Below are 72,089 nucleotides of genomic sequence, written 5' to 3'. Positions count from 1 at the left end.
GGGGTTTCCCACTGTTTGCAGTATTGTCCAAAAGATGTCGTTGTGGGTGTGCTTCATAGCTTTGAAATGTGCCACTAGGGGTTTGTCTTCTATTTGATTGTGTACACAAGACCGATGTTCACAGATAGGTAGTCTGATTTCTTTCTTGGATTTACCTACGTAGATGAGGTCGCAGGGGCATTTGATGATGTAGACAGACCATTTAGTTTTGCAATTGGTGAAGGAATTTAGGGTCCACAGGTTTCCTTTCAAATCGATTGTCTTCAGATTTGTCGTCAGTGTGCAGAGGGAGCAATTACCACACTTGAAATGGCCTTTTACTGGCGGAAGGTTCCATAGTGTGGCTTGTGTGCTGTTGGAAACATCTACTTCTGTGTACGTGTGTACAAGGCGGTCTTTTAGGTTGCGGCTGCATTTGAACGCAAATCTAGGTTTCTCTGGTTTGAAGGAGTCAGTGTAGAGCTTATCCCAGTGTTTAAGGACCACTTTTTTGATTGAATTGCTCAATGGAGTGAAAGTCGTGACGCAGGTCATTTTAGTGTTGGACTGTTCTCTTGTTGTTGTAGTGAGGCAGGAGTCTCGATTGGTGTGTTTCACTCGTTTCCTGGCTTGACGGACTATGTGGCTGGGGTACCCTCGTTCTTTAAGGCGGGTTGCGAGTTCTTTACTTTTAGATACATACTCGATCAGTGTGGAACAATTCCATCTAATGCGTAGAAATTGGCCATATGGAAGATTCATCTTGAGGCCTGACGGATGGAAACTGGAGTATTCAGGTAAAGTGTTTTTAGATGTTGGTTTGCGATATAAGGTGGTACTTAGTGAGTTGTTTTGATTTTTGCAGATTTCAAGATCTAGAAAAGGTATCTTGTCTTTACTGAGGTCTATGGTGAATTTTATGCAGTTGTTCTGTGAATTCAAACATTGTAGGAACAGGTGAAGATTCACTTCGGTCCCTTTCCAGACCATGATTACGTCGTCAATATATCGTAACCAGCAACTGATTGAGTTTTTGAAGGTGTTATGTTCATTGTAGATTGAATTCTTTTCAAAGGCGTCCATGAACAGGTTAGCTACATCTGGGGCAAAGGTAGCCCCCATACTGGTCCCATGACACGGTTGGTAGAAAGTTTGTTTGAAGATGAAATAATTCTCCATGAGGGCTATTCAAGTGCATTCAAGCAGGAATGCTGTAGGTGGTTCAGCTGATGTTCTGTTGTCTAGGTAGGTTTTGAGTACTTGCAGACATTCAATTTGTGGGATGCTTGTATATAGTGACTCTACGTCCAGCGTCACTAGTAGGTCTTCTTGTTCAGCTTGTATGGTGTCCAGATTTTGTATCATGGCCGTGCTATCCTGGATGTAGGAAGGCATTTTGCAGATGAAGGGCCTTAGGAAGTGGTCAATGTAGATGAATGGTGGCTCGAGGACTGATCCGATGCCTGCCACGATTGGTCTTCCAGGTGGTTTAAGTAGATTTTTGTGGATCTTCGGGAGAAGGTAGAAAGCAGGGATGATGGGTTGTTGGTTTACCAGAAATGCTTTCTCGTCATCGTCTATCCACCCTTCATCATATGCATGACCCATCAGACTCGTGATTTCGGACAGGATCCTGAACGTGGGGTTGGAGGGTATCTGTCTGTAGAACTTTGTATTGGATAATTGTCTGGTGACTTCCATGTCATACAGTGTGTTGCTCCAGAGTACGATCCCGCTGCCCTTATCCGCTCTTTTGATGAGAAAAGACTTATTGTTTTCTAGCGATTTGAGTGCCAGTCTTTGTGGGGCCGAGAGGTTGTTCTTAAAGTGGGTTTGTTTGTCAAAGATGCTGCTCATTTCAAGAAGAATGCGGTTGTCGAAAGACACAATCTCTGGACATATCATCGAAGAGAGTGGAGTAAAAGTTGACAGAGGTTTTAGGCCTGTTGATCACCATGTTTGTTGCGCTCATGGGGTCCAATTCCGTGTGCGCATGGGGTGTTGCCCTTGATAGCGGGGTCTGCCGAGTTGTCCTCTCCCTTGAAAACTTGAAGCCTGTTGTGGATTGCCTTGTCCACTGGTTGTAGAATGTGAGTCGCTACTGTTGGAGCTGGTCGAAAATGTCACACATTTCTTCCTCTGTTGTCTCCGTGGGTTTTGTCTATTGCTGGATGCCTGTAGATTCAGCTGATTGCAGAAGCCCGGGACTAAGTAAGGATATGTTTTTTCCTCCTTGTAGTTCTTAATGTCGTTTTGCAGTTTCCACAACTTTTTGTCGATTGTGAATTTTTGAAATTTCTTTATTTCCTCTTTGGTTTTGTCCAGATGTGTTTTGATTTCCGGTATCACAGAATCATTCTTGATTTTGTCTTCGAGGGTTTTGAGTTCTTCATTTTGTGTCTTGGTTTCCTAATCGGCTGTCTCGATTACCAGGATGACCCAATCACAGGAACATTTGTTGCCAACTCCGCTAAATTTGGTCATGAAACGAGGATTGTCAAGGAAAACCCGAGGTCTGTTTTTAACTTGTAGGCCTTCCAGAATTACGCCTGCTTTCAAGTATTCTACCATAAGTTGACCATGTGATTCTGTGCAGGTAAGTTTCTTCTTTTTTTGTAATAGGATGTCTAGATCGTTTAGTGCCGGATCTTTCACCGGTGCCGCTGGTATCGTGGTTACACAGAGGAGCGATGGGGTGTCTAAGAGTTTTTTATATAAATCATCGGAGAAGCTAACAATTTTTACATTCTCAATTTAGTATTTCTCAAATAAATGATGCCCAACAACCAAAGGGTTGTCCGAAGGGAAGGGGGAAAAAATGGGCAGAACCCTCTTTTTTTGCGGGCCTGACTCTAGACGGTTGAGAGGTACAGAAATAAAGGGGAGTAGAGTCAACAGCTTCCCTGGCCAAAGGCGTGACAGGGGGTCAGCAAAACCTTGCAGAAGAGAGCTAGGTTAGTACTAGCTTGAAAAGAGATCACTGTAAGGTACAAAAAACAGGAAGGTTTATTTCAACAAGAGGACATATTTACAGAGGTTTTATGTGCCATAGCACATGGTATATGCATGCTGAAGTACATTTATAGTCTGCATATTGATGGGTTAGTATAATTAATGAAAAACTACTCCATGTATTGTTCACAATCACAATCCATTAACATTGTAGACACATTAGTTGGTGTTTCTGGTTTGGTAGGTTGATGGCAATGGGCAGTGGCTGGATGAAGTGGAGCAGCGCTGCAAAATTGTACCGAACTGTCTTCAGGACATAAAGTTGTGGTCGGACTTGGTTAAGTGAGATGGGCGTCATCCTATAGTTCAAGAATGGAGAACACATTTAGATACGGTGATGCAATAATTGCCAGATAATAAAGGAGGTGCAATGAGTGGACCTACCATGAGCAAATAAGTTGACGCCATGGCGGTGGTATTGATTTCCCAGCTGCTGATTACTACGGCTGGGGGGGCAGTCTGTGGAGGTCAGATGCCCGTATCTAAATTGGAAGGGAGTCAAACATGCCTATTATGGTACATAGAAGTAGTTCCTATGCGCTTAGTGCAAAGGCTGGATGTCCACGTGAGCTCATGTCATGCGTGGGTTGGTGAATGGTGTTCGAATAAGGTCCATCATAATGAATGACCTCCGTGAGTTTAGTATATCATGAATAACAAGCAGAAAAGCCTCCGTGGGTGGAGGTAAGGGAATAAGGAATTTAGCCGTGCCTATGCGATTTGTGCAGGGGGGCTTTTAATGTAAGTGCCCCATGACTGTAAAGGCGGCCAAAGAGACGTGACTGAGTCACAAGATGTTTGAGTGGAATTACATCAAGAAAGGGGTATTAGCCGTGCCTATGCGATTAGTGCAGGAGGGTTATTATTGTAAACGCCCCGTGAGTCTAATGGCGGCCAAAGGAGGGTGACTGAGTCACACTGTGTTCGAGTGGAATTTCATCAAAAAGGGATCATAAGATGCGAGAACCCAGGTGCGTGATGAGATGATGCTAGATAAAACGAGTAGCAGTAAATAATGAAAGTGAGCTCGTCGGGCGGCCAATGTATTACCTGTGACGACCTAAGAAGAGATGGAGCTGTGTCACTGTAGGCTGTTGTGTTCATGAGTGCTTGTGGGACAAGTATTTATCCATAACGAGGCTAAGACGAAGCGCCGGGATCGTGCATGTGCCAAAGAACAGTGTCTGAGGTGTAGTGTGCATTGACGCTCTGAGGCGTCACTATTCAAGCAAAACAACGTAAAAGATGGATGAACTGGTATTTAGCCACAATAATTGCTGATCATGAAAAACAAAAAACAAACAAAATGCATAATCATATTTGCAACGTATTGTATGTGTGCTGGTAATAATAACAGGGCTGTACACTATTCTAAGCCCAACAGTGTACATAATGCATGAAATGGTATTTAGCCACAATCATTACTGATCATGAAAACATAAGCATATTTGGCACATATTTGGCACATATTTGTATGCGTGCTGGTCATAATAACAGGGCTGTACACTTTTAGTATTTAAAGGTAGACACCGTCATGTATTTGTTGTGAAGCATACAACCATGAAATGCACATACGTTGTAAGAGTGAGTCATCATTCTAAAACTACACATAAATAGTGTGGCTGCAATGTTAGATGGTCTATGTGTAAAATGCCGATGGCATTTAGAAACAATTGGTGCAGACCGTGTCTGGTGTAATAAAGGACGGCTGGGTTACAGGGAACGTCCTTCTATATGTGCAAAACATGAGGAGCATTATGAAACATTATGTTGTCATATATTGTGACGCATACGTGGTCATGGCTTGAAGGATGGGTGACCATTATGCTTAATGGTGTGGCATAGTAGGACAGAGGTGAAAACAACATTTAGCACATTCGGCTTGCCTGTCACATTGATGTTTAAAAAGGAAAGGAAAACCACAGCTCTATTTGTTAAAGAAAAGGTTCCATTCAATGGAAAAGTTCAGGCCTTGTCTTACAGAATCAAGGCAGTAAATCCATTTTTGCTCAAGTTTGCGGAGGGCAAGGTCTCTATTGCTTCCGCGGAAGGGGTTTCCCGCTGTTTGCAGTATTGCAGTATTGTCCAAAAGATGTCATTGTGGGTGTGCGTCATAGCTTTGAAATGTGCCACTAGGGGTTTGTCTTCTATTTGATTGCGTACACATGACCGATGTTCGCAGATGCGTTGTCTGATTTCTCTCTTGGATTTACCTACGTAGATGAGGTCGCAGGGGCATTTGATGATGTAGACAGACCATTTAGTTTGGCAATTGGTAAAGGAATTTAGGGTCCACAGGTTTCCTTTCAAATCGATTGTCTTGAGGTTTGTCGTCAGTGTGCAGACGGAGCAATTACCACACTTGAAATGGCCTTTTACTGGCGGAAGGTTCCATAGTGTGGCTTGTGTGCTGTTGGAAACATCTACTTCTGTGTACGTGTGTACAAGGCGGTCTTTTAGGTTGTGGCTGCGTTTGAACGCAAATCTAGGTTTCTCTGGTTTGAAGGAGTCAGTGTAGAGCTTATCCTAGTGTTTAAGGACCACTTTTTTGATTGAATTGCACACCAAACAAACTTTCTACAAGCAGTTTCAGATTGGAGGCCGCCCATGGCGCTCACCACCTCATCTTCCATGATGTCCTTCTCTAGTAGCTCCTGCTGTGCCGCGGTTATGATGGGAATGTTAATCTCGTCCATGATTGAAGCATCTGTGCAGGTGGTGGGTGCCTTATAGAGCTCAGCGTAGTATTCCGCAAAGCCCTGCGTTATGTCCTGGTCTGTCACTAGTGGGGATGGGCCCCCTGTTTCCAACTGCCAGACATAGCTGCAACCCTGTTCCCTTCATTCCAGCCACGCTAGCATTTTGCCGGCCTTGTCTCCTGTTTCATATATCCACGCTCGCATTGCCGTGTGTGCGTGCCTGGCATTATCCAGTGCTATGTTTTGAAGCCGCTTCTGTGCTAGGTGTAAGGCGTGGTTTGTGTCAGACGTGTCTTGGGTTAGGTGCGTTTCCTCTGCTTGCCTTACCTGCTGTTCCGCTTCGTGTACCTTAAGTAGATGTTTTTTCCTATGTGCAGTCGTCCAAGATATGAGTTCACCTCTCCGTACTGCTTTGTATGCTCAAAGTATGTGTTGGTAGCCTCCTGGATCTTATCCATCAGGTCCGGGTTGCCCAGATAGTAATTGTTCAAGTGCCAGCTAGGTGGGGGGGTCGGCCTGGATGTTGTGATTTTTAGTACCAATGGGGAGTGGTCAGAGATGCCTTTGGGAAGTAGGTTTGTTTCTTGTGCCCTGTTTAAGTCATTTGATGGAATGAAAAGGTAATCTAATCTAGAGAGTGAGGCGTGAGCCCCGGACTGGAAGGAGTATTCTCTGGTGTCGGGGTGGAGATCTCTCCACACGTCACAGATGCCCAGGATGTTGGTGAATGTGGCAAGTTTGGTAGATAAATTGGGATTTCTACCGCGTAGATGTGAGCGGTCTAAAGTTGTGTCCATGACTTCATTGAAGTCTCCTCCCAATATCATGATATTGGAAGTTTCATTTGTAATCAGGGGGGAGATCTCGGTGAGCAGAGGCGATCGTATGGTGGGTGGCGCATATACCGCTAGTAAAGGGATAGAGTGGTCCCAGATCGTGCCTGTCACACATACATATCTGCCTCTGGTGTCTTGGGTAACTGTGTTCAGGTGGAAGGGGAGTTTTTTGTGTATCAGGATCATGATACTCCTTGAGCCCATAGTGAAGCCTGCATGAAGTGCAAGCCTATAATTTGTGTGTTTGAATAGGGTACACTCCGCGCCTAGGCAAGGTAAGTTTCAGACAGAAATACTATGTCTGGTGCATATCTATTTAAGAATTGCCCGACCAAGCGGCGCTTGACTGCGTTGCCAAGGCTGTTGACATTCCATGTCATTAGCTTAAGCGTTCTGGAGGCGCTTAACTTGTGTTACTTAATGCCATATCGGCCTGTGGCTGGAGAGGTGTGTGCTGCTGTTGGCGACGTTAAGCGCCGGGCTGATTTGTATCCATGTGGTGTTGCCCTCCTGTCTGACTGTAATGTGCTTTTTGCTTGATCGGTCCCATACTTAACTAAATTGACCAAATCCCTAACCTCCCACCCTATACTCCTCCCAACTAGAAGCATCGGTCGCCCGAACTGAAGAACTTCAAGTTGTCAACTGGACAACTTACATGCGGCTAACTAAACGTAAGGTGCAGGTAGTTCCTCCCTGCGATGTACGCCCAGGGGTTGTCTCCTCTAGTGCTAACCTGCAGTGTGTCTATGGGGGGGGGGGGCCCCCTTTGACGTGAGGGCGCAGGTTATTCCCGTGACCGCAACATGAAAGCGTGTGTTGCCTTGTGTTGGGTGTTGAGATGTGTTGCGTATGGTTAGGTGATTCAGTATGTACTCACTGCTGAGTATCTGGGCTCTGCTGGAGATTGGGGCGGGGGTCATCCCCCGTTGTCTTCTGGCGGGTCTTGTGCTGGTGGTTGTCGGGGTACTTGCTGTTGGTCAGGCGGTGGTCTGTTGTTTCTTCTCCTATTTTCTTGAGCGGTTGACCAATCTCCTTCTATGTGTTGTTCAGCCCAGCGCCATGCTTCTTTGGGGTCATTGAAGTGGACTGTGGTTCCCTTGTGGTAGATCTTAAGCTGTGCGGGGAAGAGCAGACCATATTTGACTCCCTTTGTTTGCAACTGCTTTTTAAGGTGGTCGAGGGATGGTCTCGCTTTCTGCACCTCTCTTGTATAGTCTGGAAAAAAAGCGATTTTGGAGGCATTAAAGGTGATCGTGCCCTTGGCGCATGCGTGTTGCAATAGTGCATCTCAGTCTCTGTAATTTAGAAACTTTGCTATTACTGTGCGCGGGGGAGCCCCGGGTATTGGTCTGCCCATGGGCATTCTGTGTGCTTTCTCTATAGAAAAGAACTTGGAGAAGGAGTCCGGGTCGAATAGGTCAGTGAGCCACTGTTCAAGAAAGAGTTCCATACATGGGCCTTCAGCTTTCTCAGGTATACCGAGTATGTGCACATTATTGCGCCTAGATCTTCCCTCACTGTCCTCAATTCTGTCCTCCAGCACCTTTAGCTTCGATGTGACGCTTCTGAGCTGTTGTTGCATGTCACGTACCCCATCCTCTCTGTTGGAAATGTGTTGTTCGGCCTCACCAGTGCGTGCCGTTAGTTTTTGGAGGTCATGCCTAAGGAGGGATACGTCTAGGCTTATCCCGTCCATCTTTTGTTCCATTGACGTGCGGAGTCCGCTATGGCAACCATAACATCCCTCAGTGAAATTGTATGGTCTGACTCTACATCTTCTGGGGAAGTAGGGTGAAGGTCGGGAGCCTGTGGTGAGGGAATGGTGTACTGTTCCATTCTGCTTTGAGTGGGAAGTCTCTTAGATTTGTCTTTCCCCATGATTCCTTTTACACCTTATAGCCGTAGTCTTTGCACGGTGATCACTCTCTGGTAGTTAACAGGTATGTTAGGTGACCACTCACTTTCTGTTTCCCCCTGGTCTGCTTTGGCTGTGGTCTTGTTTCAAGTTCTCTGCAGAGTAGGAACCGTTTGCACCTCCTGTGCTCATGACGGTGCCGGTGAGCTCCGCTGCTTCCTCCCAGTTGCCTCCTGGGTATGCCCGCAGAGCTTCACCCCCGGCTTTAGTCCTCTTTTTTTGGTGCAGTAGCACGCTGGTGTGGTATGCGGTGGGCCTGCAGCTCGCGGGGGAGCACCCCCGGGCCTAGGTGTTGTGCTGCCGGCCGGTGCACCAGTGTATACCCCGGGAGGCGCCCTGCCACGCCACCGCTATGGCCACACGGCCCCCGGTGTGAGGCTTGTCTTTACCTTGTTTTCTTCCCCGCTGTACATCCGCTCATCGCTCCAGGAGGTGTGGGTGTCAAAGCCGCCAGGTGGATGTGTGTTCTCTCCGCCTCTCCTCAGGGGCCTGCCTGCTTACTGCTGGGGCCGGGTCTGGGTCGTGCTGGCGCAGAGCGCCGTGTGGTTCTTCTCTCTCGCCACCAACAGCCCGGCCACTGTTCATGTGAGGCGCAACGCTCCTGCGGCCCCTCCTCAGGTTGTGTCCCCGTACGTGGGCTGCGCACTGAGTGTCTCTTGGTGTGTCTTCAGATGCCACTCACAGGTACATGTGCACCCTGATGTTGTGGGACCCGGTGTCCCGCCAGGCCCCTCGCAATATCTGGCTGGTGGTTTCCCGCGTACTACGCGGCTCTGCCTCCGTGCTCCGTTGGTCTTCCGGGCCCGTTTGTGTGGTCGGCGCTCTCCCCACCAGCACGCCGCTTTAATGCGCACCTCGGGCAGTCCCCTCTCCGCAGGCAGGTCCCCGGTCCACCTTTTAGTGGTGCTGCTTTGGTGCTGCACGTTTTCTTCCCACCGGGGCCGGCTTCAGGCCACGGCAGACCTGACTCAGGGAGTCGCCCGCTCACGGGGGCACGCTAGACCTCCCACTCCTCTGTAGGCCCGCCCGGGCCCACCCGCAGATCGGAGCGCCGCCGGAGCTCTCCCAGGGGCAGCGCCCCCCTTCTGCTGCTGTTGGTGGGAAGGGGAGGGCAGGGCGCCGGTGCGGCGCAGTCTCGCTTCCCAGCCCTGATGCATTTAATTTAATGCGCCGGCGGCCATCTTTGAGGCAGGCCGATCGGCGCCCACGCAAAGTTCTTCATGCCCCGAGTACTGGAAGGCAGGTGCATTTTCCGCTGTTTTTCGCTCTGCATATGCTCAAGGGTGTCCGACACCCGACAGGGATGTTTATGAGCCTTTATCTTGCCGAAATCAGGCGTTTTCTACAGTATGTGCGTTGCGGTCACGGGAGCTAGAGAAGCTCACGTCTTTCCCATCTCGCTGCTGGCCACGCCCCCTGAGTGTACAGTATTGAAGTATATTTGTGTGTTACTATTCTATTGCTCCCTTCTGAAGAAGGCTTTATAACTGACTGATAAATGAATTCATAATTGTTTATGCAAGAAACCTTGAGTGTATGAGTTTATTTGAATACCTGTAACTGTGAATCTTTGTGTAACTCCACTACAGCTCACATGTTCCCCTATTAAAATAAGCCCAACACGCTACCAAAACTGCATAGTACAAGCTTATACCAAAGGTTGGGTTGCCTATACCTGTAGTCAGAGTTGTGTGTATTGGTCCCAGAGGGTACTACATACAAACTTTGCCTAACAACGCCCGTTGTATTAGCGCAGGCTGTAATAGCGCTGACTTGTAATCCAGCGGTATCAGTGGCGTTAATTCCGTTACCACTGGATTTAAGGGCTACCACCCAACTCGTGATGAGGCCCTCAACAAGCGAAAAAAAAGTGGAATACTGAATTTATAGTGAAGAGCAGTGGCCCAAGTACCGAACCCTGTGGTACATGATAGAGAAGAGAGTGAGCCCAAGAAGTGGCATAGGAGCAATCAGAGAGATAGGAATGAAATCAGTGAACAATAGAGTCAGAAAACCCTAAGGAACTAAGGGCAGAGAGAAGAGTGCGGTAGTCAACAGTGTCGAATGTAGCAGAAAGGTTGAGTAAAATAAGTACAGAAGAGTATTTATTGTGTCAAGAAGAAAGAGGGGAGTTGGTAAAGTGAAGGAGAGCAGTTTCTGTGGAGTGGCCAGGCTGGAGACCAAATTGGGGCAGAGGCAATAAAGAATGGAGATTGAGAAATGATGAGATTTGGGAGTAAACAGCTATCTCTATGAGTTTAGAGAGAAAGGGAAGCAAGGGCACAGGTCAGAGGTTAGATGGTGATAATAAAGGATCAAGAAAAGGTTTTTGATAATTGGAATGACAACAGCTTGTTTGAATGATGTGAGGAAAGTTCCAGTAGAGAGAGACTGATGTGTGGGATTCGACCATCCGCACAGGAAGAGTGCGCTTGCCTGGGCTTTTTTTGTTTATTAAAAGAATGAATGATGGGAGAACAACCTTTGAAAATGTGTGGGGCCAATCATGCACATATTTTCCACACTCACCGTACAGCAGAAAAATAGTCTTGTACTCTGGGAGGACACAGCTTACTAATGCCGCCCTCCCCTGTCATGTGTAGCTGACACCGGACAGCCGTGGGTACATCAAAGCCGTTGGCTGTGGGCAGCCTGATTAGAATTTCAAGGCCCCATGGATTTGCATCTCCATTGTCAAACCTTGCTGGTGGCGGCAAATACTGAAGAATGTTAATTAGCCGGCCTCAAGGAAGGCCTAGGTGCAGGAAGTGACAATGGAGACCAGACGCCAACATCTCTTTGTAATGCAATTTGTCAACTTGGTACTAACACCCCTCCTTGGTATAAAAGGGCAGTGAATGTCCTGTCTGGAACAACTCCTTTGAGAGCAGGGAAGTATGTGAATTGTAGGAGACAAATATCTCCCTGCAACCCCCTACTTCAAAGGAGGCCCATGTTGTGAACTTAGGGAGAAACTTTGATATACAGCAGACAGGAAGATGGGTGGGACTTAGAAGTATATGTTGTCATCCTTCCCCTGTCCCTGGGCCCCATTTGGCATTAAGAGAGGGCTGAGTCGCTCACTGATCAGATCATCTGAAGACTTTTCAAGGAGTAAGAAGAAGGACTCATTTGGACCCGAGCTGAAGGTACAGTCTACCTTACATCTTCCACCAGTGAAGGAAGGTCAGGAGTTCCAAGAGGCAAGCAAGATCCCTCCCCTAAGCATCTCCCAGGGAACAGAGGGAGATACCAGACTCAAAGAACCCGTCCAGCAGCTCCAGGCACACAGCGTGCCCTGCTAGGTTCTGACAGCAAGCTTCCTAGTCCTAAGTGGGAAGTGCCGGAGAGTCTCTGGACAAAGGACAAGGCAGTTTCCTGCTAACACCCTCCTGAGCTTTGGGCCATCTGCCTTGAAAGGACATGAGCCCTGCAAAGAAGCTAGAAGGAGTGCCGTACAAGCATCATCAAGCGTCCATCTTTTTAAGGACAATTTTGAGACAGTCGAGTCCGCAAACCACACCCGGCTGCACCGGTGACTGTTGTCACGCCACAGTCACCAGAGCTGTCCGAGACGCCTCGACCAGCATTCCAGATCCAACAACCAGCATAGAGACAACGGTTCTTGGCCCCGAGCTGCTGCGCCAGACAGCCTGCAGACGTCCTTCCAGCCTTGCTTGCCGAGTTGCCTGCCGCCTGGTACCCGCAGCTGTCTCCTGCCACTAACTGTCTAACGGGCTGTGAAATGCCCTGGAACCGTCTCGATGCTGTTGAGCACCAATAACTTCTTCAGCACCAGGTACATTGTGGTTCTGCCCCGCTGATCCTTCTTTGAAGGCCCCTAGAGACAGTTATGACCCTTTGCCCCTTTGGTGTTGAAACCAAATATCCTTGAACAGTAAGACTGATTGCTTTACCAACTACTCTCCTGTCAGTATCCAGAGTGCATACCTTTCCTTTGTGAAACTGTCTGTCCTCTGTTTTCCTTTACAGTGTGGATTGTAAATGTAGTGTGCTAGAACTGTCTGTTGTAGTAATAATAAAGTAGATACTTTTATACAACCTTGACTGGACAGTCCCTTTTATCATTGGGTAATCATTTTATTTTGCTGTGTTGCAACTAACTAAATATCCACAACCTTGCAGTTCCGCCCATGTTAGCTAAATTGGACAAGGAGGTTTATAATTCACTTGTATTCTAATCTGTTCGGATCCCTTCTGGTGTACTAGAGGTCTGGGGTTGATTGATGTCTTAGAAACCGCTATTCATCCCTGGACTACTGGTGCCCTGGAAGTTGATTCGTCACATTGGTGGCAAGCGGTCGGATTACTTGGAGCCTTGCGCACAGCTTAGTCACCCAACGATAAAAGTACTGTTGCAGGCAACGTTTAGTCACTGCAAAGTAATTGTAATAGTCATGGAGCTTGACATAGAGACTATAAAAGGCATGACCAAGGATGTCCTGTGTGTCTTATGTCAAGAGAGGAGACTTCCCAACAGCACTAATAAACCTGAGTTGCTCACAAGCCTCCAAGCTTGGGTAGAAGAGAGGGCAATTGGAGAGAAGACCCCAGGGGACGGGCGAGGCCCGAGTGCCCGAGCGGACAAGGCCTTCCGGAGGGGATAAATGACGAAAACGACTGCATGAGCAGTGTTTCTCGCTAATCATCCCGCCAGGGGGCAAGTGTGGTTTCTCAACACTCGAGAGTATCAGTGAGGACAGATCTGGTGCTGCATCCCGCAGGTCCCAGGCCTCTGCACAGTCTCTAAGGGACCCAGTAATTGTTCCGGCTGTTAATGAGGTAGCGGCTAGGAAGCTTCTGCTCGAGGAGAGGAGACTAGTGCTAGAGAACAGAAAGAGCGGGACAAGGTTGATATTGAGCCGGATAGGGTCACCATAGAGCTGTGCAAGCTGGCGCTTGAAGAGAAGAAAGAGGCCAACAGATCCACCTCTAGCGAAGGCAGCAGTAGTGGCTCAAACCAGAGTGCCCGGGATAAGCCCCGACGGCACATCCCCAAAGAAGTACAGGCTTATGAAGTGGGAAGGATATTTACGACTGGTTTGAAGCACTCGAGCTCGCATTACAGCTGCATGAGGTGGATGAGGTACTGTGGGGTGCAGCACTGATGAGTCGCTTACTGACACCAGGGACTGATGCAATTCTTCAGTTAACTCCTGAGGAAAGGCCCGTTTATGAGAGCATGAAGGCAGCTCTCCTCAGGAAGTTCTGTAAAACCCCAGAACAGTATCTAAAGAGCTTCAGAGAGTTCGGAAAGAAAAGTTGGCAGTCTTTCGAAGCATTCACACACTTGTTGTTGAAATATCTGAGCGGGTGGGTGACTGGTAACAAAGTTGATACGTTTAAAGGGATGTACAATTTGATTACATGTGAGCATGTGTTGGAAAATGGTGAGGTTGACCTACACCAGCATTTAGTGGATGAGACTATCACAGATATTAGGGAGCTTGCAAAGGCTGCCGACAGGTTTGTGAGTACTCGAGTGCAGAAAAAGGCTCAGGCGAGCACACCCAAACCGGAAGAGAAATCGGCGGACAAAAAAGTAAACAAGGATAGGATGGACAAAGGTCCATTCCAATGCTCTTCAAAGTAAGGTCCCCAAAAGAGTGAAGGGAAACCCCAAAAGTGCAACCGTGCACAACGAAAAGAACGCAGGCACCCCTAACACTAGGACACCTGCGTTCTCACCACCCAAGGGTTGTTTCGTGTGTAAGAAGCTGGGCCATAGGAAAGGGGACCTGCAGGGGCTTACCCAAGCAAGCCATAGTCAATATTGGACTCATGGAGGAGGCCATCATTAGTGTGGGCCTCTCAGAGGAGGATTTCCCAATAGGCCAGGGAGTGGCAGAACATAGATTGGTTACACTGAGTGGGAACGGTACCAGATCTCCAGAAGAAAACCCAGTTCCCAATAAATCTCAACTCTATCTGGAGCATGTGTACATCAATGGACACAAAACTCCTGCGGTTCGAGACACCACGGCTAGCGTCACCTCTGTTACCCGGCAGTGGGTACAGCCAGGCCAGTTTATTGATGGGCATGAGTTGTGCGCAAGTGGATTTGATGGTAAGACGAAGTGCCCCTTGGCGATAGTAGAGTTCATCTGGCGGGGTGTAACGACCCAGTGCCGTGTAGTGGTAAAAGACTCCATCCCTGTCCCATGTCTGTTGGGTAATGATCTTCCTGATCCCGAAATAGTTGCAGCGGCTACACGTTCGAGGGCCAAAGAGAACACCAGATTGAACGCTCTGATAACCTTAGGGCCTGGAGTGCTTCTAGAAGGCTTGTTTGAAGGACTGGCGTGGCTGGTAGCCTCTAGTCCAGTTCCACAGGCTACTGAGTTGCCTATTCCAGCGCAAGAGGGGCTAGTAGCCATGAAGGACACTACTTTGGTAGCAGGGGACCACGTGATTTCAGAGTTGCTTGGCGCAGTGCAAGAACCTGAGCTGGAGGACCAGGTGGGTGCAGATCTGAAGGGTCTGCCCAAGCTGAATAACTTTGCATCATCTGGGGGCCCAGATCAGACTGACTTCTATACAGCCCAGAAAGAGTGTCCCACTCTGGCGGGTCTGCAGAAGCAGGCGGCAGAGCAGGCTATGGGTGAGGCCCCTGGACTGTTCAAAGTGTACTGGGAGGATGGACTACTGCACAGTGAGCAAAAGGATTCTGAGGGCAAGAACCCCAGAAGGTTGGTGATTCCCCAAGGCCACAGAAAGTTCCTTTTGGATTTGGCTCACCAGATTCCTTTAGCAGGTCACTTGGGAGTGACTAAGACATAGGACCGATTTTCTGCTCACTTTCACTGGCCGCAATTCGGTGTAAAGCTAAGGAATGTATCCACTACTGCCCGACTTCTCAAGCTTCTGGCAAGTCAGGTGGTGCCACAAAGGCCCCTTTAATTCCACTACCTGTGGTTAGGTGGCCATTTCAGAGAGCAGGCATGGATATTTTGGGTCCTTTGGATCCTCAAACCAGCTCAGGGAACCGATATATCTTGGTGGTGGTGGACCACGCCACGAGATACCCTGAGGATGTCCCTCTGAGGAGCATCAAATCCCCTGTGGTTGCGAAGGCTCTGATTGGGATATTCTCCCGGGTTGGATTCCCCAAGGAAGTAGTTTCTGACAGGGGATACAACTTAATATCATCATATATGATGGCTATGTGGGAAGAGTCTGGAGTTACCTACCGGTTCTCTACCTCCTTTCATCCACAAACCAGTGGGCTTGTTGAGCGGTTCAACAAGACCCTGAAAGGCATGATAGGTGGCTTGGAAGAGCACATGAGGAGAAAATTGGATATTCTCCTGCCATGCCTTCAGTTCACTTACAGGGAGGTGCCACAGAACGCAGTAGGGTTTAGCCCCTTTGAGCTTCTGTTTGGATACCCTGTACGAGGTCCCCTCAGTCTAGTGAAGGAGGGATGGGAAAGCAAACCCTCATCCCTGTCACGAGATGTGGTGGACTATGTACTCTGCCTTCGGTCTAGAATGGTATGGGAATGGCCTGTTAACGGATGATGAGTATGACTACGTGAGAAACAAACATCCTGTACTCGCAACAATATACTTCCTACCTAAAATACATAATAAATACACCAAAATACCATCCAGTAGACCAATTATTAATGGGATCAATGAGTTAACCAATATCAGCATACATGGATCGACACCTACAACCCTTAGCAGCAAGCTTGGCATCATATGTGCAAGACAGAAAGCATATTATACAACAGCTCGAATATATTGACTGGGAAGAAGATTTCATACTGATTACTTTTGATGTCACTGCACTTTATACAAGCATTTTACATCTAAAAGGTATGGAAACAGTCAACTACTTTCTAAAAGCAAGATCAATATCGTTTTTGGACCAAAATAACATGATTCTTGAAATGTTAAATTTTGTTTTGAACAGCAACATCTTCTTATTCAATAACACCACATACAAACAACTCCAAGGAACTGCAATGGGGGCAAAATGTGCCCCCCTATTCAAACCTATCTATGGGTAGTTTTGAATTAAAACATGCATGGACACATCAGGCATTCACCAAAGATAACAATATTGTATTTTGGGGGAGATACACAGATGATGTTCCTGTAATCTGGAGAGGAAACCTAAAATCTCTAAAAGAATATCATAAGTTCTTAAACACCAATGAATACAATCTAAAACTAACTATGGAAGAAAGCACCAACAAAATCCATTTTCTAGACCTGGAACTATATATATATATATACAACAACAAAATAAAATCTACATTATATACCAAACCAACATCAGGAAACAGTATCTTGCACGCAAAAAGTAATCATCCGCAACACATCATTCAAAATATACCATGTTGAGACTTCTTGAGAATCAAAAGAAACTGTACACAGGAAGAAGAAATGATGAAACATATAGATACTGCCTTCCACCAATTTCAAGCAAGAGGATATGGCAAACCACAACTAATCAAAGCATACAAGAAAACAAAGGCATTATCGAGAAATGAACTATTACGAAACAAATCTAGAGAAAAAAGAAACATTCAAACAATGCAATAAGATTTATCACATCATACAGTACAGATCACATGATTTTTAGAAAAATTCTCAAAAAACATTGGTTTTTGCTAAAACTCAACAATGACTTAATAGACCATATCGATGGAAATCCAAGTATTACATATAGAAAAGCAAAGAACCTGAAGCAGATACTATGTCCCTCACATTTTGTATGTGAAAAGGTGAACAAAGGCAAAAGCCAACTCTGGACAACAGAAAAGTTAAAAGGCAACTACAAATGTGGAATGTGCAACTATTGTAAATACATAGAAAATGGGAAAAAAGAAATAATATTACCAAATGGCAATATACATGAAATAGAGGACTTCATCAACTGCAATTCAAACCATGTAGTGTATGTGATAGAATGTATCTGCAACAAACTATACGTAGGCAGTACAATCAGAGCACTGAAAATAAGGTTCTCAGAACATCTAAGAGCAATTAAAAACAAAGATATCAGATATCCACTAGGAAAACATTTTGAATCTGAACACTCGAAAGCCAATATTGAGGGAATAAGATATTATGGACTTGAACTAGTCAAAGCCCAGCCAGGGGAGGCAGCAGAGAAAAAGTGCTACACCAAAGGAAAGCAATTTGGATTTGTAATTTGGACTGCTGCAATAATGGTTTGAACTTTCATACAGAGATGGGACACTTCCTATGAAATGTACAATGCAGAAATAATCAGCCATAAATAATAATGTTGAATTTTAATGACAATGTCAAATAATCTCAGACAGTAACAAAGACATTTGAAATGAGGCAAATGACAGATTAGATAATGCATAAAAATAGGTAAAGGTAAATTGCATTAAAAATAGGTAATATCTGTATTGCAAACCTAAAAATTGAAAGTACAAGGCATCAGGAACACATGCCTTAATAGCCAATATGACTTTGCTCTATAAATGACGAACAAGTCAATTCACATATATACCACACACATAGTGTTTCGAAACATACTTTACAACATCAAGAATTCTCCACATGAGGACTGCGCATGCGCGCGTCGCATACAGAGCTAAGCATAACGGCTCCCGGCGGCTGCTGCATTTATCCTCCGAAAAATTCCTGTTTTACTAAATTATCCCATCCCAGCGGCACATGAGAAGCGTTGGATAACCCACGGCCATTGAGGCACTGGCGTGGTTGCTGCCCACTCCCTCCCCCTTCGCGGAGCAGCGAACGCGGGGGATCCGGCGTGGGAAGACGCCCAGAACCAGACCGCTGGGCTGTCTGCAAGTCCCGGCGGCACACCGCCGGAGACCCAACTGCGGTCTCCCACGCCGGCCTGCCCCGGAGACCTGCAGAGGACGAGATACGCAGCCGAGGACGTATGAGTGGCAGCCCTTCTGCTCGCGGCAGTGCCACGAACGAGCGGAGCCCTGAAGCCTAATCACCTGCGGCTCGGGCCCACACTGTCAGCCTCCCCCCAAGGAAACCCCCCCCCCCCTCCATCAGCGAGACTACAATGCCCAGGGTTGAGCTGCAGCACGACAGGAGAGCTGTGCACTGCGCTCCCCGGCTGATGCAAGATACGCTGTACACGGACGCATCCACGACAAGGTACGAGTGTGCGTGAATTGGGGGACTGCCCTATCTCCCCCTCAAGGCCCCCTGAACAGCCTAATCCACCTATAAAGACCACAGAAACCACGTAGGCCTCTTTATGTGTTGGAGATAGACACTGGCGAGCACCATACCAGTGCATGGAACAAGGACACGGTCCTCCTCACGAGGCCTCTGCATAGTGGACCCAAACTACGAATAGGGGGGCGGAGGGTACTCCCCCCGCAACTAATTGGGACACTCCTGGACTAAGTGGGACCCCTGGAATCTCTTCCCCCCTCTACTAAGTGGCGACTGCAGCCGGCGGAAACACGCCAGAACAACCCCCCAAGGGGCACTACTACCAGGGAGGCGATTTCTACCCCGCGGGCTGTGCGACCCTGGAAGTGAGACTGATACTCGCAGTGGCTGCGTTTTACTGTCCCAGACGCAGCTCTTGCATGGATTAGCAGTGAGCACCCTGCGTAGCCTCTACGCGATCGCCCGATTCACACAGGACCTCTCCCAATCCCGCATTCACCCCTGGTGTGACAAGAGAAGCACCCGGATCCCTGCCAGGCCGGACTGCCAAAACAACGACATGGGGAAGGAAAGATCCAAGCGGCAAACGCTACAAAGCAAGATGGACCTCTACACCGTGGGGGCACCTCCCCACCGTGGGTCTCAGCCCCCAGAAGAGGAAGGCGCCTCCGAAGAGCCCCATGACCCCCCTATCTCTCTGTTAGACCTTATGAAAGCGATCGGGGACTCGAGGACATCATTGGAACTCAAAATGGGCGGCCTATCCTCTGAGGTGTCCCTTATACGTCAGGACCTCCGCAACCTGTCGACCAGGGTGGGAGAGGCAGAACAGAGAGTGTCTGACACAGAAGACACGGTCCACCGGCTGGAGCAGCAACTTACCGCGATCGCCCAAAAAGTGGCCCAACTGGAATGCCGTGCTGAGGATAGTGAGGGGAGGGCGCAGCGCAATAATCTCAGGATCCACGGAATACCAGAGAAAGAGGAAGGTCCCAGCGCAGAACTTTTCCTAGAAGATTGGCTCGCCCATGTCTTTGCCCCTAAAAAGCTATCCAAATTATTTTCCATAGAGAGGGCACACAGAGTCCCCACCGGCCAACCTACCCCGAGAGCCCCGCCTAGAACAATAATTGCACGTCTGCTGAACTACCGTGACCGGGATGCAATCTTACAAATGGCAAGCGCCTCCGGCCCGATCACATACAAAGGACGGCTACATGGTCGGTTTCTATCCCAATTACACAAAAGAAGTCCAAAAAGCCCGCCAGTCATTTGACTCAGTCAAGAAGAAGCTCCAGTCGCTATCTATCAAATATGCCCTATTCTTCCCGGCATTGCTTAACGTCCACCATGAGGGCACTACCCATCTGTTTTACAACCCCAAAGACGCATGGGACTGGCTTGAAACCCAAGTTCTCACTGATTCCACAGTGAGGTGCACACCACCGGGCCCGCCCACACAGAAGCCCTGGTCCAGGCGGCCCTCGCCCCCTCGATTTCTAACCAATGCAGACGGCGACACGACGGGGACCCCTATGGAAAAGGGATAAGGCCCACGCAATATGGGGACTAATCTGCAACACAATAACATGGGAGCGCTCACCTAGCGGCCGCCGCCCCTAATGCGGCGCAGGCGCTATCACAGTCCGGGTTATCCCGAGGAAGTTTACCAAGTTATACGTTTAATGTTTGGGCGACAGGTGCTCCCAGTTGGGGGGAAGTACAGGGTGGGGGGAGTTTTAGGAATGTAAGGAAACAGAATCACGGGACAAGAAGGTACGATACTGACAAACGCTGGCAAGGAAATCAAGCACTGTCTATGGCCAAGACCGTTGACACAATTATCATCCAGTCAGCAGACACACCACTACGAGGCGACCCCCGGACGTCTCCCCCGAAAGAACATCGCTACACACCTCCGGAAAACATGCAACTGCCACTGATCCTTCCAGATGCCCCGACAAGAGACTCACGCAGATAGAATGAACTCCAACAAGGTAACCATACTGTCCTGGAACGTTAACGGCCTCGGCTCCGGCATAAAGCAAAGATTGGTGCTCCAGTACCTTAACCGGCACTCGCCAGACATTGCCCTCCTAAATGAAACACACTTGATAGGCACGAGCACCAACTTTTTCAAAAGATCCAACTACTCGCACACCTACCGTGCCGGATTCACGAAAGGTGCCAGGGGCATGATGATACTCGTCCACAAGCGAGTCCCCCTGCAGGTTAGGAAGGTCAAAACTGACCCCCGGGGCCGCTATGTACTGATACTTGCTGACATCTGGGGCGTGAAATGGGGCCTTGCAGGAATCTATGCCCCCCCCCACGCTTACGAAAGAACTGCTCTCTGAACTATGGAGTTTGCTCCTGGAAGAAAAGGCCGATATATGGGTGATTGGTGGGGACTTCAATGAAGTGATAGACACCGCAGTCGATAGATCTCATAGGAGATCAGGTAGCCGCCCCGCCTCGACACCACTCGCCATGTTCGCCGAAGCCCTGGGATTGACGGACACATGGCGCTCACTTCATAACGACGAGGCTGGTTTTTCCTTTCTTTCTGGCGTCCACAAGTCGCTCTCCAGGATTGATTATGCCTTCATCCCCCGCAGCATAAATCACAGACTCCTCGATGCTGAATTCCTCGCAAGGGGAATTTCGGACCACTCTGCGCTCCTTCAAACTATGAAGAATTCCTGCCGATGTCTGGATCGTAACTGGTGCCTGAACACATACCATCTACGTCTCCCTGAAATTGCGGAGGAGCTGGAAAAAAAGACAACGGAATATTTTGAAATCAACGAAGGCTCAGTGGACTGCCCAATCTCGATCTGGGAGGCATACAAGACTGTCCTCCGGGGGGAAGCTATCTCGGTGGTTTCCGCCCACCAACAACGACAAGTCCAAAGGATCAGAGAAGCAGAAGCACGAGTCTTGGAATGTGAACGGCAAATCCTAGAACACAGCAACCAAGAGGAAAAAGAGGCTCTGTTCACGGCACCAGACACCCTTAGCAACCTGTCTCTAGATAATGCATGAACAGCCCATCAACTAGTCCGGAGCCAAATTTATGAACGGGGCGACAAAGCAAATAATACCCTGGCCTGGTTGGAGAGACGCAAACAAAGCAGGGGACATGTACGGGCCATTAAATCTCCCTATGGAACATTGCTGACAGATGAATCTGACATTGTTGAAGCATTCGCTGCCTACTACAAGAATCTTTATACCCCACCCACCGGGAGCTCGCCATCCGAACCCTCATGCTACCTTGACCGGATTGAGATCCTGAAACTCTCACAGCGCCAATTGGATCTTCTGAATGCTGAAATCACTGACACCGAGGTGCAAGAGGCACTTGCACAGCTCCAACCCGGGAAAACTCCGGGTCCCAACGGGTTCCCTACAGAGACATGGAAATGCCTCGGTGGTAAACTATCTACCCACATGCACCGCATGTTCCTACGCAGCAAAGAACTAGGAGCGCTCCCCCCGGACCTCAGGAAGGCATGCATAGTAGTCATACATAAGCCTGGGAAACCCCCGGAGGAATGTGCCTCCTATCGTCCCATATCCCTGATCAACGGCGAAGCCAAGGTCCTCGCCAGAACACTTGCTAACAGACTACTGCAGGTGACAGAGACTCTCGTCCACCCAGACCAATGTGGATTCATGCCCAATAAATCCACTCGCATGAACCTACACAGAGTCCAATTGGCGCTGAGTAGAGCCAAAGAAATACCAGCCCCACTAGCCCTCCTGGCGGTGGACTTTGAAAAGGCATTCGACTCTTTGGGGTGGGATGCTCTGTGGGCAATCATGGCTAGGATGAACCTGGGGCAAACATTTATATCATGGGTTAAATTTCTCTGTGCATCCCCGGAGGCCACGGTAAGGGTTAACGGCAGGTCCTCTAAATCATTTCCCTTGGGTCGAGGTACAAGGCAGGGATGCCCGCTGTCCCCACTTCTCTTCCTCCTGGCCATCGAACCACTTGCAATTGAGCTTAGAGCTAACACCAGCTGGACCGGTTTCGTTTGGCTGGGAGGGGGAGAAGACCGCCTATCGCTCTACGCGGATGACCTCCTCATGTACCTCAGTACCAGCCTATTTGAAGTCCAAACCCTCCTTTTACCATCCTTCCAGGGCATTAAGATCAGAAGCTAACGGGCTCATAACGCCTCTGAAACACAAGAAGGAACTTGGTATGGGCAGAGCCTTCCCCTAACCGAGCGGCATCTAACTGGAACAAATTGCTGAAGTACCTTAGATTGGAGTCTAATCATTTGGTCTTCCGCAAAAAACTAAAAACAGAGCTTTTCAAGTAACCCATGTTTAGGACTCAATGAATCAGCCACCCTGTAGTTTTATGTATTTGTCCTGTTGCTTCTTCAGGCTCTACCTTGAGCTATGTACATGTCTACATGTAAGCGCCCCAATGCCTGCGGGCGGTCGGCGCTATATAAATAAATAAATAAATAAATAAATAAATAAAATGCCCGGCTGTCTCCCACATTCTTAGGGAGTATCAGAGCTTTGCGGGCCTAAAGGTCAATGAAGCTAAAACCATTTACTTCCCGATTCAGGGTGGCGAGTCTGCGATCCCTGAGACCTGCCCATACCATGTCTCTATTAAGGAATTTAAATACCTGGGCATACGGCTTGATCCGACACTCAAAGGGTTCCTCCAACTTAACCTACAACCAGTAATTGAGCGGTTCAACAGAGATACCTCCCACTGGCAATCACTGCCCCTATCGCTAATGGGTAGAGCTGCGCTATTCAAGATGATGACCCTCCCCAGACTGTTGTACGTTCTCCAAAATGCCCCATTTCTCATCCCCCGAGAAACATTCAAACTTATTGACAGAAACCTACGCACGCTGCTATGGGGTGGGAAACAATCCAGGATTGCCCTTGACATGCTCCAGAGATCAGTATGGGAGGGAGGCATCGGTTTACCCTGCATACGCACCTATTACCTTGCGACACAGATCGGGGAAGTAAACGACTGGATACACGCAGACCCCACACTACCACAAATCCGTATTGAACTAGAGATCATGACCCTGTTAAACCCGCTGCAGATCCTGTACGCCACCCACAACCAGCTCCCGACGTTGCCCAAAATGACACACCATATCCGTCGTGCCTGGCGGGATGCACACAAACTAATCGGCTGGAAAGGAAAGCCAACACTATCCCAACCCATATGGCACAACGCGCTCCTCCCGGAAATAGTGAAAATGGGCTCTTTTGGTCACTGGCGCGCAAAAGGGATACACACACTAGCACATGTGTTACAAGGGGGTTACCTCCTGGACTTTGAGACCATGCAAGAGAAATTTGACCTGGCACCCATGGACCGGTTTCGACATGCGGAGCCGGCCCACGCCATCCGCACCCAATTCCCTGACACGACAAACATACCCCTCTGCTCTCCCATTGAGACCAATATCCTCCCGCAACGCATCTCCTCTAAGGTCACCTCCACTCTCTATCAGGCCCTTAACTCCTTCGGGGCTACACATCTTGATGGGCTCAAAGCAAAGTGGGAAAGAGATGTAGGTCAACTGGAACCAGAAGACTGGGTTGATGCATTAATGTCCCCTAGAGAAATCGGTATAGAATCTAAACTCAGACTAATACAATTGAGAATCCTTCACCGCTCATACCACTCACGTACTGCAATGGCCAGGTGGGGGGGACTAGAAGACGGGACATGCATTAGATGCAAAACTGAGCCTGCCACCTTCTACCATATGATATAGGGCTGTTGGGTGTTACAGGCCTTCTGTATTAACACGATCTCTGCTGCCCTGGCGACGCCAATCCCTAGGGATCCCAAAATGGTACTCTTAGACATCTGGGGTGAAGTAGACCTGTCAAAATATGAAAAATAAATTCTGGCGATTGCGTTGGGGGCAGGCAAAAAACTTATTGCGGCAAAATGGGGCTCTGCCGACCCACTGTGCCTGAACCGCTGGAGTAACAAGCTGGACAGATGCGCAGCTTCAGAACGCCGGACCTATAACGCACGGGGCTGCCCACGCAAATTCGAAAAAATATGGGGCAAATGGCTTGATGCTCACTGAAATCTGCTGGTGGAAGCAGATCAGTACCACTGTTAGCATTAGTTACCTGCCTTGTCTCATAACTTTCTTACGGTCCTAGGCCCCGCGGGGCCCCTCTCGCTTTTGATACTGCCATGCTGTCTTCATCTGATGTATGCCTATGATTCATGTTTGTTTTTACGTTGTGTTGTTTAAACTCAATAAACAGAGTTATAAAAAAAAAAAGAATTCTCCACATCAGTTACATATTATGAATTGGGCCCGTGTATAAAGTTGTTAACCGCAAATGGTGACCGCGACGTCTTCTACGTCCAGCACGCCATGATGTCATTACGCCTACTGCATAAATGCTGTTCAGTATGCTATGACGTCATTACGCACTTGCGTAATGATGTGTATTTAGAAACAGCCATTTTTAGAATCAGTATCGGATGACACGAGCAGATTCTCCATACAGTGTGGGATCCAAACGGAATACTACGATATAGACCTGAATGAGGTAAGAGAAATAGGAAAGATCGATCTAAACAGACTAAAATGACAGGCATAATCGTAAAATCATAAGGGAGGAATTACACACTTTATCTTTTTCTTTAGAACAGATGATAAACACAACACTATTGGAGCAATTTTGAGCCACACCGCATGGTGTAATTTTGAATAATGGGATACAATTGGAAACACTTGAAAAATAGTCTGAAAAAAAGAAATAATAGAACCTAAACAGGTGGCATTACTCTAACATGATTGAAATATTGAACCACCACGCAAAGTAAGTAAAGATGACCAATCTGAATTGTACTTTTTATGTAAATCACCAATGATCATATAAACACGGACCCAATCTGTTTGTAGCTACTTACATGTAAATTCTTGTTCCCACAGCCATTAGACAGACTCATTGCATGGTAAAATTACCAAAAGCAAAAACAATATCCCTCCTGAGGAACCACCTGAAAGGATGGGGAAACACGTGTAGAAGGAATAAAAAATGTTTAATTCAATTTGAGAGAAAAAATGTCAGCTTGAAAGGGAAAGAAATTGAATCAATGTATGAATGGAATACATGGGATAAACCACTAGAATGAAGGAAAAGGAATGATTCAAAAAACTTGAATTGATGTATGATTTTGAATACAAATTTAAGAAGATAAAGTTTAATTTTGGAGCGCACCTAAAAGGAGTCCTTGTGGTCATTTGTAGCAGTCAAGTTTCAGCAATGGGCAGTCACTGTGTCTCAAGGCCTACGTGCAGCAAACAAAAATATACTCCAGTAGAAAAACTTAGGAAACTCGCCATAGTTGTAACAGGCTGAATTGAAGTCACATTTAGAATGGCAAAGTACATGGAACAGTCAACAAAGAATCTAAAGGCCAGTCAGGAGCTGATGAAGCACTGGCACGACCAAAAGGCCACAGTGACAGTCTATTCTCCAGGCCAATGGGTGTGGATTATGGAGCCTGTCAAACCCAGTGCCCTTCAGGGCAAGTGACCTGGCCCGTAATGTGTGCTGGAAAAAGTCAGTGAGGTGAATTATCTCATTGGTGTGAAAGGACCTAAACAGGTGTGCAGGATCTTTCACGTCAACCGGCTAAAACCCCATTATAGCCGGGATGACTTGGTCATGACGTTAGTGACGGACGGAGAGGCTGAGGAGGAGACCGATCCCCTCCCAGACCTCCTGCACACTGAAGCCACATATGGGTCAGTTGAAGGTGTCAACCTTGCAACTGACCTGTCAGAACAGCAACTGACAGACTGTCGCTGTTTACTGGGACAGTTTGCCGGTCTGCTTTCACTGACTCCCGGTCGCACAGATTGGTGCACCCATGATGTGGACACTAGAGACAGTAAGCCGGTGAAGAGTAGAATTCACTGGATGTCCGAGAAGGTCAGGGACACCATCAAGGAGGAAGTTTCCAAAATGTTGTCCCTAGGAGTGATAGAGCCATCCCACAGCCTCTGGGCTAGCCCAGTTCTACTGGTCCCTAAAAAGGCCAGTGGTGGGAAGACTGAAGTTTGCTTTTGTGTGGACTACAGGGGGCTCAATTCTGTCAAGAAGACAGATGCTCACCCCATTCCTCGGGCAGATGAACTAATTGACAAGCTCAGCGCTGCCAAGTATATGAGTACTTTTGACCTCACAGCATGGTATTGGCAGGTCAGCTTGACAGATGGAGCGAAAGAGAGGTCGCCATTCTCAACCCCGGAAGGACATTATCAATTCACTGTGATGCCCTTTGGATTGAAGAATGCCCCTGTCACTTTTCAGGGGATGGTTAACTAGGTGTTGTTTGGGCTGGAAAACGTCAGTGTCGCCTACTTAGATGACATTGCTGTGTTCAGCCACACCTGGGAGGATCATGTATCCCACCTGCAACAAGTGCTTCAGGTGCTGCAGAATGCAGGCCTGACTATTAAGGCCATGAAGTGCCAGATAGGGCAGGGTGGTACCGTGACTTACCTAGGCCACCTGGTCGGTGGATGTAAGAAACAACCACTTGAGGCAAAGGTACAGGCTGTGAAGGATTGGGACATCCCCACCACACAGACGCAGGTGAGAAACTTTCTAGATCTCACTGGGTACTACCAGTCATTCATCAGAGGGTATGGGACCATTGCCATGTCCCTGAATGATGTAACGTCCGAAAAGATGCCAAAGAAGGTAACTTGGAGCCCCGCCTGTCAAACCTCTTTTCAGCATTTAAAGGATGGATTGTGTAGGCCCCCAGTTCTGAAAGTGCCACACTATGGTCAAGAATTCATTATCCAGACAGACGCCTGTGATTTTGGGATTGGAGCAGTGTTAGTGCAGCTGAGCTCTGAAGGGGTAGAGCAACCTGTCGCCTACATTAGCAGGCGGTTTAAAAAAGGGAAAGGAACTGGGCTATCATAGAAAAAGAGGCGTATGTGGTCATGTGGGCTGTAAAGAAGGTGAAACCCTACAGCTTTGGGTCTCACTTTATGATCCAGACGGACCACAGGCCTCTGTGATGGTTAATGGCCATGCAAGGGGAGAACCCTAAGCTTTTGCGGTGGTCCATATCGCTACAGGGATTAGATATGGACATCTAGCACAAGCCAGGCCCCCAGCATTGAAATGCAGATGGCCTCAGTCGGTACTTTCGCCTTGATGATGAACCAGACCCTCAGTAGGTCTCACATGTTGAGGCTGGGGAGGTATGTGAGGAATTCGACCATCCACACTGGAAGAGTCTGCTCGCCTGGGCCTTTTTTGTTTATTTAAAAGAATGATTGGGGGGAGAACAACCTCCGAAAAGATGTGGGGCCATTCCTGCTCATATTTTCCACGCTCACCGCACAGCAGAAAAATAGTCTTGTACTCTGGGAGGACACAGCTTACCAGCGCTGTCTCCCCTGTCATGTGCAGCTGACACCTGACAGCCGTGGGTACATCAAAGCCTTTGGCCGTGGGAAGCCTGATTAGAATTTCAAGGCCCCATGGATTTGCGTCTCCATTGTCAAACCTTGGTGGTGGCGGCGGCGAATACTGAAGAATGTTAATTAGCAGGCCTCAGGGAAGGCCTGGGTGCAGGAAGTGACAATGGAGACCCAACGCCAACACCTCTTTGTAATGCAATGTGTCAACTTGTTACTAACACCCCTCCTTGGCATGAAAGGGCAGTGAATGCCCTGTCTGTAACCACTCCTTTCAGAGCAGGGGAGTATGTGAAATGTAGGAGACGAAAGTCTGCCTTCAACCCCCACTTCAAAGGAGGTCCATGTTGTGATCAAGCGCTGCCTAGGGCTCAGTTAATTAGGGAGACACTTTGATGTACATCAGACAGGAAGATGGGCGGGACTTAGAAGTATATGTTGTCATCCTTCCCCTGTCTGTTGCCAAGCGCCCTGGTTCTGACCTGAAGCATCACTGAAGATAGTTGGTGGAGACCCAGGATTGGCTCACTTAAGTTAGGCTTGGCCTACACCAATCCCTGGGCCCTGTTTGGCTTTAAAAGAGGGCTGAGCCCCTAATAGATCAGATCATCTGAAGATTTTGCAAGGAGTAAGAGGAAGGACTCATTTGAACCTGAGCTGAGGGAAGCAGGATCCCTCCCCTAAACATCTCCAAGGGTACAGAGGGAGATACCGGACTCAGAGAACCCATCCAGCAGTTCCTGAACCGATACCCAGCCAGCCCACAGCATGCTGTCATGAATGGCAGGGTTCGACCCTTCTGGACTTCATGGTCCTTGATGCACTGCGGAATTAACTCTGCAACCCATCCAAAATGACTGCCGACTGTCACGCCGACCACACGATCTAGGTCACGCCCCTCCCCGCACACAACTCCCATTCACCCTGCTACCCGACATACAAAATCTGGCACACGTACCCCTCACTCCCGGTCACAGAATGTTAGGACTGGCGTTTACCGCCCTTCACGTCTGTGGCAGCTGAACTGGAGGTTGTTTCCACATCATCGCATCGCCTTGCGCCGTTTGCGGAGAACCGCGCGTCACTGCGCGCCACGGATCCCGTGATTCCCTGTCTCCGAGCAACGACGCAACGCTTCTGTTCCGTACATGCATCACGTGACTTCTGCCGGATGGATAAAGGATGCCTGGAAACAGAAAGCGTTGCTTCACAGCTGTTCTTCGTCTGGATCACGTGACGCCCATTTCTTCGTTCCAAGGAACTTACCCATCGCCTGACCACGGTTTGCTTCACGGATTGCTACGCTTGTCCCTTATACTGTTTTTGTACTCTGGATTTCCGGTTTGACTGCTACGCTTCGCCCAACGGACTGCTCTGCTTAACCCTTTATCTACCTGGATCGAATGTTTTTGACCTCGGACTGTTTGGTTTTCTTCCACGAATCACGTACCAATTTGGGATTACAGTCCTGCACTAGGTGTTCACCTTGCCCATTGCCTGGCCCAACAGCCGTCTAAAGGCCAACGCCTCGTCGGCCTTTTTCAGAACCACCTTCATATCCTCACAGGTACATTGTGTTCTTGTATTTGGCATTCCGTATACTTTACCTTGTCCTGCATTCTAACCACTATTGCACCTTGCCTTGCAGCGCTCAAGGGGTTCTTCCGGCTGTGTCCCACGTCCAGGCTTGCGGACTTCCACCTGTGGCTTCAAAGATCGCACAGACAGTATTTCTGGTGTTGTCAGTGTGATACTTGGGGACAGAGGGGTTGCCCATACTCTGCACGACCATCAAGTTTGTAACACCGACATAGAACTGCGGCGGTCTAGCCTTTGCGTGCACTCGCCAGCTTCCTAGGAAACCGGCATGCCCCCGCGGCTCCGCGTGGCTAAACTCTACCCCTCTGAGTTACTAGACGTGTTTGAGTTTGCTCCCTGTGTATCGTGCATTCTATCTCCTTTTACTCCTGTACCCCCGCCCCTTCTATTCCTTACCTTCGTTATCCTCCTTCCTGGATTAATCGCCATAGTTCCTGGATATTTGAACGCTACCGCTTGGCAGTCGGCTTCCACGTTGGAACCCGAGCACTCACGTTCCAGCTTATACAAGTCACGGTCGGTGAAAAAGAAAGAAGCCACGTCCCGGAAGAACACAAACAAGGATAAAAAGGTGAGAAAGAAGGGACCTTCTGACAGATTGAGACGCCCAGAACCTGATACAGAAACTGATATGGAAGCAGCAGTCCAAGACCTCATGAGAGGTATGCAGGAATTAACTACCGAGGTTCAAAATCTTAAGGCCGAAAATGCAGCTTTAAAACAGCTGGTCCTATCCCGGGATTCCGCAGTCAAGGAAAGCGTTCTGCTTGGCAGACTTGTGGATAAGTGTGATGGATCTTCTAGGTCCCTACGTTCCTTCCTTGATTCATGCTTAGTGCACTTCACTTTCAAACCCTATTATTTTTCAACACCACGAGCAAAGGTTGGATTCATGATATCCCACTTAACGGGTAATGCATTAACCTGGGCTACTCCCTTGCTTCATTCTGGAGATCAGCTTTTGGATGACTATGAAGGATTTGTGGATGCCCTAAAAGCCATGTTCGATCGACCAGAGCTCGTCTGTAGCGCACAAGAAAGACTTCTTGAATTTAAACAAGGGAGTCAGGACATGCTCTCTTATGTCACTCGCTTCAAGCAGCTAGCCAAAGAAGCAGATTGGTCGCAAGAAGCCAGTTTCACTCTCTTCAAAAGAGGTTTAAACGATGAGGTTAAGGATGAGCTAGCCAGAGTGGCTTGTCCAGCAACCTTTCCGGCCCTTATGGTTCTTTCCTTGCAGATAGATTTCAGGATCCAGGAGAGAAAGGCTGAAAAGAGGAAGGTGAAAATCTCCCCAAAGACAACTACGGAATACTTAACTACCAAAGAGACCGTTGCTACACGAACCCTTGATCCAGAACCCATGCAACTATGTGCCTTTAGGGGACAGATTTCTCCACAAGAAAGGCTCTGCAGAATCGATACTGGTCTCTGCATGTACTGTGCCTCTGACAAACATTTGGTCAGAGAATGTCCTATAGCACCACCCCGGCGTTCGGGAAAAACGCCAGCTCCCGATCCTAAATGGAGCAAAGCTTCGGGAGAGAGATGCCTGCTCCGCATCCATTCCGTCCTTGAATACTCCTGGACAGAACACCTTAATACTTCTACAAACTGTACTGACATCTACAGAGAATGAATCCTTTCCCATCCTGGCTCTCGTGGACTGCGGTGCCATGGGGATTTTCATTGATCATGAATGGACCACCGCTCATGGGATTCCAAGAGAGCTCAAAGAAGTGATTCAACCTGTGGAAGGAATCGACGGAAGACCTTTGTCTTCAGGTCCTATTACTCACCAAACAAAGGAACTACAATTATCAATAAACAACCACCAGGAAAGAATACGGTTTGACATCATAAAGGTTGCACACTATCCCATGGTACTAGGCATGCCTTGGTTATGGAGGTACAACCGTTACATCAATTGGACAACAGGTACCTTGTTCCTTGGCTCTGAGTATTGTATGTCACACTGTTTATGTCAGGACACATCCCAGATCCCTCTAGTAAACTCTCAGAACCATGAACCATCCTCCTTAAGCGTGTCCAACATTATCCAAGTACTGGAAACTTACCAGGCATTTTCTGATGTGTTTTCAACAGACATTGTTCAAGCTCTTCCGCCCCACAGACCTGAGGATTGTGCCATTGAAATTGACCATTCCGCTGTGATTCCATTTGGGAGAATGTTTATATTATCCGAACCTGAAAAGAAGGCCTTACGTGAGTACCTGGATACCAACTTAGCAAATGGAACCATCCGGACTTCAAAGTCTCCCGCAGGTGCGTCCATGTTTTTTGTTCCCAAGAAAAACACAAGGGAGTTACGACCTTGTTTGGATTACCGTGGTCTTACCAATGTACCCTCAAGGACCGTTATCCATTACCACTCATTTCAGATATTCTGGAGGCTGTTCGAGGAGCTGTTATATTCACCGAACTCGAACTTATGGGTGCTTACCATCTCATTAGAATTAAGGAGGGTGATGAATGGAAGACGGCCTTTACAACTCCTTTTGGCCACTTCGAGGTTTTGGTCATGCCCTTCGGTCTTGCCAAAGCTCCTGCGGTATTACAATGATTCATGGACAGAGTGTTCTCGGATATGTTGTTCCTTTTTGTTATCGTATACCTGGATGATATATTGATGTATTCTAAAGACCCTCAGATTCATGAAGAGCATGTTAAGGCAGTTCTACAGCGATTACGAGAAAACAAACTCCTGGCCAAACCTGACAAATGTTCATTCCATACACAAACCGTTCACCACCTGGGTTTTGTACTCAGTCCTAAAGGAATTGGAATGGACCCAGGCAAGATAGATTCCATACTTTTGTGGCCGGCGCCTACCACTGTGAAGCAAATACAATCCTTCTTGGGACTTGCAAACTTTTACAGAAAATTCATTCCTACATTTTCTGCAATTGTACAAGCCATCGTGGCTCTTTTAAAGAAGGATACACCGTTTGTTTGGTCTACAGAACAAGAGAAGGCCTTCCAACATCTAAAAAGGAAGTTCACTGAAGGTCCTATCCTAGCCCAACCCGACATAGATCGAATCTTCCTGGTGGAAACCGATGCTTCCGACTATGCTATTGGGGCAGTCCTAAAATAAGAATTTGAGGACAAGATGAAACATCCAAATGCCTACCTATCCCATACCTTGACTCCAAGTGAATGCCATTATTCGGTCCTGGAGAAGGAGCTTTTGGCAATCCGACAAGCATTCACTGATTGGCGTAATTTACTCCTGGGTGCTAAAAATCCAGTGCAAGTATGAACAGATTATCGGAATTTACAAGTATTACAATCCCTGGAGTGCAGAAACAGTCGTCAGGCCCGTTGGGCCTTCTTTTTTGCACAGTACCAGTTTCAGATCAACCACCTTCCTGGAATCAATAACATTGTTGATGACGCCCTGTCCAGACATCCTGTCTATGAATCTGTGGAGGTCAGGGCATTTCCCAATATGTTTCCAAAAACTGTGTTTGTGGCACAAGCTAATTGCCTCCTGGAAGACATCCATGCCCATACTCCTTCCTCAGATCTCTGGAAGGAATACACCTAGAATAATCATTGGAACTTGAGTACAAAGGATGGTTATCTCTTCAAGGATCACCGACTGCTCATCCCTACACAAGGACTGAGAAATAAAGTCATGAACCTCTGTCATGATACCTTTTATTCAGGACATCGAGGCATCACTGCTACCCTTCAGCTCATATAGAGACAATTTTGGTGGCCAAGAATGACCACTGACATAAAGGACTACATTCAATCCTGTGCTGTGTGCAATTAAAACAAACATGATAATAGAAAACCTGCTGGTCTTCTGCATCAACCTACATTACCAACACGTCCTTGGGAGTTCATTGCTACAGATTTTATTGTGGAATTACCACCATCCAGGGGATATACAGCCATAATGGTTACAATTGACTTGTTTACCCATAGAGCTCATTTCACACCACTGTTCGAATTGCCCTCTTCACTTGAACTTGCCGGAATATTTATTGAACACATATTCAGACTTCATGGATTACCATCCAAGATCATCTCTGACAGAGGTCCCCAGTACTATCCCACTTCTGGAAACACCTCTGTCAAATACTAGGTATTCAGCGAGCATTGTCTTCAGGATATCATCCTCAAACCAATGGGATCACAGAAAGAAGCAACCAGACTTTAGAGCAATATTTCCGCTGTTTTGCTAGCAAAGTCCAGGATGATTGGTCATTATTGATTCCGGTAGCTGAATTCGCTTACAACAATTCAGACCATTCGGCCATCAAGACAAGCCCTTTTTTCTGCAGCCAAGGATTCCATCCTTCGGTTCTACCATCAATTTTGCCACATCCTACCCCGGTACCAGCCGTAGATTCCTGGATTGAAAAGTTGGTGAACGTTCACAAGGATGCTAAAGAACATTTGGAAAAGGCCAGGATAGCTGTTAAAAGATATGCAGACGCTAAGCGAAGACCTAGCCCTTCTTATTCAATAGGAGACGAAGTCTGGCTATCCTCCAGACTCCTTCCTCGACATCTACGGCCTAACAAACTGGCTCCCAAGTATTACGGACCCTTCACCATCAAAGAAATCATTAACCCAGTGGCATATCGACTTCAGCTCCCAGACTCCTGGAAAATAATTCATCCGGTCTTTCACACCTCCTTATTGAAGCGATATGTACAATCCAATCAGACAGTTCCTAGACCTAATCCAGTGCTCATCAACGATCAGGTCGAATTTGAGGTCTCCAGGATATGTGATTCCAGGTATAGACAAGGTCAATTACAATACTTGGTGGAGTGGAAAGGATATCCCCCTAGTGAGTGTACATGGGAACCAGTTTCTAACATGAATGCAAAGGTCTCCTCGTCTACTGCAAAGGTTTCATCGAATACAGGAGTGCTGTGTGCAATTAAAACAAACATGATAATAGAAAACCTGCTGGTCTTCTGCATCAACCTACATTACCAACACGTCCTTGGGAGTTCATTGCTACAGATTTTATTGTGGAATTACCACCATCCAGGGGATATACAGCCATAATGGTTACAATTGACTTGTTTACCCATAGAGCTCATTTCACACCACTGTTCGAATTGCCCTCTTCACTTGAACTTGCCGGAATATTTATTGAACACATATTCAGACTTCATGGATTACCATCCAAGATCATCTCTGACAGAGGTCCCCAGTACTATCCCACTTCTGGAAACACCTCTGTCAAATACTAGGTATTCAGCGAGCATTGTCTTCAGGATATCATCCTCAAACCAATGGGATCACAGAAAGAAGCAACCAGACTTTAGAGCAATATTTCCGCTGTTTTGCTAGCAAAGTCCAGGATGATTGGTCATTATTGATTCCGGTAGCTGAATTCGCTTACAACAATTCAGACCATTCGGCCATCAAGACAAGCCCTTTTTTCTGCAGCCAAGGATTCCATCCTTCGGTTCTACCATCAATTTTGCCACATCCTACCCCGGTACCAGCCGTAGATTCCTGGATTGAAAAGTTGGTGAACGTTCACAAGGATGCTAAAGAACATTTGGAAAAGGCCAGGATAGCTGTTAAAAGATATGCAGACGCTAAGCGAAGACCTAGCCCTTCTTATTCAATAGGAGACGAAGTCTGGCTATCCTCCAGACTCCTTCCTCGACATCTACGGCCTAACAAACTGGCTCCCAAGTATTACGGACCCTTCACCATCAAAGAAATCATTAACCCAGTGGCATATCGACTTCAGCTCCCAGACTCCTGGAAAATAATTCATCCGGTCTTTCACACCTCCTTATTGAAGCGATATGTACAATCCAATCAGACAGTTCCTAGACCTAATCCAGTGCTCATCAACGATCAGGTCGAATTTGAGGTCTCCAGGATATGTGATTCCAGGTATAGACAAGGTCAATTACAATACTTGGTGGAGTGGAAAGGATATCCCCCTAGTGAGTGTACATGGGAACCAGTTTCTAACATGAATGCAAAGGTCTCCTCGTCTACTGCAAAGGTTTCATCGAATACACCAAGGCAAACCAGGCGGATCCGGGCTCAGGAGGAGGCATGCTGTCATGAATGGCCGGGTTCGACCCTTCTGGACTTCATGGTCCTTGATGCACCGCAGCATTAACTCTGCAACCCATCCAAAATGGCCACCAACATAGAACTGTGGTGGTCTAGCCTTTGCGTGCACTCGCCAGCTTCCTAGAAAACTGGCACGCCCCTGCGGCTCCGTGTGGCTCAACTCTACCCCTACGAGTTACTAGACGTGTTCGAGTTCGCTCCCTGTGTATCGTGCATTCTATCTCCTTTTACTCCTGGAACCCCCCCTTCTATTCCTTACCTTCGTTATCCTCCTTCCTGGATTAATCGCCATTGTTCCTGGATATTCCAACGCTACCGGCTTGGCAGCCGGCTTCCACGCCTGAACCCGAGGACTCGCATTCCAGCTTATACAAGTCACGGTCGGTGAAAAAGAAAGAAGCCATGTCCCAGAAGAACGCCAACAAGGATAAAAGGTGAGAAAGAAGGGAGCTTCTGACACATGCCCTGCTAGGTTCTGACAGCAAACTTCCTAGGTGGGAATTGCCGGAGATTCTCTGGACAAATGATAAGGCTGTTGTCTGCTAACACCCTCCTGAGCATTGGGCCATCCGCCTTGAAAGGACACGAGCCCTGCAAAGAAGCTAGAAGGAGTGCCTCACAAGCATCATCCAGCGCCCATCTTTTTAAGGACAATTTTGAGACAGTCGAGTACTCCAACCGCATCCGGCTGCACTGCTGACTGTTGTCACGCTGCAATCACCAGAGCTGTCCGAGAAGCCTCGACCAGCATTCCAGATCCGCCAACCAGCACAGAGACAACGATTCTTGGCCCTGAACTGCCGTGCCGGACAAGCTGCAGACATCCATCCAGCCTCGCTTGCCGAACTGCCTGCCGCCTGGTACCAGCAGTTGTCTCCCGCCACTAACTATGTCTCACGGGCTGCGAAGTGCCCTGGAACTGCCTTGACGCTGTCGAGCACCAAGAACTTCTTCAGCACCAGGTACATTGTGGTTCTGCCCCCCTGATTCTTCTCTGAAGGCACCTAGAGGCAGTTACGACCCTTTGCCCCTTTGATGTTGAAACCAAATAACCTTCAACAGTAAGACTGATTGCTTTACTAACTACCCTCCTGTCAGTATCCACATTGCACCCCTTTACTTTGTGAAACTGTCTGTCCACTGTGTTCCTTTACAGTGTTGATTGTAATTGTAGTGTGCTAGAACTGGCACTGTTGTAGTAATAATAAAAGTCGATATTTTTATACAACCTTGACTGGACAGTCCCTTTTATCATTGGGTAATAATTGTATTTTCGCTGTGTTGCAACTAACCAACAATCCACAACCTTGCGTAGATAAGCCTACAGTTCTGTCGTTGTTACAAAAATTGGGCAAGGAGGTTTATAATCCACTTGTATTGCAATCTGTTCGGATCCCTTCTGCTGTACTAGAAGTGTGGGGTGGATTGATGGTTTAGAAACCGATATTCATCCCTGAACTACTTGTACCCCGGAAGTTGATTCGTCACAACTGATGAGCAAGGTTAAGTTAGGAGTGAGAGAGGGATTAATACAAGGAATAAAAAGAGAGGGAAGGGAGTCAAGGGGGAAGTCGTAGGGGGAGTACGAGCAAGAATGGAAGTTGGTGCAGAGTCAGAGAGGGGAGAGAATGTCTAGAGTGATAGGGATGAGGGAGGTGCAGAGTCAATGTTTGGAGGGACAGGGGGAAGTGAAAGGCATATGAGAATGAGACTTTTGCGCTGAAGAATTCAGCAAAGTCAAAAGAAGAAAAACTAGAAGTAATGAAAGGGCCAGGAGGAGGGGGAGAGAGCATGTGATTTATGATCGTAAAAAGACGACGAGGATAGTGAAAAAGAGAAGATGTCAGTGAATAGAGGTTTTTTTTAGCAGTTACTAAAGAGGAATCGTTGTAGAAAGTGTAAAAGGATGGCAGAGCAGCGAGATCAGAGGGCTCCTGGGTTTTTTTCCAGCAGTGTTCGGCTCAGAGAAAAGAAGAATTGATAGACCGAAGAGTAGGGGGCAGCAATGCTTGATGGGGTTTTCGAGAGGGGGATAAAGGAGCGGACAGGGTGCACAGAGCCATGGTTGGCAGCAAGAGATTTGTGAAGACAAGAAGAGGCTTGGGCAGGAAAGAAAGTAGAACAAGCATTGGCAATGCCAACCGTTTGGGCTTTTGTGTAGGCATGGGAAAGGCAATTGCCAGACACAGCCGTAGTGGTATTAACTACCCACTGTTGGTAGCAGGTGGAAAATTGTGTGAGTACCTGGGCATCTAAAAGCAGTGCCTGGCAAAAGCTTAAAACGTATGCAAAATACAAAAATGTTGGCATTGCCAATGCCTGTTTTAAGCAAGACTTCAGTGGCTTTGCCAATGCTTGTTTAACAGGACTTCAGTGAAGGACATGCAGAGTGATTATAAATCAATTGTCTGAAAGCAGGCCTGGTAAGACCTTTTTATTACACCAGTAGTGTGTTTACATTTCCAATTAAGTCATTAACTCTCTGAAAAATGCTTTGAACAAACCCTGGCAGGGACTTTTAATGCAAAGCCTGATGGTAAGGCTTGATTAAAGCCAGCTCAAAGAGTTCCCATTAGGAGGGGTTTTGGGCAGGTAGAGGCATGAATGGCCACAGGCATTATCCATAGCGCTCAACTCACGCGATTTTGGCGGGTGACACCCGCCTTGTAAACAGCGGACTCACCCGCCAACCCTCCTGCACGCCCATTCGTTTCAATGGTCTCTCACCCGCCAAAAGCAAACTCGGGTGTTTACACCCGCCTTTGCGACAGAAATGGTTGAGAGCTATAACACCTACAGACTCTGAGTGCCTCCTCATATGTCATTCCTCCCTATTTGTACTCCAATGCAATAGTTTGGACTGTAAGCTTAATTGAAAACCTAAGGCCGCATTGATCGGTCCAAGAATTCAATGGGGACTAACATAAATGCCTCTTTGTAAACATGTGTAAGTTAAAATGTCCATTTCCACTAATGTTATCATGAAAGTGGATATAGGGGTTGGGGACGGGTTAGGTGTGCAAATGATGCCATATGCGTGCCGCAAACTGCTTCAAACATGCCAGCACGTCTAAAGAGTCATCATGCTAAACCATTTTGTAAAGTTGGCCACTCTAGGTCTGGAAGAGGAGGATACTAAAAGAAATGAGTGACACTGGGGGATGAGAAAAGAGAATACCAATAAATTGCAGTGGGAAGGAAAATAACACTTAGCCCTTAGTGGACTCAGGGAGTGACTGAAGGTCCTAAACTGTGTCACAGTGTTGTGTCTGAAATGCATTTTTGTCCAGGCTTACAGCTCAGGCAGTCTTGATTCTATTAAAGACAAGGAGGTGAGCATTATGCCTTATCTTCTTTATTACTGTTATCACAGCAATTCAAAGAAACTTCATATATATACATACATATATAAAAAAATGTTTTAACTTTGTAACATTTTGTTCCTTCCAGGAGTTCCTGGAAGTGTAGAGACACCAAACATAAGGTTAAAATAGTTTGAAAAAAGTTCATAACCTATAACATCTGAAATAAAATGTCGCTAGACTACCCCTGCCCACAGTCCTCTGGGCCTCCTGTAGTCCTATATCACACTCCTTAACCAATCCAGGCCCACCTGCCCCTATAAGATGGTCTTGCCTGCCTCTCTACTCCTCTTTCTTTGGCAGCTATTCCAAGTTTGTATCTCTGCTGGAGACTTGGCTACGCAATGTCACCTTGCGATTCTCGCTATAAGGATCTTAGCAATGAGGATGCCTGTCTGCTCTCAAGACGTCTTCTGGTCTTCCACTGCAATGAATGGAGACGTGATTATAAGGGTGGGTTTCATTTGACACATTGTCATTATACAATTCATGACTCCCTTCTGACTAGAAAGGTGTTAGACATGCTGTCGTTATACAGTTCTTGACTTCCATCTGGTCCCAAGGGTGGGATATAATGCTTGCCTCCTTGTCTTTAATAGAATCAAGACTGCCTGAGCTGTAAGCCTGGACAATCTTCATTCTATGACAAGACGGAGGCGAGCATTATGCTTGTTCAAAGCTATCTATTACCCTGTTTACAATCTGAGACACAGGTTTAAAATAGAAAGTATTAAAGGTACATTCATTAGACCAATCAGCTGCTTTCATGATATCCTGTAAAGGAACGCCTGCTGCAAACGCGCTGGATGCCATCGCGCCTCTGGTCGAATGCGCGCCAAACTGTGACAAGTCTACTCCAGCCCACTGCATCACTTCTCTGACCAATCTTGCTATGGTGGCTGTCGCTACTGCATGAAAGGGCTTCCTACGCGCAATTAATAGCTGATTTAGTCCTATAGGCCTTAATGCTGCAGTGGCTTTCTCATAGTCTTTGATACACTGTGCTACACATAACTTCGCATTATTTGGGAAATACGGATAAGAAATAACTGTGGAGTACGACTTAGTCCTATTCGGTATATTGAATGCTACTCCCTCTGGGTAGAAAATCTTCCTGTCGATCTCTAGGGCTTTCACATCTGACACTCTTCTACATGCAATGAGGCACAGGAGCATGGCTAGTTTGCCTGACAACTGCGATCGTGAGAGGTCTTTATTCTCTGGCCAGTCCAAGAATAACTAGAAAACCTTGCACACGTCCCATAGAACCAAATATTTAACCTCGGGTGGCTTCCTTAACTTAATACCTTTAAACAGCACGACTACGGCGGGATGCTCGCCTATCGGATGACCCTCTAGTTTGTTATGTCCTGTTGAAATTGCGGATCTGTAAACACCTATCGTTCTGTAGGCACAGTCTTCCTTGAATCTTTTCGCTAAAAAATTGAACATGTGTACTAAAGGTGCCGAAATGGGATAAACACTGATGGTTGTGCAGTATGCTGCCCATCGTCCCAAGCGGCACCATAGCTCCTAATGGTGGAAGGCGCCCATGAGCTACTGATGCAATCTGCAGTGAGCTGCGAAATTCCTGGCAGCTCCCAATGTTGCCTGAAACCCGGCATGCCAGTAGGGTGAGCGAGCCCTCCGCAATGAGCAGGTGAAACTGGCCGTCGGGGTTCTGCAGACTGTTCTCCCAGTGAGGAATCACTCGGAAATCCGTGGAAAGTTCCATCACTACTGGAAACCATGGCTGGGATTTCGATAATGGGACAATGAGCGCTAGCTCTGCTTGTTCTCTCCTCACTTTCGCTACTGTTCTCATCAACATGATACATGATAAATGGGGGAAAGGCGTAGTGGAGGGCTCCTAACCATTGGTGCAATAACGCGTCTGTCTCCGTTGCCTCTGGGTCTATCCTCCAGCTGTAGACTTGGGGAGCTGTGTGTTGAGCCTGGTGGTGAACAAATTGAGATCTAAAGGGCCCCACAGCTGTCGGATGTGATCGAAGATGCTCGGGAGCAGTCTCCAATTGCTGCAGTCTACCAGATACCGTGAGTTCCAGTTCGTCACCGCGTTCTGGACGCCTGGTAAATATTCTGCTGATACTGAAATCTGTTGACTCAAACAGTGATGCCAGAAATCTTTGGCTAGTTCTGCGAGCATCTTGGAAGATGTTCCTCCGAGATTGTTCACGTATCGGACTGCTGAGATATTGTCCATCTTGAGAAGGACACGGCAGCTCACTCGGTCTCGGGTGAATGCTTTTACTGCAAAGGATCCTGCTAAAAGTTCCAAGCAGTTTATGTGAAGCTTGAGTTCTTCCTGTGACCATTTCCATCCTGTTTGCAGGCCTCTGCACCGGGCTCCCCAACCTGCCCTGCTGGCATCTGATTCTATCACCAGGTCTGGCGTGTCTCCGAATATCACTCTGCCGTTCCATGCCTCCATATTCTGTAACCACCACTGGAGCTCTGTAACGGCTTCTTGGTCTAGTGAAACCAACTGTTGATAACCTAGACCGCCTCTGAGGTGCCTGATTTTTAACCTCTGAAGGGCCCTGTAATGCAGGGGCCCCGGAAATATGGCCTGAATCGAGGCTGCTAAGAAACCCACTATGCGGGCTAAATTGCGAAGGGAAATAACTTTCCTCGCTAAAACTGTCCTTAGCTCCTTTGGTATTCCCCGCACTTTCCGAGTTGCTAGTTCCAGCGAGGCTCTCTTTGTGTCTATCACAAACCCCAGGAATTCTATCCGTTGAGTGGGCTGTAGGTCTGACTTTTCTATGTTGATGAATCCGAGGGAGGTCACTAGGTTGCATACCCATGCTGCTTGCTCTCGCAGGAGAGTCGCGCTCAGGGCTAGAATCAGAATATCGTCTAGGTGGATGATCATTCTTATTCCTCTTTCCCGAATGGCTGCTGCTACGGGTCTCATGAGCTTGGTGAATGCCCATGGGGCGGACGCTAGTCCGAAGGGAAGAGATGTGAACCTCCACACCTCTGCGTTCCATTTGAACCGGAGATATTTTTGGTGATGTTCTGCGCTAGGGATCGTCAGATAGGCGTCCTTGAGATCTAGACGGGCTAGCCAATCTCCCACCCTGAGTAGATCTCGTAGGAGGTGAACCCCTCCATCTTGAAGTGCCTGTAAACTACCCACTTGTTCAAGCCTTTCAGATTTATGACGGGTCTGACTTTGTCCCCTCTGTGCACCAGGAACATATTGCTGACAAAACCTGGGTCGTTTTTTCTCTCTCGCTCTATCGATCCCTTGCTCTCTAGGTTGCATAGTTCAGTGTGAAGCAGTGCTTCTTCGCTGTGTGCTTTGAGCATTGGGCTTGGCTCTTGCGCCTGAGAGGGGGTACATACGAATTCTAGCATCATGCCTGACACTGCTTGTAAGACCCACGCTCCGTAGGATAAATCGTGCCATGTATGCAAGAAACTGGCTGTCCTGCCCCCTACTTTGTGGGTTACAGTTCCTGTACTCACCGGTCGGAGCGTTTTGCTATCTGAAGGCTCCTCTTCCTCTCCTGTTCCTCAGAAAACAGCTTCTTGCCGGGAAGAAATTATCTTGTTGTCGGGTCTCCCAATACTGAGATCTCGGTCCTTGGGGTCTTCTTTGGAAGGAGAAGCGACCGGACAGCCGACCCCTTTGGCGTCCGGTCCCGGCAAAAACACGTCCGGGAAAGATTCTTCTGATGGAGGATTGGGCCTTCTCCAGGGCGCAGTATGTGCCCACAAATTGGCTCATTTCCTTAGCGAAAGCCTCACCAAAGAGCATGCCTTTCGCGCCTTCTCCCGCTTCGTACGAGGATAGGTCGCTCAGCTTGCCATCTATCTTTAATAGCACACTGCGCCTTCTCTCGGACGAAAGGGTGCAATTAGCGTTCCCCAGTAGGCAGACTTCATGCTGGGCCCAGCTGGCTAGCACCTGGGGGTCTACTGGAGTGCCTATATCCATAGCTCTTTCGGCCAGGTCCATCATTTTTGCAAGGGGGCCGGAAAGGTCCAAAAGCTTATCTTGACAACCCCGCCAACCTCTGTCCACTCCTTTTCTTATATCCTTGGCGGATTTCGTCACAAAAGTGACCGTTTTTGCGTCGAGATCTGGGGTGTCGGTTACTTTACACGGCAACTCGGGCCTGGGGCATTCTGCTCTCATCTTTGACCTGATCTCTCGTCGAGGGGTTTTCTTGTGTGGAGGGTCATGTATTGGGCCACTCTGGGTGATGGCACCCAGTCTGTAGATTTCGGATGTCGGATTGCCTCCGGATCAAACATATTCCCCAAACCCGCATCGTCTGGGATCTGTTGTACTAGCTGATGCGAGGGCACTTCTTCTTCCCCGCTTTCCTCATCCGGTGTGTATCCCGCATCCACTTCTTCCCCCACATTGTACACCCCTGGGGTCGGGGGTTGAGAGCCTCGCACTGTTGCCCTTTTCAAGAAGACTTCCTTCAGTCTATTCACTGGGTCAACCGGCTCTTGGGGCAACAAACCTACCCCTTCTGCTTGGCTCGGAGGCGTCATAGAGTCTCTGCTCTGCCGAGCCTTTTTACTGCCCTTCTGATCAACCCTGTGGTTGGGGTGTCTTGCTGAGGTGCCCTTGCCAGGGCTGAACGCCCTCTTCTTAGATCTGACCTGCTCTGCTTTCTGTGAGTTCAGCATAGCCTCCAGCTGGCCCAGGCTCTGTGTAAGAGGGAGCACACCTTGTGCTCCCACGTGCGACAGTGAGTCCCCTAGCACCATCTTAAAACTCTGAGACAGCTCCTGGTCATTATGTATGGGTTCTTCTGCCCATTCTTCAGAACTCCATTCTGGAGTATTTGATCTTGACCCCCTGGGCTCTGTAAACTGTGTCATTTTCGTAAGGGCTGGCACCTCAGCAGCTTTCTTTTTTTTATTTTTTTTATGCTCAGTTACGTGAGCCCTGTTCACCAGACCCTTCCACAGTTATTCGCAATATTGCTCTTTTTTTTTTTAATGAGGAAAAAAGGTTCAGATTGTAGCTGCCCGCGTCACGCTCACCGCTCTCTTCCAAAACGTTCTGGAACTGCGGTGAAGCACGCGCGGAGGCTGCTGGGGCGCGATATGCGCTGCTCCGCTCCCGCTGGTTCCTAAAGACTCTGAGCGGGAAGCCGTATGCACGACAATACGTTTGTTGATGACGGAGGAGGGGCCGGAGACCTAATGCGAGTGCGTTCGCTCACAGTTCCGGCCCCTGCTCAGGGAATCATGCGACGGTGAGCCGACTACGGCTACGAAACGAATCGCTTCCTAAGAATACATTTCTGAGGTAAACCCTTACCATAAATATGTACGCAAGCGAGCGCATGTATGCATTTCTATGAATTTATCAAAAAACGCTGGAGTGCTAACTTCATATGCATTAGACTAATGCGCAACTTCTGAAATATCTGTCAAAAGTACGATAATATTAAGAGCTATATGTATAGCAGAAAAGGGTACTTAGCTCTGGGAATCAGCAACAAAGAAAGAGGAGTAGGGAGGCAGGCAAGACCATTTTATAGGGGCAGGTGGGCCCCGATTGGTTAAGGAGTGTGATATAGGACTACAGAAGGCCCAGAGGACTGTGGGCAGGGGTAGTCCAGAGACATTTTATTTCAGATGTTATAGGGGATGAACTTTTTTCAAACTATGTTAACCTTATGTTTGGTGTCTCTACACTTTCAGGAACTCCTGGAAGGAACTAAATGTTACAAAGTTTTTTTTAAAAAGAAAAAAAATTTATATATATAAAGTTTGCTGTGGGAACAGTAATAAAGAAGATAAAGCATAATGCTCGCCTCCGTCTTGTCATAGAATGTATGCTAATGCCATCCTTTTCGGCCATTCGCTATGGTCAAAGAGCTGTCATTACATCAGGAACTGGGTGAACATCAGTAATTCCATGTAATAGCACACTCAAAGTCTGACGAGATACTATGGAATACCTGTGTGAACACCTGTACCTAGGGTGGCCAACTGTCCCACAATTAGGGACTCCGTCCCGCCGTTTGCAGAGGGCTATGAGGGACGCAGGTTGTCCTGACTTTCCTCAGGACAACCTGCCTCCAGCACAGCCACTCTGCAAACTGAAGTGGGCGATTACACAGGTCGGCGTTGCCGCCTGCTGCTTTCTTTCTCTGGGCGGCTCTGCAGCCCTGGCTCCTTTTGAGCCTCCATGGTGTGGTGTCGCCACTTCTATTGTCAGAGGATGAGTCCTTTGTCTATGGACACTGTTCAGTGGGCTGCGACCCACGTGAGTGGGAAGAGGCGGGGTTACCGCCAAACGAGTCAGTTAGAGATAAATGTCTGAGAATAAAGACGTGTTGCACCCCAGCTCCAGTTGTCCGTGTGTCTTTACCTGGGTGAGTGGATAATTGTGTGGGAGCGTGAGGAGGTCCACGACTAGGACATTACATTGGCGACGAGGCGGACACGTGTCCCCACCGTGCCTGCCACCTCAGGAGTCCAGAGCGCTCGTGGCGTGCGATCGGGCGCCACTAGAGCCCCGGGATTTCGCTCGGTAGAGGACTCCCGGTGACGGTGGGTGGAGCGAGGGACTCCCCACTGTCGGAAAGAGGCCTGCAGCCCTGCGCGAACTCCGAAGAGACTCCCACGCGCACGGTCCGTGGGTGGAGCACCAGCACCTCCCCGCGTAGCATACATCCGGGCAGGGAGAGAGGAGAAATAACACTCCCGCCAACAGCAACCATGCCAGCAGACGCAGCTGCGTCATCCGCGGGTGGAGCAGCAGCTCCCCGCGCACGTCTCCGGGCGGTTGAGGAGTACTGGCCTCCCGCCGACGGCAACGAAGGCCCGGGAGCACACGCAAGGGTAAGATCAAGCGCCCCAACGCAAACCACCGGTGGTTTGTGGTTGGACAGTGGGCCTCATACACACACGCCCTGTGCAGCGGCCTGCCAACAACAAAATTTCTCGTCACAGCCTGGGAAACCCGGCTCAGTACGGCCAGCACAAAGAATTTTCACCTGAAAGTTGCTCATGAGTGGATCGGAAAGGGAACCGTTGACATTCCTTGGGGCATCAGCTCAACCCCTGAGCAGCTCGGAAGAGGAGAGATTGACAGTCCCTGTGACTCCCGCCAGAGTAGAGCACAGAAAGATGACAGACAGCCTTCTAAGCCAGTTGCCAGCAAACTTCGATATCACAGACACTGGCACTCTCGGATCAAGGTGGAGAAGATGGCTGAGGGACTTTGAAGTATGCATAAAAGCGGCAGGACCACTAGAGGATGAGCAGAAACTGAATCTATTAAACCATGCAGTAGGGGCCAACGTGCAAGATATTCTCAACGAAATACCGGAGGACACCATAGACACCTACGTCAAACTGAAAACATCACTCACTGATTATTTCACACCCCACACAAATGTGGATTATGAACGGCACGTATTCCATACCACCAAACAGATCAAGGGAGAAACTATCGATGCTTTTGTCATGAGGCTAGGAGCCAAAATGAAACACTGTGATTTCAATAATTACTCGAATGAGGAGGCCCTCAGGTCGCAGATCATTGTGGGATGTGAAAGTGCTGATTTTCGCAAACGATTGCTGCAACAGCCGAGAAGTTTGGATGAGATTCTGCGTCTGGCCCGATCAGATGCTGCACTCGCGGCACAGGTGGAAGGTTTGGATGAAATAAAAATCACGCATGGGAAGCACGAAAGTCTCAACAGACTAGAAGGGACAGTGAGAGCCAACAGTGACCCATTCTGCTATCGATGTGGGCACGAATATCCCCATGAAGGGACATGCCCCGCTATGGGCCAGACATGCTCCGCATGTGTTGGTGACAATCACTACAAGGCTGTGTGTTTGATATTCCGCAGCAAGATGAAAGGGGCAGGAAGGAGCGGAAAACCCATGATCGAACTGGAGCAAAACCCACCCACACAACATCCCCGGGTCACCCACAAGTATCACGAACAAGGACGTCACTGGTACCTCAATGAACAACCAGAAAGAAGGCAAGACAAAAGGGACTGGAGAGAGAGCAAAGCCACAGCCACACCACACAAGACCAGGAGAAGACCCAGGAGGTACGTGCGATGCCTCGTAGAACAGTCACCACCAGAAAGCATGTCAAGTACATCATCCGAAGAGAGAGAGCGCAGACCGGAAAAACACCAGGAAGCACCGCGAAGAAAGGGATACCTATATGCCCTTGGAAACAACACAGCTAAAGAACATAGCCCAATCTTGAGGATACAAGTCAACCAAGCCACGGCCAAATTCCTGATAGACACGGGAGCAACCGTAAATGTAATCAGTGAGGAAGTCTATGAAAGAATACCAAACGCCCCTCATCTACAGCCAGCACGGGCTCTCATCTACCCATACGGCTCAAAAACACCACTGGCATGTAGAGGATTCTTCATGGCCACATGTCGATACAAGGAACATGAGAAGAACATCCCCATGCATGTGCTTGAGGCTGCCACTGAGAGCAGGTGCATCATAAGCTATCGAGTGGCCATTGAGATGGGACTCATTCACATCTTGTATCGCCTCATAGTGCACAAGTATTTAGACCCCACGGCAAGCATCGACCAAGTCTTCCCAGCACTGTTTAAAGGTCTCGGAAAACTGAAGGACAGGCAGATTGAACTCCACATCAACGCCAGTGTTCCACCAGTAGCACAACACTATAGGGGCATCCCCATTAACATTCAACAGCAAGTCGAAAACGAACTGACCAAACTGCTCGAGGCGGACATCATTGAGCCCGCAGAAGGCCCCACACCATGGGTCTCCCCTATAGTGCCCGTGCCCAAAAAAGACTCTTCCGACATGAGGATATGTGTAGATATGAGAAGACCAAATGAGGCCATCCTGAGAGAACGACATCAAGCCCCGCGAATAACAGACATGGTACATCTGTTGAATGGAGCAACTGTGTTCTCCAAACTGGACTCAAACAAGGGCTACCACCAGCTGGAACTTAGCAAAAACTCCTGATACATAACAACGTTCGCCACCCACCTAGGTCTATTCCGTTACAAATGTTTGAGCTTTGGGGTATCCTCAGCCGCAGAAATCTTCCAAGCGGAAATTCACAATGTCATAAAACATGTGCCCAATTGCTTAAACTATAGCAATGACATCTTGGTTTTCGGCCAAACGCAAGAGCAGCATGATGACACGCTAATGAGGGTCTGCATGGCTCTAGAAGAAGCCCAACTAACACTAAACAAACAAAAGTGTGAGTTTCGCAAGAAAACACTCAGGTTCTTCAGACACATATTCTCCGAGAAGGGAATGACACCCGATCCTGAAAAAGTAAGTGCACTCCGTGAAGCCAAACCACCCACGACAACCTAAGACCTCAGATCCTTCTTAGGGCTCGCCAGCTATTGCACAAGATACATAAGGGATTTTGCGTCCATCAGTGAGCCCTCATCAAGCTAAATACCGAATTTGTCTGGTCCCCAAAATGCCAAAATGCCAAGAAGCAATCCAAAATATTAAGGACCGCATCTCTGACGCCCGCAACATGGCATATTTTGACCCCAAGAAGACCACAGAACTCATCGTTGACGCCAGTCCCGTAGGGTTAGGCGCCATCCTCACCCAATAGGACAACAAAGAGGGAAGCGAGAAGCATATAGTATCTTACGCCAGTCGAAGCCTCTCCAAAACTGAACAAGCCTATTCGCAAGCGGAGAGGGGAGGTCTGGCGGTCGTCTGGGCCTGCGAGCACTTTCATCTTTTCCTATACAGAAAACCATTTGTGGTGGTAACAGACCACCAGGCACTCATCTTCATCCACGGAAATCCTCAGGCAAAAATGCCACCCAGAATAGCCAGATGGGCACTTCGGCTACAGGACTACCAATTCACCATCACACACAGGCCCGGGAAAGAACACAACCCGGCGGATTTCCTCTCTCGCCACCCGAAAGAAGAGAGTGGATCAGAACCATCCATCGCGGACCAGTATATAAGATATGTTATCCACAGCAGCACACCCCAAGTACTTGACATGGAGCAAATAACACGGGAATCCAACACCGACCAAGGAATACAAGTCATCCTAAGGTGCCTAGAAACAGGGCGATGGAAACACGCAAAACAGATCCGTGAAAGAATGAACAATGAAACGAAACAAGACATCACATGTTTCCTCGCCGTAAAAGAAGAACTAGCCAAGACAGAGGAAGGACTACTGCTAAAAGGCACTAAGCCCGTAATACCGAGAAGCTTGCGACAGAAGATTCTGGAACTAGCCCATGAAGGGCATCATATCCACAAAAAGGATGCTAAGACAAAAACTTTGGTTTCCCCAACTAGACACATCTGTAGAAGGACTGCTACAAAACTGCCCTACATGTGCCATCATAAAGCCGCACACATTCCCTGAGCCGCTAAGCATGACGGCGCTGCCTGAAGGGACATGGGAAGAAATACCCATCGATCACTCCGGACCCATGGAAGGGGGTGAGTACATACTGGTAGCCGTGGATGAATATTCAAGGTATCCTGACCTACAGATAGTCCCGTCCACGTCCGCACATCACACCATCCCAGCACTGGATCGGATGTTCGCAATTTCATACCAAGAATAGTAAAGTCCGACAATGGGCCTCCATTCACTGGACAAGACTTCCAGAGATTTGCAGAGTACATGGGCTTCCGCCACAGAAAGGTAACGCCTTTATGGCCTCAAGCAAACGGCACAGTGGAACGATTCATGAGCACAATCAAGCGCACGACACAAATTGCGCGCCTCACGGGAGAACCCATCGAAAAACTGCTGTACCAACTCCTGAGAGATTACAGGAAAACACCACACAGCACCACCGGGAAGTCGCCATCAGAAGTGATGTTCGGACGAATAATCAGAACGCGACTACCTCATGTAGCCGCAGAAGAAGACCAATACGTGGATGACGCAGAAATGAGAGTTAAAGACACCCTCATGAAGGAGAATATGAAACAAAATGCTGATGCGACTCGCCGGGCCAAGGGAAGTGACCTGACACCAGGGGACCTGGTAGTGGTCCGACAACCTCAACAGCGCAAGAATGTGACTCCGTTCAGTGAAGAACGATTCATCATAGTAAAGTAAAAAGGATCACTAATTACTGCGGAAGGAGACCACAGATCCATAACAAGAAATTCATCGCACTTCAGACGAATGCCTGACACTCAATACGCCGATGGTGCGCACATGAATATTTTGTTCTCTCACTGTGACTCTCCCTATGAAGGCGATCGAGAAGAGTCTGAGAACGACATAGGACTGGAGATAGGGGCCGATCTGCCGGCAAGAATGGACTGTCGACCGCAGAGATCAAGAAAGAAGCCCCGCAGCCTCATTGAAGAAATGAACTGAGGGTACTACTAAATGTTTAGCAACGGGAGGGTGTGGTGTCGCCACTTCTATTGTCAGAGGATGAGTCCTCTGTCTATGGACACTGTTCAGTGGGCTGCGACCCACGTGAGTGGGAAGAGGCGGGGTTACCGGCAAACGAGTCAGTTAGTGATTGATGTCTGAGAATAAAGACGTGTTGCACCCCAGCTCCAGTTGTCCGTGTGTCTTTACCTGGGTGAGCGGATAATTGTGTGGTAGCGTGAGGAGGTCCACGACTAGGACATTACACATGACGAGCTGTAACGCCCTGACACCTGGTTTAATTGAAATGCGAATGCTTTGTTCCTGAGGTCCTGATGGTCATGTTTGCAGTAAAAAACGTGACCATCACCTCCCAAGGACAAACCATTTGCATTTCAATTAAGCCAGGTGTTAAGAGCCATTAAAAAAATGTACATTTAAAAAGGGGCGGGTCAAACGGAATGACGTTGTGACTTCATCACCGGCTTGTGGGCAAGTGTCCCGTGAAAGACTATTAAAGAGTTGGCCACCCTACCTGTGCAAAAGATTATTTTTTTTACAACCATTAGACACCATTTAACAATATAAGGGTGTATGGCTCTGTGTGTATGTCCGATGTAGTAAGTTCGCCCGTTGTCACCACTAGAGGGAGCTGTTGCCGTAGGATATATAGAGACAATACCACTTATTTTTGCTCATTCTTCCTTGTAATGTCTCTTACTTTGTCCCATGAGAATGAGCATCCCCAGAGACACATTGACCATATTGGTAAGCATACATCAGTAAGACAATAGCGTGTTTTTGAGAGTCAAAAGTCAGCCTACCAATCACTGTCATGGATCGCTAGTCACTATCATTACATAAAGCCACAGAGAGCCCAAAAGATCGCGTTACAAACACAGTCGCCGGCCCGGCTCGCCACTGATTCTAATTACAAAAACAAAATGGAGGACGACTAGAAAACTACAAACCCCATGCCACCTTGCTACTAGTCCGCGCAGGAAGTTACGTACGGTTCCTCTCTCAGTATAAATTCCGCGCCCGGCCCTATGACGTTCTCTTGTCATTGGCGCCATCTTGGAAGGTAGGTGTAGTGGTTTGTGGCCGCCGTGAGCTCCATCCAGTCTTAATCGTCGGTATCCCAACGCCATCCGCTTTTGGAATTAACTGTATGCGTTTCTCTTCTTCTAGGCCGAGCCTCCGGGGATGAGAGCTAAGGTAAGTGAAGCGATCTGGGATATATTGCGGGTTGTGAAGGCTACGGTATGCGGGTAGACCCATTTGTGGACCAGCGGGATCCGGTGCCCAAATGTAGTAGTACGGAACCGTCTACTTGCCACCCTCGTGTGCTGTATTATGTTTAGTGTCGTGTTTTTTTCAGTACACCCCGCCTCCATCGATATAGCGGAGTCCTCCCACTTGTATGCTAGTTTTGCTTTCCTTGGCTTTGTCTATATTCCTTTCTACTGAATTCTTAGGGTGTTCGTAACTATGGCGTTTGGGATATTGACATCGCAAGGCAGGATACCTGCCCTTGTTATGCCGTTCGAGGGCCCCTATGCGTGGAACACGTGAATTAATTGCAGCATCGTTTCTCTTCCACGTGTGGCTGAACACGGAACCGCACGCTTGTCTTTACTTTCTGTGCAATCTCTCAATGCCCAACTCATTTATTTTTGTTTTACTTTTCAGTGGAGGAAGAAGCGTATGCGCAGGTATGGATTGCTTATTTATTCTGGGCGTGATTGCTGCATGCATCGTGCAAACATAACTGTGGTGTTGGTGGGCGTACGATGACCTTGTGGGGTTAGGAATGAATTGTTTATCTAGCCTGGCTTTTCTGCGAGTGTCATTTATTTGGTGGCTGTCCAGCATGCACTCGTTTAGGTGCAGGTTTAACACGAGTACTGGGCAAACCTACCTAATTGTCATGTAGGCTGTATTCGTGTTTTGGTTGGCAACAATGTGAGCCTAGAGGCGTGAAGTAAGCGGAACATCCCAAAAAAAGACCACCACTGCGCTGCCAGAAGAAATGCGCACTGGCTGCCTATACGTTAGCCCATAATGTTCAAAACCTTGGGTATTACCACAAATGTTGCCCGAAAACAGCCCATGCCACCAGACCTACCTGATCAACCTACATCACTGCCTTGTTACACCGAGATGCACACGGATCAGGTCTTAGGTTCCAGGTTAGTCGGGACAATTTCCCACCACCCATAATAAGAGTTTTCTTATAACGCGCCTGGGTTTCTAAACGCGGATCCCAAGAACCGAGATCTCAGTATTGGGAGCCCCTGTTCTGCTTTCCAAGACTATCCTCCATGGGGTAGTATTCCCCAAGATCAGAAAACTCCTATGGTAGCTTCTGCAAGCGCCTAAGCTAGTTCAACTTGCTGAATAAATGTCCGTGTAAGTTTTACGGCGACGGGTTAATGACATGCATTTTTTTGGCTTGTAACAGCACCTTGACGCCCTTGGGCTTAATGCCAAAATAAATGCACTGCTTCCGTGTGCCCTCCCCAGATCTGTATATACTGTCATTGCATACACACTTAGCGCAAGTATAGTCACTATTGCCCCATTCAGCAGGCCCCCTCAAATATTGACCAATGCTTGAAAGACTGCGTCGGAGTACTTGTATAGTACACTGCATACATTAACAAAGGGGCCGAAACTTGCTTGCACAGCCCTTTTTATATTTACAAGAGCCAGTCCCTTGATTTCCAATGTTGTATATTTGAGTGCTTTTAAATTGGGTGCATGCGTTTTTGGCTTCGGTTTATTAGTCCATTCTTAATGGTGGCGAATGAGTGCTACAGCAACGCTACATCTAACATAACATCTCTGCGCCTTGTATGCCTCGTTACTGCATTCCTTCACTGACCCTTTAATGAAATCTGCTCGTTAAGTGCCGTTTCTTTATAGAAGGGCATAATCGGTGTTCAATGGATGGCCACTATGTAAGTTGGCGCCTAGAAACACTTAACAGGCGCGTTATAAATGCCTCATATCACAATTACACTAGAATCTGGCTGCTCACGTGCCTGTTAGCACTTCTAGTTCGCATGCCGCTCCTACAAGGGCTAATTCCAGTACTGATTACTAGTGGAAACCTACGTCAGCAGGACGCTTTTGGCTGTCAATCTTTCAAACAAGCCGTTTCTTAACGGGCTTGGCAAGTGTTGGTACGGTGGTCCCTAGTTTTATAATGCCACATTACTTATGGTCGGCTAGTAGCAATGTGATTAAGCTACTTGTGGCGTGGTACTAAAACTCTGCAGCGTGCTAGCTATTTTTAACTGATCAGGTGGCTCTTAACGTGTTCTTGGTCAACTGTTCACTTGTCCTTAGGTGGGTAATTAACTGAAGGCTGTAAGTGATCATACATCGACGGAGCTATATTCTTTAGGGTAAAAAAATAACCTGATCTAAGTACGGCTCTTTACAGAATAAACTGTTATTATACTTTCAGGGTTTCCACAAATTAATGCCATCGATAATAGTAATTTGTGGGATAATTAAATTATCCAACAGATGACCTGTAATACGGTTTCGGTTTGCAAGATGGAACATGTTAAGGACCGGGCTACTGGCAGAGGCTAGGAGGGGTGCACTAGTACACGTATAAGATTGGCTGTGTAGCATAAAATATTCAATTGTGAATTCTCGTACCGGCTATTGAGACTTGTGTATGGTACACTGGATCTTTCTGTACGTACTGTCTTGCAGGAAGTGGCAACTGAATGTGTTTTCTTTCAGGCTGAAGCGTAAGAGGCGAAAGATGAGGCAGAGGTCCAAGTAGACGGCTTCCGTGCTACAGAGGATGTTCGACTGAGCATAGAGCTTCCGTGGAAGAGGAAGAAGCATGTCTGCTGCCGTGAGCCTGTCTAACCCACGTATCCCAACAAGGACGCTCTGGTTATTGCCTCCGGATCAACGTTGGTGAAACAATCCGCCTGCCCCGTTCTGTAAAACGATCTGTTATTTTGCAGCAAATACCACAAGGAGTTGGTTCCGTGGAGTTCTGGACTTGTTCGGTTTAACCTCCAATGTAGCAAATAAATTTAAGTGGAAAACATGATTTTATTTTTCTTATGTTTGTAGGCCGATACGAGAAGGTAACGGTTTAGCTTTCTTGATTTTTCAAGGGCTCTTTTGTCCCTCCGGTCTGGTTGCACAGGGGAGGAGCGGGGAATGTGAGGATGGATCCAGATAGATACTGAGAAGTGGGTATTACAGCCGCTCCTTACTGGCAGCTGCATTTTGAATTTGTAAAACGTGGCTGCACATTTTGCTGTGCATCACGATGCCTTTACTGTATAGATTCCTCCTGCCAGCAGGTATGGCATAGGTGATGAAATGCATACTTATCACCTCGCAATAATGAATTATTCACAAATGGCGGTGTTAGTCTTGTGGTGTTAAGACGTGCTTCTAAGCCAGTGATCCCTAGCGTGTAGCTCGGAAGTAACATAACGGTCCCAGAACCATTGCTCATCGGGTGCTCTGGGCCACCGAGAACGCTCGGGAGGTGGGGATAGTGATGCAACTGTTAGTAATGTGAGTCTGCAATGGCAGCATGGTTGGGAGTATTATGTGAACCGTGAGGCAACAGATCACCCTGTTCGGCTACAGGGTTTCCCATGGCCATGTGGTCATGCAATATTTAGTTTGAGGCAGCAATTCAAGAGAACCTGTTGGCCAAAACTAGGGTAGCTTGGCAAGTTGGAAGAATGCTGCTGTAATTGTAAGTTAGTCTATTACAGCAACACTCCAGGTCTTGGAATAGAAGCACTCCTTATTCGGCGGCCGTGAGATAACCGAGCTATTGAGTGGCATGAATGCTCAGATGGATTACATTGGATGTTGAATTGGCTTTTTTTGCATGCAAGGTTTTTTTATATCCAGTGTTGTAAATGGTCCATACTATGATGCGCATGTTGGTGCCCTAATGGGTATTGCCACCTTGTTTTACCCCGCTATTACGAGGGTAATGGAGAAGTGGGTGGCATTCATAGTTTGCATATTCCTAGTTTCTGTTTGATTGCATCAAATTGTCAGTAATCCTCAATACTCCTTGCAGTGTTCTTGTGAAACACGTGTACAGTCCTGTCTTCGAAAAATGGAAAAAATCACAAACCACAATGTACAGTGGTCGCTGAGATTACTTGTGACCAATATTACTAACGCATTTGATTACAAATGCACCATTTGGCCACTGCACTTCTCCAGTGTCCTTTAAATCCTATGGAGTTATTTTGCTCCCAGGTGTTTGGTGTGGGCGTGCTAAAGTTGCACTGGGAGCCAGCCGGGTACTTGCTGCCACGGAGGGTAAAACCCAAGTGTAAGATGGTTACAGTAAGCTGTTGCTCACTGCCTATACAAGGTTGGTGGGGTACCTGTTCTAGGCCGACAAAGTGAGCATTGCCTGTTCGATAAGGTCCTATAACAATTTCTATTCCGACCTGACTTGCCAACGGGTCACTGACTTTCTTGCAACTTTGAAGTTCTAGTTGGCGTCAAGGGGTGATTGCTGCTTAATTGCTTGGCCAACACTACATTGAGATAATTGGCAAGAAAATGAGCTAGTGTGATGGGAGCATCAGTTTTTTGTTTTGTTGAGAGGAGACCTTGCACTTGCCCTGTGGATGTGCTGGGGCCTTGATGGTTTGCTGTCAAAGCAGTTGATGCATGGTTTTAAAGCCTTGTGCAGGTGGCTGATTGTGTTAATTTAGGGTTAGTCCCAAAGCACCACTTGACTGCTGGCTGGCTAGGAGCGCTGGGGGTTTTGGTACAGCAACGTGGAGACCCAACGGTTTTTTTGGTGCTTGCCAATGACTGCTGTGGTGTTGTATGTAAAGTGAGCTTTTGTGTGGGGGCTGCCCTGGTTTTGTCTACTAGGAAATGTGGGGGCATTTTAGGTTTTGGAGTACCCATATTCTAGAGTTGGTTTGAAATGGGGTGGTCGATAGTTGCATGGGTTGGTCAACTTGAGGTGGTTGTGCATTGCAAATACTTTTGTGAATTAGTGGCACTGGCGTACCAGCCAAGCAATTACTCGCCCTCCTTCTCTGTTTGCCAAGGGTATCTCACTCGAGTCTAAAGGAGGCCTGCTGTAATACGTAGGGTAGTGCCTTATGGGTCTGTCTTCTAGTTTACCTCGTAGTGCGAGTGATATTCTAGCCACTGGTTTGGTTCTTTGAAGTAGTTTTGTGTACCCCCCGCCTCTCGGTTAGCTTCTGTTAGCGTTTGCGGGTGGTTTAGTCTGAGTGACTTGTATGGTCGGAATACTTGTCAATCTTCAATGGGACCATATAGATGTTTAGTGAAGGGCTTGATATTTGGACAGAGGGTGGGCTCCGGGTTTGAGCTGAAGGGGAAGCCTAAGGATCCATACATTGTAAAGGGTGTTAGTAATAACGATTAAATGTTGAGGCGTATTGTATTAGTGTGCTGGTTATAGGCGTGTCTCTAGCTGAAATGCAACTTGGGAGTGGCTGTTCTAGATTTCTGTTTGGGGTGTTGGTAATTGGAGTTGTCTTCTGGGTTTCCAGCTGTGTATTAGAAATGCTGTTGTAGGTGAATTTTGGTACCATTCGTCAGTTTGTCAAGTAGGGCTGTCTCAAAGGATATTTATCTATGGAGGGGTGGGGAGTGGGCTTGAATTGTCATGTATACAGTGCCATATGTATGGCGTCAATGCCCTTTGTTGTTGGAACACCCTTGGGGGGGGGGGGGGTTCAGTTATGGGAAGTTGGAGTGGGCTGTAAGATGTGTTCTGCTTGAATTGGGCTGGCTAGGCTCCTGTAAGTAACCTAAGAGGTCTGGTATGTTGGTACAGTTGGTGGTCATGACTGCTAGTGCAGGAGACTTGCTGTGTGCCCAGCTAGAGCAAATTTGTCATGGGTTGTTTTATACTAATGGTGGAAGTGTGCAGGAGTTCGTGTGTGAGCAGCTACAACGAATCTGCCGTTGTTGGGTTGTTGTGGTGGGAGGTAGTTGCAAAGATTTGTGCTAACTTTATTGCAGCGCTATTGACGTTCGGACGTGGTTGGTGATTTTTGCTAGCAGCTTGCACTACTGTGATCTTTGGGTTCATCTAGTTTTTTTGGGGGGAAAAGCTTTGCTCCTGCTTAAATCTCTTGTATAGTGGTGAATAACAGGTATTTTCATGGCATCCCTGTCCATACAATGGAGAAGGAAATTACGTGGCAGAATAAATAGTTCTATACCAATGGGAGAATTGACATACTTGGGTCAATTAGGACATGTATGAGGGGAACCCCCGCGCCCAATCCCCTAAATTATTTATAACCCAACTGTCAAATTTGGGTAATACCAATAACTACTGCCATGGAACCTGAATCATGTTGCTAATCTTCAGTTAAAACATCCATTTGCGAAAGGCATCTAGATTCTAGAAAATGGCGGCATTACCGGCTGCCTGAAACCAGTCCCAAGTAATATGGAGGAAAAGGCTAATTTAGAGTGGGCTTTACGATGCGTGCACATTCTGCTGCGAGTTGGCTAGGCTTAAATGGACAACCAAAAGGGTCGGTTGGGTGCTTCAGTGGTCAAGACAAGCCAGTGCAGGAAACTTGCTGTTTCCAGCTAGACCAAATTTCGCATTGCAGTTTAACTTAAAATAAAATTTATTTCATACACAATGGATATGAAAAAAATATTCCGAACTTAATGTGTTTGCAGTTTTGAAGCTGGTGTCTTTGGATTTCCAAGAACCTAACCAAGCCAACAACCATATCCTGTAAAATTGATCCGAAATATGCATCCATGTTCCCAATTCAAAGTATCCAGTGAAAGCCTACCAAAATACGTTTTTCTAGTCCTGTTATTTTGTTTTGTATAGTGTCTTGGTATGGCACTCGGTGCTGTAGGTTAGTCCAATGGAGAGGGTAGCATATAGTGCTTGGGTGCACTTGGTATGCGTGCAAGCTGAATACCCTGCGGTTTCTAGGCGCAAACCTGTATTGCTCTGACTTCGTGCTTCCAATGTGGGTGCATTGAGAATTGGCATGTTGGTGTGAGTGAGCGTGCTTACTGGTAGGAGGCCCTTTCTGGATACTTTCTTGAACCTTGAGTTGGCCGTCTCCTGGTGATTCAGGGTAGTGGATCTCTGCACGAGATTCTTTGGCTGGTTGGAGAGTCCATTCTTGTTGCATGCTCTGGTGTAGGTGTCATAGGGCCCATTTTTCTGGGTCCGTGGTCATAGTTTATGGCGGGTGGCTGGGTAATCGACAGTTGTGGTTATTGCATGCTTCTCATGAGATTCCAAGCATAGTTGCTATAGTGCCTTGTGTCTGGGAGTTCTTGGCCTTTTTCCTAGGTAGGCCAGGGTTGCCTGACGAGCATATACTGAATTTACCCGATTGGGGACATGTGTTATGAAGCTCTGCATTAGTGGCTGTGATATCCATATAGGAAGAGACACAGGGTTAACAGGAAATGGGGCCTGTAATGTTGGCTTTGCACAGTTCTAAGTGGGTAAGGTTGGACAGTGGGGTACAGTTGTGTTTAGCTGTCGCAGCTATTGTGCTCTTGGGTATGTGGATGTATTCAATAGTGGTTGGCATCTTCTGGAGTTTCCGTGTGTGAATAGAATTATAAATGTGTGTGAGCTCTAGTTTCCAGGTTGATGTAATATGCAACTTGACGGTTTTAGTGTGGGAGCATGTCTGGCAGCAAAGCTTTGCTGGTCATGGTATACGATAGCAAGTACTGAGGGGGCATGTCCAACTTGTTGGCAGAAGGTGGGGTCTGCTAGGCCATTGTAGTCCAGTTGGGGGTGGGAGGTGCAGAGAGCCTGCAGCTGCCTAGTCCAGAGCATGCTGGTCTCTTGAGCAAGCTTCTGTGCAGTGATTTGCTACTTTTTCCCTGGTGGTGGCTTATCTGGATTCTTTTGGCCATGTAGTCCGGATTGTAGTCCTGGTTGTCTAATGTGGAGAGGCAGTGAGTGCCAGTGTTGGTGCCAATGTAGAGTAATTAGGCGGAATCGCCAAATCTGGTTGCGTTGGAGGCTGGAATTGCTAGCAGGAGAGCATGCTTGACCTTGGGTGTGATATCTCTCAAAGGTATGCAGGGCCGGCCTCGTGCACTACTCGGTGGGTGATGCATAGGATTTTGATAGTAGCTCTTCAATAGGGAGCAAGTGAAAGGTGTGGTGAGCATGCAAGATGTGATCCCTTTGTCCAAGAAGTTCTGGTGGATGTAGTTGGTAGGAAAGTGCACCCAGGTAGATGGTAGTGCAGTCTGGACGTGACAATGCACATAATAGCAGCCGGTCTGTTGGGGTAGGTGAGCTAATGGCAGAAATCTGAAGGGCCTTGGTGCTTGAAGGATCGTTGGTATAATGCACGTCACACATGGATAATATCACAAAAGCGCCCAGTCGAAGTCAGAAAACAATGCAATACTCTGCACCTACCACTAAGTCAGCCATGTCAGTGGCATGTTAAACCGACCGCTATGTCGGTGGCATGTTAAGCCGATTCACAAGCCTCGGATATTACATGTTATCCACATGAATTCTGGTGCCCTTCTGTTCCCGCTCTCCGATTATTTTTACCCTCCACACATTGGAGAAATGTTCATGCAAATGAACTACTTTGCATCCTTGAGTCTACGGCTGTCTCAATTTGTGGGGTGTGCACCAGTGACTCGTGGCCATGCCTGTGGGGTGGAGGGTGTGCATAGCCCACAGCTTGAGAAATAAACAGCCACCCAGCAAGTACAGCTGAGTGGCAAGCTCATAGTCTAGCTTTGTTGATCGAGATGGGTGTGGATGCAGGGAGCGAAGGCACGTTCCAGAAAACTACATGTATGAGCATCCATGCTGTATTTTGTCGTTTGTTACCAAGTGCTGATATTATGGAGACTGGCACTGTGGCCTGTACCTAATTCCCTAGAACAGGAATTGTCTGCCTTAAAGGACTCGTGAGGAGAAAGTAAGGTTAAATGCAAGGGGGCGAGAGACACGTGGCTGGGGATGGGCGTGACAGAACAAGGTTAAGAATTGAATGGAAAATGGGCGAAAATGCAGAATTGGAGGGAGAAATAAAACTGACGAGACAAGCAGACCACAAGGCAAGTGGGGCAGAGACCATACAAATGGTGGCAGGACAAAAAGGAAAGATGAGGCAACACTTAAACAGGAGGGGCAGAGCAAGAGACAATGGGTGGAATGTTCAAGCACAAAATGGAAGGGGGGGGGCGAGGGAGAAAAAAGTATACACGAGGGAGTCGAGGAGAAGAGTTGGGCAGCCAAGTGATGGGTCGAGAGTTGTAGAAAAACAAAATACAGACCAAAACGGGAGACCTGACACACTAAGGGATGGAGAGGAGAAACGTGAGGCCAAAGAAGGAACAGGAGTCGAGAAAAATGCAGTTCAGTGTCTAATCGGGAGCACAAAATGGTAGAATTTGGGGTGATTGATGCGAGTAAGGGGGAACTGCACTAAATGAGGGAGGTGCAAGAGAATGATGGGGCGGGGCACAAGAAAAGGGGTGCCAGAGTCTCAAATATCTGGGGAAGCCAAGGAGAGATGTACAGGGAGTGGTGACTATGATGCAATTCCAAGATGATGGTGTAGGGATAAGAAATAACCTTGGACGGGTTTTGACACCCCCTACCAACCTGCTGGCATATAAGCAACCCACCTCGCTCTTGATAATTTGGAAAGAGCTACTCTATTTTTTTATTAAAAAGAACCAAATTACTGGCTTTTGTGGGATTCTCCACTCAGCCCCCCAGACTGAACTGGTGAGTTTTGCTCTCTTGACAGGCTCCCTATGATGTCTAGTCACACCTGTGTCGCCCCTTCACCCACGACCAGGGGAGGCTCTACTTCAAAACTTATTTTCATGGTGGCCTTTGCAGGTCGGTCTACAGGAGTTACTCATTTCTGAAATGTCTTTAACACGGGTATTGTAATTGGTACGATGTCCTTTTCATCGCGGGATTAACCCAAACTTTGGTGGAACCTTTGGATGCCAGTGCGTTAAAAAAAAACACACTAAATGTAAGTGTTTGTGCTAGGACTTTTTTTTTTTCTCTCGTCCAGCTAAGGGCTTAGTAAAACCATACAACTGAGACTGCACACAACTCCCCTGTTGGTATAAGGCTGCAGCAGCTGTATTTGGTAGTGTAGACTGACAGCCAGGCTTATCTTGGGAGAAAGAGGGCTGTAGGAAGTTAAACTTGTAGTATAAAGAGCATGAGTCGGGCGGCGGGGGCGGGGGGGTGGGTTGGGTGGCAGTTAATATAATTCTGTGTCCGCACACTGGCATTTCTAGTCGTCGAAGACCAGAGTCATGGAGCGTCAAAAGGCCCAGACGCTTCCACTAGAGTGGCTTTGTGAATCGAGTCTTTAATGAGTCCCACTTAGGAGAAATCGCATTAACTGCTCATTCTTATCAAGATGCACCCTCTTTATTCGGCTAGTGGCGTCCCGAGGGTTGGTGTCACCTGGTGTGGTAACTCATGTTGCCCCCATCCTGGGGGTGGTGTTACGACACCATGAGTTGCTGCATCGGGTGTCGCACTCCATTTGGAAATATCATAGATTGGGCTAAATCCGCCATCCATGCTTTGTCTAGAAGGCCAGCAATGGGAGTAGAAAGCTACTAGGACGTTGTCAGTCCTGGGGTTTTGACGATATTCACTGCAACTTCTAGAGTTGCTTCAAACGGTCGGCATGTCACGTCCGGGGGAAAACGTGATTCCGTATTCGGTGCAATAGGCAATTCAATTGCTAAACTAACTCGGTGGTGACGCTTTCGAGATCTAGTTTGCAGCGTACATTTAATCTTCGGGTCCGTATGTGTACATTGAGGTTTTCTTTTTGCCCAATTAGTTGCATTGGTGCCAACTTGCGCCATGGAATCGAGGTCACCCTGGGCTATGCCTGGTTTTTAACCTTCACTTTTCTACACACTGCATGCCTTGACCCAAGAAGCAAGCGAGTTTAAATGCACATCCCAGCATCGTGGTTGGTAGCTGTGCTGTCGAATACAGAGGTTCTAATTCGGCGGTAGATGGGACATCGTTGGTATTTTCAATGGTGCCTAGCTTAACTGCCTTCCTGATTATGGACCATTATGCATTTGCATCATGTGGTTGTCAGAATACTGCAGGTGGTCATGCCACCTGAGAAGGAGTTGGCAGTCTGCATATGATTCCCACTGATTCTAACCTCCAGCCAGTGTGGAGGTGAATGATTTAAGTGACCATCTACCCCCGCTCGGAAATTGTGTTGCCCGTCACAACGCGTTCCCTGCTGCGGAAACCGATATATGCGGGGTCGCTCATAGTGCGAGAACCTCAAGTGCCCACTCAGCCTTATCTTGCACACCGTTACTGACCCTACAGTACCATTGTACAGGGGCAGCAGGATCTGTTGTGAGTATCCATTTGCATTGCCCAAAAGGGTGATCATTTTCTTGGGATGCCGAGCATTATCGGGCTGATTTTCAGAAAGGCTGCATGTAGCGTTTCTGAAAATTCACGTTTTACCAAAGATGACCGGGCTAAGTCAGAATAGTGCAGAGACCCTCACGAACAGGGAGAACTCTCGTTACGAATGTCTCCCAACATATTTTGCTAATTCTCAATCGGACTAATCCTTAGTGCCATAGCAATGTTTTATGATCCCATGTTACATTCCCAGGGGTGGAGACACACCAGACCACAAGTGTCATGGGATTTTGCTTTACAGGGAATATTTCAATGTAGATTGATTTTTGAATTTTTTTATGAAGGTGTGCCCCTATTTAACTGGCTTCACTTGTATAGCAACGATTTATTGATATTGTGGAGAGGTTTTGTCATGTGACACAGGTGTAGTTTGGGAGGGACACGCTGCAGTCGGGGGTTCATTCTAGTTTTTCGCCCTGGGCCCCAAGTTGGCTAGTATCTGGTATCTGCACTTTGTTTTCCCTTTAAACTGCAGACATTGGAGCAAATGCCTATTGCCCAGAACACTACTATGAAAGGTGTTTCCCTGATCCTGGGGCACCTCATTAAGTGCTGTGGTGCTCCCGCAATATGAGGCTTCTAAGAGTACCCTCCCCAGTAGGCTCCAGCTGGCATGGCAAGAGGACTGAGACTAGGAAAACTGGAGTTGCAGTGGAGTATTAACACGTCACCTTCCTGTGGAGGTCAGTGGTATCCTACAGGATCACGCGCACATAGTTTGGAAGACATGTGAGCACACAATGTCAGTGAGAAGTTAAACTGGTGCAAATGAAAACGGTTATTTTGGGGAATAATTCTGTGCGCAAACTGCAGCATGTCATTTTGGGAAGAGAACAAATACCACGTTACATGTTGAAGGCAGTTGTCAGGGGGGCCAGGCGGTAGCGTGATGCAGCCATGCCATGGTCCCAACAGCTCATGGCAGGTGCTAGAGGCAGAAGGCGATCTATGGTAGTCCTGTATCTCTTAACCACACTCGCAATAACACCCCACCTCCCGGAACACGCCAGCCTCGGTGAAGGGTGGAAGTTTGGACTGGATCCCTAGGCAGTCACTTGCCCTCATCCTTGCGACCATGGTGCTCTTTAAACCTCAAGGCCGGTGTCCGCTCTTGACAACAGTGGAATAATCGAAAGCTGGCTGCTTGCAACACGTTGCATTTCTGTCTTTAAACCCTCTGCCTTCTAGCCACGCGTACACAGCACATGCGCTGCAACAGCAAGCGATTATTACCTTTTTTGAGGGTCTTTGTTTAGTCAGAGGGAGGAACATGTACCCCCACTGTGACTGCGCCCATGTGGAACTGGCACGTGACTTTTCTGTTCCTGCCCCCCATGAAAAGTGGGGAGAAATCTGTCTTGTTTGCTGATTGCAAAATCGTGAAAAGGGGGAAGGTGCTGCAGCTTGGGGCTCAACGAGCGTTCAGCTTTGCCATTGTTTTCTATCCTTCAGTCACACCTCTCCGGGCCGACCAGGCCCTAGGTGAAACCTACTGAGCCCCCACAGGTAAACTAAGAACGAGGGCCGCCGGGGTGATCAGGAACGAGCTATTGCCACCAAGCGGCTGAAAGCTCTAATCGCTCCGCATCTATAGAGCCGCACACATCAAGCGATCAATGTAGATAAAGTAATATTCTGTTGGCACTGGCAGCCAATCTGCTTGCTACTCCAACAGGGCACGCAAATCTCTCGTCATGCGTACACCCACTTAGCTGTCCACTCTTCTAATAGGCGGGCACCAAAGATAGTCCGCCAACGAAATGAATTAGTATCGTGCGGGTAGCCGTAGCCAATCGGCTACCTGCACCCTTAAAAAGGTGCGTCTGCCTTCTCAACTCCTGTCTGCCTGCTCATCCACCGTGTGGCCTGAAGCGAGGTCTAGACAAAACAGTCAAAACTGAGATGACTGCTGTGGACTTTGAACAGTTCATCTGTCGAAAAGCACTGGTGCATACAAATACAAATCTAACGGGCATCTAGTTTGCTGCAGTCCTTTTTCTGTAGCGCACGCACAGCTCCCCGGCAACAGCAGGCCAGTAGAAATGAGCGAGAGGGTGATGGCCCGGCTGGTGTTTCGGCCATTTCATATCCAAGGATCAGCAAGTTGCTATGAGTGCCATATACTGCTCCCAACGTTTACAGTAATGTTTTAGCGATTAGTGGCTTATGCCACCAAGTGCCAAAACCAATAAAGGATTATTATAAATACAATTAGACAAGTTAAATCTTGGGGGTGAGTACTTTGTCAGTCAAACACATTATAAAAAACACCACAATGCTTTAAATTACACTGACCCTGTTCCGACAACATTTTTGGGGGAAGTCGGACCTTATCAAACACATTTAGTATAGGACACACCTATTCATGGGGAGTAAAACAATAAGTTGCTTTCAGATTACCTTACAGTAAATCAAGGGTAGTAGTCCCTGTCAGTCATGCAGTGACACTGTTAAGGAGTCACTTAGTAAACCAACCCTGTTATACTAATTGTGGAATGCAGATTCAAGCAACAGTATAAATCTAACTGCATTCGGGTTATACCAGGTATGTAAGACCTTTTGATGTAATATACAATTACATTGGCTTTTAAGATCAGTGGTAAACAGACTAAGGTAAGCGATAATGTTCTACACTAATTTAGATTGCACCATGCAGACCAGGGTCGGCTACACCTAGAAGGCAACGGTGCGCAGCTGTTCTAGGCAGGTAAAACCCACCTGGGTGGGACAAAGACTGATCTGCAAATGAATATTTCTTCTCTGAAGGGTGCAGTGAGCTCAAATGTGGTTGTACACCCTCCTGAGTGGAAGAAAATTCAATGGAACAGGGTGTTTGACCCGTGTTCATTCTCGTTAGAGGGGCTCCCACACTCCTTTGTAAAACCTAAGGGCGTAATGTGCTATTAGTTGTTTTTCAGATCGGTGGAACACAGACTAAGGTAAGCAATAACTTAACTTGAATAGCTGTGTGCCATTCTAAAATAAGTTAAGTAAAATGCAAGGCAGACTTATTCTAGACGGGCTATACAGCAGGTCAGGGGAAGCAAGACCCAGTTGGTAACATATATATATATATATATATATATATATATACACTATTTTCTTATTTTAAAAATGTTTATAGGGGGACGCGTATAGCATACTCAGTGACTTTGCTATTCAATTACAACACAATTTCCATTTCACAGTGGCAAATGATGCATTAACAGGTATTTTCGAGGCAGTTACATGGCTGCCTTGTATTTTAGGTTGCACTAGTGGAAGCCACAGGTGTGGGTGATTCCGAACTATCGGTTTGCCTGATAAGGTAGCTACAGAATTCAGTCCACCCGTTTTTAGGGCGAGCTTCCATCGGAAGGGAGTTGATGTACTCCTCAAAGGTCTGAGTCCAGGGAATTGCGTTCAGCCACATTTTAAAAGCAGTGGGAAGGGCATTTTCAACATTGGTGAAAACATTTCTTGGTCACCATACAGCTTACATTCAGAAACATGGACATTTTCTTGACGCCATCGCTCCATACTGTGAACAGTGGCCCACCGTAGCACCCACAATCTCAGGCAGGGCCTCATCCCAAAAGCCCTAGAGTCTGCTACATGACCAGAACATATGCATGTGATCAGTTCCCTCAATCTGACATCTTGGGTATGTAGGTATCTGATTCCGGGTAAACATACGTTTATGCGGGGTGTAGTACAGCCTATTCAGTAGCTTGTATTGCATGCAGTGGAACCTAAAATTAAGGGACCCCCTACGTGTGAGCCGTTTCTTCCACATGTCATCCGAGATCTCAAGATGTAGCTCATCCCATTCACTACATGCTCTAGGGGGTTGATCTGGGGACTTTGCTAGCAGTATTTTATATAGAGCGGAGACCACCCCACGGGCCCCGCTTGAGTTAGCTATGCAGCGTATTTCGGGTGTTTCAGGGGGTTCGTCCGGCAAGGGCCACCACATAGCACGCACCAAAGCTTGTAGTCTGTAGTATTGCAGCGTCTCCAGTGCCGATCCAGAATGTCATGGTCGCCATGTTTGTGGGGTAATTAACTTCCCCCACGGGGAATAGATCAGTCAATGCTTGGTATACCAGTGTTTTCCAGCACTGGGAGAGCAGTCTGTCGTACATGGGTTCAAGCCCAGAGAATACCCAAATGGGAAGCCATTTGTAGTAGGGGTGCAGTTCTGGCGCATAAGCTTGTTCCCATTCCAACATTGTGGTTACAATGGGGGTCAGATGGAGAGTTCTCGTATGTGCGATGGAGTAATAGCGACATATTTACTTCTGCCGCTGAGTCTTTTTAATTTGAAATGAGGCGGGGCAGTTGGCTTCACGTGCCAGTATGTGGCGTATTAGGCTTGTGCTGTGACCCAATATGTCAAGTTAGGGGTGGTGAAGCCCCCTCTCTCATGGCGGTCATGTGTCCATTTTTTGCGGACCGCACCAGCATGCCATAGGAATTGTGCACACGCTTTGTGTAATCTGTATTGTTTCCCTGGCCATACCGGCACATTTGTAAAGGAGTTTTTAGGGACAAGGATCACCTTTACCAGTGATGGCGTTCCCTCCATCTCGTTATTTTGAATTTGGTGTATTGTGCAGCAGTGTAGTTTTCAGTTGGCAAGGACATTTTAGACAATGACACCTGGACCCCTAGGTACTTGATTCCCCCTGGCGACCAGTGGAGAGGCTACTCTCACACGGGCTGAGTTATGCTAGTGAGTGGAAATATCTCAGATTTGGAGTAATTAATCATGACGCCAGAGAATGTGCCTATTCGCGTTACATCCCGTAAAATGGGGTCCAGGTTCGTGGCTGGGTTCTTAATGTATACCAATATGTTGTCTGCATATAGTGATATTATACCGGGGGGGGGCTCTTTTAGGCATATTCCCTTACGGGCATGTCGCGCTTGTATGTAGTCTGCCATTGGTTCGATATCCAATGCAAAAAGGATGGGTGAGAACGCACAGCCCTGTCGGGTGCCTCTTAGTAGTGTGAAAGGTGTCAAGGTTGTGGAGTTGATATACTTAATCATATTCGGTCCCCCACCCATGTTCCCCAGGACTTCCACATGTACTGCTATGAGACCATGTCAAAGGCCTTTTAGGCGTCCAGTGTGCCCGCCACCGCATTTTGATCGATTCTGGACATTACGTTAAAAAGCTGTCTGTTATGTGCCTTCGATCGCCCAGGAACAAAGCCGCCTTGGTCCTCATGTACCAGGTATGGCATGATCGGCAGAAATCTGTTTGCTATTGTGTTGGCAAATATCTTTGTGTATATATTTAATGACAAGGGCCTGTAGGATCCACATTAGTCGCTAGGCTTGCTGGGTTTAAGAAGGACAGTTAAATTGCCTCTCGCAAAGAAGGGGGAAGAGTGGATTCACAAAATGATTCGGACCAGACTTTCAACTGTTTCGGCGCGAGGAGCGCTATATGCTCCGGATAAAATTCTGAAGTGAGTCTGTCTTGCCCGGGAGCCTTGCCCTTTGGCAGATCGGTTGTGACACTGACTATTTCATCTAGTGTGGTTGGGGTTTCAAGCTGATCTCTGGTCGATTCAACAATGTACATCATGGGGACCTGGTCAAGCTCGCGTATATCCTGTACACAGTGTACGTGGTGTGTAGAATTTTGAGAACTTCAAGTATCTGTTGATCAGTCCATTGCAGGACCACCTGTGTATCCCTGATACATTCGATCTGGCACTTGCCTCCCTCCGCCCAGACCAATCTAGCCAATGTTTGTATTTATTGTATTTATATAGCACCTTAATCCAAGGTGCTTTACAGTTTAACAAGAATACACTAAACGTAGAACAGTAGAAGCAAACGATATACATGAATCGGACCAAAAAACAGTATGTAGAACAATTTGCATATGAGGTGAAGATGAGGGGGGATGGGGAAGGAAGGATGAGGGAGAGCGATTAGAGTAAATTACGTAGTAGGAAGAGGTCATAGGAAGGAAGGGGGAAGTGAATAGAGCTAAGCTAGGGGTACTAGAAGGGGAGAGATAGAAATAGAGAATAGGGGCTCGGGGGGGGGCAGGGGGAATGGAGTGATTTCAAGGAGGAATGGAATGAAGACTAGGTGGGGATGGAGCAGATAGAAGGAGGCAGGGAGTTCCAGTGTAAAGGGGAAAGGAGCGGAAATGAGAAGTGGCACAAGGGGGTGGGAGAACAGAGTAAGAGGTCAGCGGAGCGAGTGGGAGTGTGAAATAAGAGAGGCCTTTACCTGGCCTCCCCCTTCCCCCCCCCATTTCCTCTCGTTTGTGGACGAGAGAAGTAGCCTATCTCACGTAGGGCATGTGATTCAAAGGTCTCCAGTTCCTTCCTCATCTGTACTAGTTTTGTGGGCGTAGCTGCTGTTGCACATTCCAGTTCCAGGTCTTTAAGTTTGGCCTCAGAGCGGTGAAGGTCACCCCTGATTGCTTTTAGTATTCCCACCTCCCTCGAGATGGACATACCCCTTATGTATTCATTAAAGGCCTCCCAGCCCACTCCCATTGTCGTATCATGTGTGTTGCATTCAAAAAGTCTGTTCGAAAGGGTTTATAGTCGCTATTTCGGATAACATTTGGTTGAAAGTCAGGTTGAAAGTCAAAATGTCGTAAAAACATTTTTGAATGTCTTTTTTAGTTTTTTGTTCGAAATGGGGGGGATCTCCCCAAACCCCCTTTTTAAATATTTTTTCTGTTTCTACACTTTTTTTATTTGCGGAACCAAAAAAAAAACATGTAAATAAAGAGCATTTGAAATTTTTTTCTTAGACTTACTTTTTTGACATTTTTGTCATTCGACCAAATGTTTTTGACATTTTGACTGGACCCCATTCGAAAGGATCTCAGCTTTGAATACTATGTCTCGTAGAGCTTCCGACATGAAGCGCCAGTTTGTGTGGGCAGAGACTTCCCCAGCAACACAGACAATGTAACTGGGGCATGGTCCGACTGAGCATTTTCGACTTTGCCAATCAAGTTGCCTGATTAAGAATAGGTCGATCCTCATGTACTGACGAGTAATACGTGTATTCCTGTTCCCGGGGATTGAGGGCCCTCCAAGTGTCACATATAGAGTGTTGTCATGTGTAATCTTCGAGGCGCTCGTGACGGTGTCTTAGTCGCAGCTCCTGCTCTATCAAGATCATTGTCTAGTATCAAATTCATGTCCCCTCCCCAAATGATCTGCACCCCAACGCATCCCATGAGTATGGAAGCTACAGTGTCAAAAAACTCAGGGGTATCCCCGTTGGGCCCATACGGGTTCACAACCAGGCACGCCCTGTTTGCTATTATGCAGTGAAGGATAATATATCTGCCCTCAGTCCATATAGCTCTTTTTCAGTATGAATTTGATCGACTTGTGAATTAACATTCGGACACCCCTGGCTTGTGTGGAATAGGTTGTGTAGAATCTGTTCAATCCCCAGGTGGGTGCTAGGCTTGATGTGAGGCGACCCAGGGCATGTGTCTCTGCAGCAGGGGTATTTTCACTCTGTCTCTGGGCATATGCAGTTATTCTACGGGCCTTCGTGAAATTTCCTATCCTATGGACATTCCATGACATTAGTCGTATAGCCATGTCATCTACTCGGCGGACATCCCAGCAATTGCGCCTCTGTGCATAAAGCACTGTCGGCAGTGCCACAGTGTTGCTCACCTGATATGTGCAATGCCTCTGCCATTTTTGTCATAACATTCCCCAACATGTCCACCACCTCCCTCACTGCTCTTACCCAACCAGCAGTGTAAATTCCCCCTCCAAAGTACGTGTGAGCCACCCCCGCCCCAACTTGGCCCACGCGTGTCGCAGACCCAACCGGGACATGTGTACATTAGAACCCCCAGGGTAACCATTGCAGCTGCAGTGGGGTGTGCTGCTGCTGCCGTACAACCAACACCATAGGAACCGTGCTGACACCACACAGTTACACATATTGGGCGCACAACATTTTAATACACTATCAACTTGCGGGAAGGAGGATAACAGGACTCGGAGGCATAGCAGTTTAGTCATTATCCATTGTCATTAGCCGGTTTGTTCAGTGGGATTTGTGCCCCACTGGTGAGCACTGGTGCAGTAGACTGTCCCCAGAGCAGGCAGAAGGTACCTGGAAGGGGAACAGGGGCCTCCGCAGAACTGACTGGTCAGTGGGCCACCTCACCAGAGGCTCGGAGCAGGTATCCCACTGTGGGTGAAGGCGCACGGACCGGCCAACATGCACAGTGATCTGCAGGGCGGCGGGCGATGAAAGCGCTGAGGGCTCGCTGCAATGTCCCCACACTAGAGGCTGCCCCTCACCAAACAAGTATGGGCTGAAGAGCCACCTCAGGGTGATTGGGATGGCTAGTCAGGGCAGGGGCTCCCTCCCCATATACAACAGAAATCCAATAAGCACAGGCACAGCAGTGGGGGGCTTTTAACTATATGGGGGGGGGGTACTTGGGCCAGTGGCGCAGGGAAATTCAATGTGTGGAGCAGGCTTTAATGGCACTCACGGCAGTCACAATTATGGATAGGTCCCTGGCTGGGTCCCCCAGCGCAGCCCAGCACTGGAGTTGGTGAGACGAAGCATGTGGAAGGAGCAAATAGTTAAGTCCTCTGATGTAGGGCAAGCTGGGTGAGTGGGCCAGGAGATGGTTTGGGGGGAGGGGGGACTAGCTCCCTCCAGAGTGCATGAAAGAGTCCAAGGGTGGGCACTGGCTCACCCAGCACAGGGCCAGGGGAAGATGGCCCTCTGGGGCCCCTGCCCAGGCCCCCAGATGTGTGGAAGAGTGGGGGTGGGAGGCCAGCCCCTGGGGGTGGCATGGGAGGCCTGGCCCCCTTGATTCCACCAGAAATAATCACTTGCCCAGAGCGGGCACAAATGTCCACAGCCGGGTGGGGGGGGGCTGCAGTCCGCCACCTGACACTGTGCAGCGTGTATGCACGCAAGGGGCAGCAGGCAAGCAGCGCTGGGGTTCCGCAGGCTCTTCAGGGGCCTGGCAGTAGGGCGCACAGCTCCGCAGGCAATACCACCGGCAGTCGGGTGGCTGCCGTTCCCAATGGATCCAGAGGGGAATAGTGGGGGCAGGCAG

At 47.8% G+C, this 72,089-nt stretch overlaps 1 long non-coding RNA gene across 1 annotated transcript; it reads left to right on the top strand.

The window, feature by feature from the left end:
• The first annotated feature begins 51,578 nt into the window (after positions 1-51,578).
• On the top strand, positions 51,579-54,601 carry LOC138582460 (uncharacterized). The gene is made up of 3 exons (XR_011305027.1): positions 51,579-51,735; positions 52,210-52,232; positions 54,280-54,601. It is a non-coding gene; the product is annotated as an uncharacterized lncRNA (long non-coding RNA).
• Positions 54,602-72,089: the final 17,488 nt, after the last annotated feature.

This window comes from Ambystoma mexicanum, chromosome 3q, assembly GCF_040938575.1.
Source record: "Ambystoma mexicanum isolate Mex_15411 chromosome 3q, UKY_AmexF1_1, whole genome shotgun sequence".
Classification (NCBI taxonomy): Eukaryota; Metazoa; Chordata; class Amphibia; order Caudata; family Ambystomatidae; genus Ambystoma; species Ambystoma mexicanum.
Note: the sequence above shows the minus strand (reverse complement) of the source record. Positions and strands in the feature narration are given on the sequence as shown.